Below are 72089 nucleotides of genomic sequence, written 5' to 3'. Positions count from 1 at the left end.
TTAATTTTCCCTCGTCCTATTCCGGAGACTCTTTAAAGGCCTACAAAAGCCTGGAAGGTACAAATGGACGCAATCAAACTTTGTCATCAATATTCAACATTCAGTATTGGAGTCTACCAGCTAAAACCTGCTCTGTCGTCATTGGAAAGGTAAGTCAACTGTGTTGTTAGCTAACGTAATCGACCCTAGCTGTCCTTGTTTGTAGGTAGCCAGGATATAGCTATATCACTATGAGTACAGTAGACTCAGTATGAAATCTTAATCCTTTAATCCCAGTTTTTTCCCAGACATGAAAATATCTGAATGATGTGTCATTAGTTGCCCGTTGAAATAATCTTTTTTTTTTTTTATGTTTATGGACAGTGTGTGAAAATTTGTGTTTTATGTTCAATCATAAACCGGTGGGATAATGTATCTGGTATATACAGTGAGGAAAATAAGTATTTGAACACCCTGCTATTTTGCAAGTTCTCCCACTTAGAAATCATGGAGGGGTCTAAAATTGTCATCGTAGGTGCATGTCCACTGTGAGAGACATAATCTAAAAAAAAAAAATCCAGAAATCACAATGTATGATTTTTTTAACTATTTATTTGTATGATACAGCTGCAAATAAGTATTTGAACACCTGATAAAATCAATGTTAATATTTGGTACAGTAGCCTTTGTTTACAATTACAGTGGTCAAACGTTTCCTGTAGTTTTTCACCAGGTTTGCAGGAGGGATTTTGGCCCACTCCTCCACACAGATCTTCTCTAGATCAGTCAGGTTTCTGGGCTGTCGCTGAGAAACACGGAGTTTGAGCTCCCTCCAAAGATTCTCTATTGGGTTTAGGTCTGGAGACTGGCTAGGCCACGCCAGAACCTTGATATGCTTCTTACAGAGCCACTCCTTGGTTATCCTGGCTGTGTGCTTCAGGTCATTGTCATGTTGGAAGACCCAGCCTCGACCCATCTTCAATGCTCTAACTGAGGGAAGGAGGTTGTTCCCCAAAATCTCGCAATACATGGCCCCGGTCATCCTCTCCTTAATACAGTGCAGTCGCCCTGTCCCATGTGCAGAAAAACACCCCCAAAGCATGATGCTACCACCCCCATGCTTCACAGTAGGGATGGTGTTCTTGGGATGGTACTCATCATTCTTCTTCCTCCAAACACGTTTAGTGGAATTATGACCAAAAAGTTCTATTTTGGTCTCATCTGACCACATGACTTTCTCCCATGACTCCTCTGGATCATCCAAATGGTCATTGGAAAACTTAAGACGGGCCTTGACATGTGCTGGTTTAAGCAGGGGAACCTTCCGTGCCATGCATGATTTCAAACCATGACGTCTTAGTGTATTACCAACAGTAACCTTGGAAACGGTGGTCCCAGCTCTTTTCAGGTCATTGACCAGCTCCTCCCGTGTAGTTCTGGGCTGATTTCTCACCTTTCTTAGGATCATTGAGACCCCACGAGGTGAGATCTTGCATGGAGCCCCAGTCCGAGGGAGATTGACAGTCATGTTTAGCTTCTTCCATTTTCTAATGATTGCTCCAACAGTGGACCTTTTTTCACCAAGCTGCTTGGCAATTTCCCCGTAGCCCTTTCCAGCCTTGTGGAGGTGTACAATTTTGTCTCTAGTGTCTTTGGACAGCTCTTTGGTCTTGGCCATGTTAGTAGTTGGATTCTTACTGATTGTATGGGGTGGACAGGTGTCTTTATGCAGCTAACGACCTCAAACAGGTGCATCTAATTTAGGATAATAAATGGAGTGGAGGTGGACATTTTAAAGGCAGACTAACAGGTCTTTGAGGGTCAGAATTCTAGCTGATAGACAGGTGTTCAAATACTTATTTGCAGCTGTATCATACAAATAAATAGTTAAAAAATCATATATTGTGATTTCTGGATTTTTTTTTTTTTGATTATGTCTCGCACAGTGGACATGCACCTACGATGACAATTTCAGACCCCTCCATGATTTCCAAGTGGGAGAACTTGCAAAATAGCAGGGTGTTCAAATACTTATTTTCCTCACTGTATATAAACTGATATCAGTTTACACATTATCCCACCGGTCACAATTGTGACTGAACATAAAACACAATTTTTCACACACTTTATATAAGCATAAAAAAAAAAATGCATCCCACCAGTCACAACAGTGACCATAAATATATATATATATAGACTGTAAAGAATATATATATTCTCTACAGTCACTATTGTGACTGGTGGGATTAAATGGGTTAATCTTACAGGTTAAACATTCCCAAAAACTAAATGACCCTCCATTGAAGCCATGGGTGGTGGTCAGAAACGATGGGGTCGTGTTAGGAGCACACTGCAATTGCACAGCTGGACTAGGCGAGTGCTGCTCTCATGTGTCAGCGGTCTTGTTCAGTATTTGGCAGCATAACGACAGAGAGGAAGAGATAGCAGTGACATCAAAGAAGTGCAAGTGGTCTACACCAAGTGAGGGATCTTTGAAAAGAGTGGAATATCAGCAAGGCAAAGACATCATTTGTAACAACACACAGCGAGGCAAAAAGTGCGCTTCCAAAGGCCATTCTGCTATTCCACCACCTTTTCCACCTCTAATGGATCTTGAGAAAGCCCAGCTTTACAGCAACCTTTCTAAAAGCTGTACACAAGATGGACAGGTCATTATGCCAGCAGTCCTCTCAGTTGTCAGCGAATATGCAGCATCCTATGTACCAATTAAGGACTGTTATGCTAGGTCTACCAGAACCCCTCACAACCATTTATGACAGGCAGGCAAGAGAGGTCAGCCTAGAAGGGTTACAAGACAGGGCAGAAGCACTCTTTGATGATATAAGTGTGACCAAACAACAGGTACATCATTATTTAGGATTAAAGTTATATTCCAAAAAAAAGTTAATTATCTAACAGTTTCAATCATCATATTTTCAGAGTGATATTGTAGAGAAGGAGACTCGAGCACAGTCTAAGTCCAGGATCTGGTTTGATCAAAGGAGTGGTAGGATAACAGCATCAACCTTCAGAGCAGCCACAAAGACTGATGTCAGAAAGCCCTCAGTGTCCCTGATAAGAAAAATATGCTACCCAAAGTCTCATAGCTTCACCACTGAGGCTACTAGGTATTCATAAGTGTAGAAAATAAGGCAAGATATGGCAACAAGTTAGTCTAGCAGTTGAGCACCGTGCATGGAAAGAGTTTTAGGGGTGTAACGATACCCTCATGTCACAATTCGATACATATCAAACTGAACTCTATATACTACACTATATTATTATACTCCAAGACATATGGTAAAAGAAATTACAAAAAAATGTATTATTGTTACACCCCTAATAACAATGCTTAATCACAAAAGCCTGTGGCTTATGAGATAAATGTTTATGTTAATACATTGCTGGTAGACATTAATACTGTCTAAAAGTTATCTAAACTAATTTTGTGTTCTTTAGATGGGGATGTAAGCATGAAGAGTTGGCGCGAAAATACTACGAAATGCAGCATTGCCTCTCACACTCGGATGGTAGAAACAGCTGGATTCCGGATTTCACTCTCACATCCTTTTATTGGGACCTCACCTGATGGATATGTTTCCTGCAGCTGTTGTGGTTCAGGGGTCATAGAAATTAAGTGCCCATTTTGTACCAAGGACCTCTCTGTAAACGAGGCGGCAAACTCTGTTCTAAACTTTTGCCTTGAAAATGATGAGTGCGGAAGCATCAGACTGAAGCGGGACCATGCCTATTATTATCAAGTACAAATGCAGTTGTTTGTTACTGACAAACCTTATTGTGATTTTATACTTTGGACTGAAAGAGACAGTACTTCACCATTTGTGGAAAGAGTGAAACCAGATGTACCATTTTTTGACAAAGAATTGAATTGGCTTGTGCTACAAACTTTTTTAAGAAATGCATCATGCCAGAGCAGATTGGCAAGTATTTCTCTGCTCCAAAACCAGCTGATGATGGTCAACATTGGTGCTACTGTCGTGAGCCAGAAGAAGGGGAGATGTTGGTATGTGCATCAGGTTTTTTTTTTCAGTTAAAAGGTTTCACCAATCTTGCCTTCACATTAAAATAATTCCTAAACAATGGGTATGCCCCAGCTGCAGAAAAATCATCAATTCACAAAAAAGTAAAAATTGAGTGGTGAGAGGATTTGAAAAAGAGTAAATGACCCCTGTTTTGTATCCCTCTTATCTTCTTCCCTCTCCTTCTCTCATGTACTGGTTTGTCTGTCTGTTCAACAGTGTATAAAACATCAGTATCAATTCGAAATAAATAAAACTTAAATAAAACATCAGTATCTTTCAAATTAATGTCACAAGCGACGAGAAATGTATAAAAAATAGGTTTATTTAGCTCAGTTACACATCTACTGTCAGTTACATGGCTTTACATTAGCTCAACTATCACTGAAAGGGTACAACAGATTCTGAGATATTTGTTAGAGCACAACATACTAAAATAATTTGTATTAATTCATTCAAATAATTAAAATACACACTAAAATAATTCTGAATTGAATTCTTGACTGAATTAGCTCAGTTACACATCTACTGTCAGTTACATGGCTTCACATTAGCTCAATCACTGAAAGGGTACAACAGATTCTGAGACATCTGTAAGAGCACAACATACTTTCACCATTTTGTCAAGGTATGTCACATCACTGTCAATGTCAGTGAAAACTATGGGGACAATGCTTTGCAAAGCTGTGTATTTCTGACGCAGAACTCCTATAACTCTTTCAATATGTATCCTAAGAGACGCTAAGCATCTTGTACTCTCCAAATCAACAGGATCTAATTGTTTTTTCCCACGTGTGAATGCTGGGATCTTTAGTTCAGCTTGGTGAGTATGGATGGACTCTCTGACATTGAAACCTCTGTCTGCCAAAACCAGGTCTCCTGGGAGCAAATGGGTTAAAAAATCACTGTGCTCTGTGATGAGCTTATCACTTGTGCGGCCTCCCCACCCATTGGAAATAAAAGAAATTGAGCCTTGTGGACAAATGGCAATTAAATATTTAGTTGTATGGTGTGACTTGTATGTTGAATAACACTGAGCACTAGCTAATAAGTTTCTAGGTTTTTCTATAAATATTTCAAAACACTCAATAATGTATACTGTCTTTTCAATAGTACTGTTCCTATATGCCATATGGAAGAGACTTTCTTAACGATTCCCTGTCAGGCCATACAACTAGACTGGGCACTAGTCTACTATACATTACATCAATACAGCGTTTGAAAATCCTTGAAACAGTGGTTGGATCAACGCCAAAGTAATAAGCCAAAAGCTCAAAAGAGAAATTCATTCTAAGCTTCATTAAAGTTAGCATATACTGCTGAAACAATGTTAGGCTAGACTTAGGCTTGAGATAGGAATATGTCCTCTGCATTCTTTCGCGGGCTTGGATGTTTTTTTCGTATACGATGGGCTATATTAAATGTTCTAGCCTAAAAATGTTAGACGAGCTTTCTTCCAACTTACCTTCTCCATCACGTGTGTTCGCGCGATGTTGTTGGTTACCTAGTAACGAACATACGGTGGGCGAATATGTTCCGTCAACTTCCGTGTGTTCGCGCATCTATGTTGCCTACACTGTTAACAAAAAAACATGGTAATTTTCTGGCAGCAGGGGCGCCATAAAAATGTCTGTTTAAAAACAGAAAAACACTGTCAGGAAAAAAAACATAGATACACTGTAAAAAAACAGTAATTTCTTATCCTATAATTACGGTTTATTACTGTTATTCTACACAAAAATCTCCTTATAATACCATGAAATCTTTTAATTTTTACATACATTAATTGTTAAAATACAGTCATACACCTCTAAAACACAGAAAAAATATCTTTAAAGAATGATAAAAAAAAGTTTACGTACAGATAATATATATAAACACACTCATACACACACACAATGTTTTTATAACGGTACTTAAACTTTTTTTGCAATTTAGTTAAACTGCAAAAGTAACTAAGATTTGCTTTAAAGGGGACCTATTATGCAAAATTCACTTTTGCATGCTGTTTGGACAAATGTGTGTTTGCAGTGTGTGTACACAACCACCCAATAGTGATAAAAATCCACTCACTCCTTTTTTTTTTATTAATCCCCATAAATCATCAGCACTGTCTCCCAACAGAATGCGGCTTTAGTGACGTCACTAAAGCCACAGGCCCCGCCCACGAGTGTTGACAGACACTGCCGTTTCAACATAGACCCGCCCTGATCGAGTTCACAACGAGTTGTACACATTCGCCGTTTCTGTACTGAGGAGAATGTCTCCCAAACGTTGTAGGTGTTGTGTGGCTGGATGAATTAACCCACATAGCTCTCTCTCTATTTACTCCCGAAATCTGAGCCAGCTGCTAAAGACGAGGTGGAATTATTTTGTTTTCAAAGAAAATGCTCCCTCAACTCTACCGAAATTCGTTTGTACTTGCTGACTTCTTATACTGTGTTTACTCAGCTCTATCTGTGATTTTCTGGAGTAAAACTGACGCTTCATCTTTTGTGTTATGTACAATAAACTTTATTAAACTCATCAGTATATATTTGATCATCATGTAGACCTGGTCCGAAACAGCAGACTTGTATTAATAGTGGATACATACAAGCAGATGACAAATACGTTATAACCGTAATTAAACTAAACTATACCTGTTCCATCTCCATACAGCACTCTGACTCTGTAGGCATTATTGTCTGACTCCAGGTCGAAATGAACATTATTACTGAGAGTTTCTTATATTATCATCATTCCGTGAGATGAAATTGTCCTGAGAGACCGAGCGCGAGCTCGTGAAGCTCCGCTCCCTGTGCCGTGCAGCAGCAGCAGCTTATTTGCATTTAAAGGGCACACACTAAAACAGCGCGTTTTTCTGAGCACCAAAAAGTGACAATTTAAACATGCTGTAAAAAATAATCTGTTGGGTATTTTGAGCTAAAACTTCACATACACACTCTGGGGACATCAGAGACTTATTTTACATCTTGTGAAAAGGGGCATAATAGATCCCCTTTAATAAAAAATTAAAAAACAACAACAGTAATCTTAATTTTGTTTTATTTGTTATCTGCAAATACATCCTGTGATCAACATTTAACAAAGCACTTCATAGCATCATTATAATATATATATATTTTTTTAATGTAACTGGTTCTCCCCACTGGTTAAAACTAACCAACTTTTCCATAAACAGTCTTTACTGTGAGAATGACAGCTTTTTTTTTAACCCTGTACTTTGAAATGTACACAATTTGCATTAAAGCACACATTAAAACGCCACACTCACTCAAGATAACAGCCAGCCACAAAATACAAGCAGAATGAACCCTTTAAACATTACAGAATAGTATATAAACAAATTGGATATGTATGAAACAGAAAGAAGCTGGCAAGTGAGATGATGTCTACTCTCTCCATTCAAAGTTTGCAATGTTTGTAATCAATGAAAGAACCTTAGGATTTATGGACTGCTGTTTTTTAGATGGCTTCTTCTCCACTTTGGCCCCCCATCTGGATTTATCCTGAAAAGGCATCTGTGAAGACAGAAATACACTTGAATATATAGTGCTACAAACATTTTTCATAATCAGCAATTCTGATGAGCCATATAATTTTTTAGCCATATAAAAAGTTTTTAAACTGAGCAAGAGATGTGACACAGACATATCTAAAGGTATAGTTCACCCCAAAATAAAGTTGTCATCATTTACTCAACCTTAAGTTGTTACAAACCTGTATACATTTATTTCTTCTGTTGAACACAAAAGAAGATACTTTGAATAATTTTTTGTAACCAAACAGTTTATGGACCCCACTGACTTCAATAGTATGGAAAAAAATACTTTGGAAGTCAATGGGGTCCATCAACTGTTTGGTTACAAACATTCTTCAAAATATCTTTTTTTGTGTTCAACAGAAGAAATTCATACAGGTTTAGAACAGCATGAGTGCAAGTAAACGATGACAATTTTATTTTGGGGTGAACTATCTCTATAAAGGTGCCCTAGAATTTGAAATTGAATTTATCTTGGCATAGTTAAATAACAAGAGTTCAGTACATGGACATGACATACAGTGAGTCTCAAACACCATTTTTTTCTCCTTCTTATTTAAATCTCGTTTTTGAAAAACACCCCTGAAAAATAGGCGAATCTCTACATAACACCGACTGTGATCCAACAGTCGGGATCATTAATATGTACGCCTCCAAAAATTTGCATATGCCAGCCCATGTTCAATACCAGGCGGAACTGCGGAAATGGACCTGTAAAACCATATCTGGACATTTTAAATGCCCTTAAATAAGCCATACCCTCTATGTAGATATCAGAGACAAAATTTATTTCAAATATTATTTCAACACATTCTAGGGCACCTTTAAGTATCTCCCATTAAGCAAGTGTGCCTACAATGGCTGTGATGCGTTCCAACAACCAGTGTTAAAATCTGCTGCCAGTGTCAACATCTCCATAGAATCATGAAGGGTAGTGTTACACCATGTCCTAACCAGCCGTGACGCCGACACACGATGATTCTATTTTAGAAACGGTTTCTATTTTTCCCGCGACGTCGCGGCTGGAACAACAACACAAAGTATGGCAATGATAATCTCAGGTACTGTTTATGTGCTTTATTTAATGTTAAAAGCGTGTAATGTGACTTTGAATATCATTTATTGTTCCCAGCCTTGTAGTCGTACTACCTCAGGTCTTACAATTACACAAATGGAAACAAGAACGTTCAAACTGTATTCTATAACAAAGATTGTTTTAATAACTCAGTATGTATTTTTAATAGTTTAAAATGGTGTAATGTGTAAAATAATAATACATTTTGATTTATTATGTTCTTATCCAGATTAATCTCTGGGGCCGTGCACTTGCCGCGAGAGCCCGCCCACACGTTGTTCTGATTGGCTGATTGGCTGTTTTTGATTGATTTTGTTGCATCTTGTAGTCGTGTCTGGTGTGGACAGACAAATTGCTTGTCGCTGGAATCTTATCGCATCGTGTCTGGTTAGGACACAGTGATAGTCGCACCACAAGATTGATGGAAGGTAAGAATGTAATGTCCAACAGAGAAAAAATTGTGATCTATTTAACCGGAATAGACAGTTCATAATGTACCAATACCAGTTGTCTTCTTCCCACAGATGCCAGAAGTGCACTGTCTGCTCATTTTGCTCCTGTCATTTCATAAATGTTGTAATGATCTTGCCACCAAATAAAATTGATCTAGACTGTTCTTCTGTTACCGGTTTCATGTCCATTAATTTCCTAAATGGATAATTGTTTATCTATCCATCTTTGGGCCATATATACACACACTTTATGTTCTTCAGGAAATGCATTTTGTGGTTAAACTTCAAGTCTTACCTCTGCAAGAACTCCAGAGTTGCTCCAAGTTCCACTGGATAACTGATGTTGAGGCAGTAGTAGGATACGAACATCATTACAAGGGCATCACCACAATTTGTAACACCATCTTTCACGATGGTCTGGTCCACAGCAATCATCAAGTTTTCAGCTGTCAGGGGAGAACTCCCTACAGTACACAGGAAAATAAGAAAAGTCAAAAACATTAGGTTAAAAGAAAAGTCTAACATTATGACTGTCAAAAGACCACATTATTTGGCTTGCATATTAGCACAACAACAAGAAAACATTACTATTCTGGGTTTTACCTTTCCATTATGTGAAAAAGTTAAGGGTGTCCACCAAAAAAAAAAAAAAAAAAAATTCTCACAGTAACTCATGTCATTTCAAAACAGTATGACAGTTTATCTGTGTAATACAAATTAAGATATTTAAAAGTTCTCAGCTGTTTTGGTCCAAACAATGTAGGTGAAAGGCAACCAACATTGAAGATACACAAAGATGAGTGTAATCCATTTTACCCATGAGGTTTAATCCAAGTCTTCTGAAGCAATACAATCACTTTACTGTTTATAAATATAAAATGCAGTTGTAACACTCAATTTATCACATATAAAATAAATAAGGCCGTAAAGTGAAACCTAATTTGTCTATTCATTATGCCAATGGTGATTAATGAAATTCTATTCTAAAAGAGATTGTGTGATGTGACATTTTGTATGTGATGTGGATGTACACTAAAATGTGTTATGATTTGATACTGTAGTTATTAATAATCAATCTCATCATATAAAGTGACCACATTTGTTCAGAAGACTTGAATTAAAACACGAGTAACGTGGATTACATTAAAGGTGAATGGTAACCAACAGGTTCCATCATCAATGTATGGACATAAACAGCTGATAACTTTCTGCAATATCGGTGTTCTAAAAATGAACACAAGTCAGACAAGTTTGGAATGACATTAGGGTGAATAAATGGCAATTTTCTGTTTCGGCTTGACTACCCCTTTAATTAACTTTTCAAAAATTGTAATTTAGTACCACCATGCTAGTGCTACGCTGATGAAGGTCTAATTGCAGAAAATGCTTAAACCATTAACAAGATATACTAAAAAGTTTACTAGAATCTCCAGCCAGCCCCTGATTTAATATGCCTTTATCAACCTGTTCATAAATTTAAAAATGCCTTTTGCTTAAATGGGATAAAACATAAAATACCACATACCACACACAACGACGCAAGGCGTGCTGGGCAGTTGATCAACTTCAGATGGCAGACACGTCTCATCAACCATCACGAACATCTTGGCCTGATCTTCATTGAAATGTTTCAGAAGCAGCATCACACATCCAGGAAGATATGCATCTAGATGCTTCGCTTTGGCACTTTCAATGCCTTCTAGGATGCCCTCTATTTTGCTGTTCTTCTCATGGGACATGAGATATGAAATGACTTTCACATTTACTTGAGACGGCTCCTCTGTCAACATCCATACCTGTTAGCTCTTTGAAGTGGACCATTATCCCGCACATCTCAAACAGATATGGCCACTCTTTTACCAAAACAGGGGTTTCCATTCCACTTATGTTGCTTCTCTGAGTGTAGAAAGTAGCCAGCATTTTTTCTTGAATACTTTTGGTGTTCTTGCTTTTGTTTTTGTGCATGTTCTTTAATTCTTCTGAGTCTCCTCAGTTTCACCTGGTGGCAGCCGTTTTGGTTGCCAATTTGTGCAACCATATGTATCCACTTTTCTTATCTTGGAAGGTGGGTCTTCTCCCTTACTTGTGCTGGACATCTGTCTTTTCAGGTAAAGTGAGGTTCCCTTTCGAGGGAACTTGCGATGTGTCGATGGCGCTTTGGGAACGCCCCCAGCGTGATTGCGTCTGAAGCATCTATGTCAACTAGTCCAATGGAAAGAATGAGCGTCACGGGCGGGTGACGTCATGACCAGGAAGAGATAAAAGCGCATCCGGTGCAACCGGCATTAGCTTCTGTTGCCTCTGTGTCAAAACTGTCTGTCTTATTTACTGTTGTCTGTCACGTTACAAAGCATTTCACTATGGCAAAACAGTTGTTCAAGCAGTGTGCTTATCCCTACCCGCGTTATTTAACGGGTGGGGATACACACAAGCTTTGTGTGCATTGTGAGAAGCTACCGCTTCGCATGCTCAGCTCCCGCCTGTTACTTTTTCGAGGAAAGTGGCGAGGCTCGCGAACCTCAGGGTGCTGGACCCGCTGCTGCTGAGGCAGCACGGAGAAAGCATTCCTGGGGATCGCAAATGGATCTTTCAGCGGGGTTGGAGACGGGTCCGAGGACCTTATCTCCTCACTCTTACCTGAGAGATCCAGTGCTCTCTCTCCTGGATCGGGAGCCTGCTCTGCGGATTCTCCCGCCCGGGAAGAGAGCCTAGTGCTTCAGTGCTCTAGTTCTGGTTCCAAGAAACTAAGAAGCAGGCAGAGGTGTTCAAAAAAATTCTCCCTCGCTGTGTCCAACCCCCTGGGGCTGCTAGGCGTGAGCAGCCCCAGCCGTCTAGCGCCTCATATCACGCACAGCAAAAAGAGAGTGTTGCGTCTCGTGCCCCTCCGCAGAAATAGCCGAAGACAGATCTGAGGGTCGTTCTTCAGGCTAAGAAGGCTTTGGCTCAAAAGAAAAAGTCCTGACACTACTGGCGTCAGACCAGTGAGGGTAGCCCCAACCAGGATGGAACGGTGTACACCTCAGTATACGGCAAGCGAGCCGTATACTCCGGCGAGCTCCTGGCGCAGTGTCAACTCGACATTGTGTCAGACTCGCGCCTTCTGATGGAGGTTCAAAAACAGTCAGTTCGGGTGTTTCCTTCCAGTATGCTTCAGGTCCCCGAACTGGCTCAATTTCACCAGAGGCCAGCCTCAAGAGGTTGGTTCCCTTAGTAGAATTTCTGGCAGAATGGAAGAATCTGCCAGACATATCTCAATGGGTCCTGCAGATAGTAGAAAGAGGTTACAGAATCCAGTTTGGGTCTCGTCCACCACTCTACAATGGGGTGTTGCTCACGTTAGTACAGCCCGAGCAGGCTCTGGTAATGGAGCAAGAGGTGAAAGCGAAAGAGGCTATAGAGCAGGTGTATTTACCCGACAGAGAATCAGGGTTTTACAGCCATTATTTCATTGTTCCAAAAAAGGATGGAGGGTTGTGTCCCATACTAGATCTTCGTCGTTTGAATCGTACATTTCAGAAACTCAAGTTCAAGAAGCTGACACTCAAACAGATCATGACTCAAATCAGATCTGAGGACTGGTTTGTCATGATAGATCTGAAAGATGCATACTTCCATGTCTCCATCCTCCCACAGCACAGGAAGTTCCTGAGGTTTTCTTTCAGGGGCAAAGAATACCAGTATCGGGTGCTTCCATTTGGTCTAGCTCTATCACCCCGCACATTCACAAAGTGCGTTGATGCAGCTCTGGCCCCGCTCAGGCTGCAGGGCATACGCATTCTGAATTACATAGACGACTGGCTGATTCTAGCGCAGTCAGAACAGTTGGCGGTTTGGCATCGAGATTATATCCTCACTCATATGCAGAAATTGGGGTTGAGGCTCAATGCCAAGAAGTGTGTGTTTTCTCCAGTACACTTTTCAAGGTGTGGTCTGGGATTTGGTCACGATGCGAGCCGTTCTATCGCCCGCTCGTGTAGCTGCTATCCTCACAGCCACAAAAGAGCTAAAGCTAGGTCAGTCATGCACTGTGAAACAGTTCGAGAGACTGTTGGGCCTCATGGCAGCAGCGTCCAATGTGATACCATTTGGCCTGCTGTACATGAGACCTTTGCAGTGGTGGCTCAGGACCAGAGGGTTCTCTCCGAGGGGAAACCCACTCTGTATGATCAAGATCATGCGGTGGTGTCTCCGCGCCTTGGTTATCTGGAGGAAACATTGGTTCCTGTCCCAGGGTTCGGTGTTGGGAGCTCTTTGCCATCGAGTTGCTATCTCGACAGATGCTTCCCTCACCGGCTGGGGAGCGGTAATGGAAGGCCATTCAGCTCAGGGTCTGTGGAGAAGTCATCATCTCTCTTGGCACATAAATTGACATACAAACAGACATTTCCTCCCAGACCTGAGGGGCCATCATGTGCTCGTTCGGACGGACAATACATCGGTGGTCTCTTATATAAATCGCCAGGGGGGGGTCTGCATTCGCGTCCACTATGCAAACTGGCGCACCAGATCCTCCTATGGTCCCTAGGGAAATTACTCTCTCTGAGGGCAGTGTATATTTCAGAGAACCAGAATATAGGAGCAGACACAGGGGACTGGAGACTGGAGTATATATCTCAGGCCAGGGGACTGGAGACTCCACCCCAAGGCGGTGGAGCAAATTTGGGAATTTTAAGGAAACCGAGGAGAAGTGGATCTGTTTGTATCTCAGCACATGACGCACTGTCCACTTTGGTTCTCCCTTACTCACCCCTTTGGTACAGACGTGGCCGAGGCTTTTCCCCCTGTTGCTCTGCTCCCAGGAGTTTTGGAGAGAGTTCGTCAGGACAGGATAAGTCTACTGCTAGTAGCACCACGCTGGCCGAGTCGAATTTGGTTTGCGGACCTAATTCATCTCCTAGACGGGCCTCCCTTGGAGATCCCGATCAGGAGAGACCTTCTGTCTCAGACGGGGGCACAATATTTCACCCCCGGCCAGAGATTTGGAAACTATGGGTTTGGCCTCTGAGGGGGACCAACTCATAGAGAGTGGTCTCTCAACCGAGGTTGTTGAGACCATTTTAAGCTCCAGAGCTCCTGCTACAAGGAAACTTTATGCACTAAAGTGGAGAGTTTTCACGTCTCGGTGTCATTAGCGTCAGTGGGATCCGGTTAACTGTTCAGTTAATACAGTACTTGAGTTTCTACAAGATCGCTTTGTGTCAGGTTTATGTCCTTCCACACTTAAGGTATATGTGGCGGCCATTGCGGCTTTCCACGCCCCAGTGGGTAATACAGCTTTGGGTCGAGACCCCCTGATCACTCATTTTCTTCGTGGCCCCTTGAGGCTGAGGCCCGCAATTCACACTAGGGTGCCGGCTTGGGACCTTTCAATAGTTCTAGAAGGCCTGTCTGGGGCTCCCTTTGAGCCGTTAGATTTGGTTTCAGAAAAATATCTTACATTCAAGACCATCTTTTTGCAAGCTATTTCATCCCTCAAAAGAGTCGGAGACCTTCAGGCCCTTTCAGTATCTCCCACCTGCCTTGAGTTTGCACCCGGGATGGTTAAGGCTTTTTTATACCCTAAACAGGGATATGTTCCTAAAGTACCTACCAATATTCCGAGGCCTATTGTGTTGCAGGCTTTCTGTCCTCCTCCGTTTACCTCTTCGGACCAGGAAAAGCTGAACCTTTTGTGTCCAGTGCGAGTGCTTATGTTCATCGGACTTCTTCGTGGAGAAAATCCGATCAGTTATTTGTCTGCTTTGGATACCCCAAAATAGGTCTTCCAGCTTTTAAGCAGACAGTTAGTAAGTGGATAGTTGAGGCTATTTCTCTTTCTTATGAGTCATCTGACCAGCCAGGCCCTTTGGTGGTCTCAAGGTTACGAACGTCTCAAGGTTACGATTTGTAACCCTAGTTCCCTGAGTAGGGAACGAGACGATACGTCGTCCTGCCATACTTCTTACATCCCTGTGATCGACTTGCTTCGGCAATTTCGAAGCTATTGCCGGCTGCACCAGATGCGCTTTTATCTATTCCTGGTCATGACGTCACCCGCCCGTGACGCTCATTCTTTCCATTGGACTAGTTGACATAGATGCTTCAGACGCAGTCACGCTGGGAGCGTTCCAAAAGCGTCATCGACGCATCGTCTCGTTCCCTACTCAGGGAACTAGGGTTACAGTCGTAACCTTGAGACGTTTTCCCTCTTTTCATGTTGTCAAGTCTAGTCTGCAGCTGCTTGGTAAGGGAGTCATAACCACTACCAACAACTTGATCTTCAATTACATCTCTGAATGATAGAGGATATCTTAAAACAATCTTCCTGGCAATTTCACATAGATGTTTCTTCCCTGGTGTAGGGCAGATGGTTAGAATCTCTCCTAAAATCAGGCGAATCATTTCACATCTTTCACGTCCTGTTGGCCGCTCTTTATTTTCGAGCTTTCTGGTAATTTCTGACGGCATTTTACTTTACTTTTAATTTACTTTAGGGTATCTCAAAATTGAAGTGCCAGTTGTTATCCACTGGAGTGTTTCTATGAGGATTTGAGACTTCACTTGAGCTTGAGGAAGACTGTGGAGAGTTGGAATGATCTGCAATGTATCCAAAAAAGTATTTCAAAATAGTTCATTAAATTTTAGCATTCACTACTGGCCTCTGACCACAAGACATGTCACAACTCTGAGTTTTTATGGAATGGGAAAAAACAACAACAAAAAAACACCTACTGTATGTGAAACACTAATCTATTCTACCAGGCTTAACATCCAATTTAAATGATAAAGCCTTTTCAATTGTAATATTGATACATCACAATCTAACCCTAAGCCTGAACAATACAATATCCCTTATTGTATTGTTCAGGCTTGTTTGTCTCAGATCAAAAGATAGTAATAATTAGAAAATACGCTGTGTTATCTGAAAATATTATTTTCTCAAATACTCAGTATAGAGTGCAGGGCTACAGGATGCATGCAAGCTAGAATCATTTAAACTTGCCAGAACATCTTTTATTTCTGACTCTGTCAATCTGGTATTAGCTTGCAGGATTAAAGGCTGATTTCTTGTGTACTGGTGACACATATCATTGAGACTGTCTACTTGTTCCACAATCATCTGAATAGTGGAGGATGGTACAAGGTATTTGGCCTGTAAAACATACACAAATTTTCATAACAGGTGGGTCCAGGATATCCTCAGGCTCGTCAATGCTTACATCTGATGGACTTTGAGCAACATCAAAAGACTGGCTTGGCACAGAATCAACAAGATACATATGTAACGAGATTAGGTGATTGACAGCAGCGTTAGCCTATCAGCAAGTAGTATCTTCCATTTAAAGACTGATTGGCTGTTACCTGGGATGCGTCACGTCCGATTTCCCCGTTTGTTTTGCTCGTGTTGACAGTGGTTGTAGGTAAGCGTGCTACAGATGGTAACCAACCAGAATGCCTATTACCGCCGCGCCAGCCACCGCAGCAAAAATAAACCAGTCGCATTTCAAAGTCATTCGCGAAATGACCGCCAGGTGGCGCAAAAGGATATTGTGAAAAACAGCAGCAATTGCTGCATTTTTTTCAATTGCCGTAAGTGTGGTTAATGTTAATTAACAGAAAGGATGAAATACTACAACTATGGTAAACAGAATATAACATTTTATAAGGCCAGAAAAATAGAATAACAAGTTAAAAATAGAGACGATAACAATATAACCTGAAGGCTATTTCATATTGTAGGCCTAGACATCGGTGGGCGACGCCTATTCCACGGGGAGCAGTGCGATTAAAAAAAAAAAAACATGCAAAAAAAAAAAAAAAAAACACAAAAACAAATTTAATACCAAAAATAACAAACAAAAGTAAATTATGTGCAATGAAGCTGATTATTTGTACTATTCTATTGAGGAATGTGTCACAGTGTCTGGTTTGTGTTCCCTGGGTAACCACTAGAGGTCCTCTTCCCCCACAGTGTCTTTCACTCTTAACTACATTTCCCATCATCCTGTTCTGTCACGATACCACACACAGGAAACAGGGGTAGATCCAATCGCAGTTTAATGGGTAATCCGTAAATCATAAAACCAGTCCAGGCAAGGGTCAAAAACCATATAAGCAATCCAACACGAGAAACAAAACAAGAACAGGCAAGAAAACAGACCTCCAAAGTGGTGTGACGAATAACAAGGACTCCGTGACAAACACTGAAACAAACAGGGTATATATACACACAGATACTAAACAAGGTGACGGGAAACAGCTGTGTGCAATGATCAATGAGTGACAGAACAGGATGATGGGAAATGTAGTTAAGAGTGAAAGACACTGTGGAGGAGAGGACCTCTAGTGGTTACCCAGGGAACACAAACCAGACACTGTGACAGAATGAGACGAATGAAGAGCGCTTCTCGCTCGAACACACATTAGAACGTTTGGGCATTCCTCAACTAGAAAAGTCTAGGCCGAGTGGTAGAACTTGCGTTGCGATCATTTTGATGACCCGGGTTCAAATCCCGGACCAACTTGGACTACTGAAATTTTTATATTAGCCTATTAATGCATTTATAGCCTAGTACTGATGCAGAGAGATTTGTCTAGTTTTAAAACTCTGTTACACCATAGTTTTTTTGCTTATATTTATAAAATTACCATGCATTTCCATTTTACACTAAGGAACAAATATTATACAATGACTTTACTTCTGTAGCCTATAATAATTCCAATCGTAATTTCAAAAGCAGTTCTGTAAAAAAAAAAGAAAAAAGAAAAAAAAAAAATATATATATATATATATATATATATATATATATATATATATATATAAAATGCTAATTCAATAGACCACATAAAATATATAAAATAAAGATAGCCTTGGCAACAGGCACGTTTAAACGACAAACAATAAGATCAGAATCAGTATTCTGTTACGTTCATGGTTCCAGTGGCAGTAATGCATGCACGGCTTTTCAAAATGTCACAGAGCGTTTTGAGATTGTTGTGAATGAAATATTGAAGTTTATAATTAAGTGTTTTGGCACACCACGACGAGTGGCGCTATGCATTGTTCTGAAGTCGGGTTTTATTCTGGCATGTTGAATTAGTGTTCAACAAACACGGCAGCGTGTTCATTTGGATTTATGTTTCTCTTAACAGCTAAAATAACTTAATAGGCTACTCTGTAGTTTTTCGGTCATACAGATAAGAGTAGAGTATAGCCTACATCGTTCAAAACTGTAAACTTTATTCATATTAGGCTAACGACAAAAGTTTGTCTGTCGTCTCTGTCTCCGTGAAATGCGCGTCACAAAAATGAACCAAAAGCCACTTGCCTCAGCTCAGTCTCGATATTTTTTTACAGTCTATGGTCACGATACGAAATGAATCGTCTATCTAAAGCCTGTCTATGTCTAAAGCCTGATTATGAAATCAATATGAAACCGAGAGGTAGAGGATCTACTCAAACATGTTTAGCTATCATGTGAGCGCTTCCCAATGAGGAAAGGACAAGGAAAGGGTGAAAATCTCGCTCTAATTAAATGTAGGCTAAATCGCCCTGAATTAAATAGTAAAAACAGATCAAATAAATGTATTTGTCAATGTTGCGATATTGTTTCATTTAAGTTCATAATTATTCTATAAATGTTATTTAGTTTAACAGCAGCACGAAGCACTGTGGTTCGAGATTTATTTGAATAAAAAAATAAAAAAACTTTTCACAAATTCACAAATTGCACCCTGGTTGTAAAGATTCAAAGATCCCATGTGGAATTTAATATTGAGTTGAACATTTTGTTCATGACAACAAATGAACATGCGTTTGAAGATTGTATTTAGTTTTGCTTGGAAAAAGCTGGCCCAAACTGAAGTAGCGTTTTAATTCTTCAATTATTGAAATAGGCCTAATTAAATATTTAGTAATAAACATTTATGACAGAAATATTACTACATAGCCTAAATTATTTAATTCCTTCATTATCGACACTTGAATAGCCTATTGCTAATGTCTAGAATAGTGTGAATTGCAACTTCTCTTTGTTTTAAGTCAGTCTCAAACTCAGATAGCCTGTGGGGGGTTTGAGAAGGCAGTTCAGTGGCTTTATCGTGGGGGTGCAGGACAAGAGGTGTTAATGTTCCGTCTTTCATATGGAAAGTGTTGGATAGCCATGACTGATGAGCAGGCAAAGGCAAAATTCTTTTAAGGATAAATCTCAAAATCTCCAAAAGTCCATATGTAGGCCCTATATCTTATTAAATTATAAATATTGTAGTTTCAATGATTGTATAAAGGTTTTCCATTTTTTCCATTTCAATTTAGCAGATACAGAGCACTTTAATTTGCGATAAACCTCATTTTATTGTAAGGTGAATTCAGCAAGACATTCTGTATCTTTGAAGCAACAAAGACTATTTGATACAGTTTTTTTTTTTCGTGATTTGTGTGGATGACAGTATTATCAGCTGGTATATGGTGTGTTTTTACCCTGAAATGTTTAATTTCGAGAAAGACCCGGCGCGCGCGGGAGACAAAATAAACTTACTAAAAAGAGATCCAGCGAGAGAGAGGCAAAGAAAAACGCCTGTTCTTAATTTATGTTGTACTTTCTTTGACAACAGAAATTTAAAATGTTGCAAGAATAAGATTCTGTGTTTCTTATTTTGCATCGCAAAGGGAATACACTCTATCGATGCAACCCTGTTTTAAATAAATAAACTGTCCCGACACTTTATTTATACCTTGAAATGTGCGATGGGTTTTCAAACTTAATTAATTTTATTTTTCTTTTACATTTTCATTGTTTATTTTTTGCTTATTGTTATTTTCATTGTTTTTTAATTAAAAGCAATACTGTATTGTAAGTATTTTTCTGATTTGTTCGATCTGTTTTGAAAAACGTCTTCTGTTGCTATGGCCGGGTATCACTGTCAGTCATCTCAATTTCGTGAATGATTCACAAATAATAATAATAATAATAATTTAGCAGATTAAAGATGATCATCTTCGTTTTCTGGTGGCTGACAGTCTTCCTTCATCAGATGTCGTCTTTGCATCGGCTCAACTGGAATGTAGCAAATTTATGTTGTAATGTACAACTGATAATTAAACAAGATGCTTGACTTTAATAAACAGATACATATTTAAGCAGCAAGAACGGAAAAACATAAACACTGTTGTCTACACTGAGATTCGATCTCAGATCGCTTGAAGCTCCGCGAGATTCATGTTGTTGCATTGACCACAGAGCTATCGTCTGAATACTGTTAAACTAATGTCTTATGCTCTTACAAAGCCTCATTGATATGGCCTAATATTTTTCTATTGCAATGTTTTATGTTGTTTTTTTTTTTCATTATTCAATTTATTCAATTTAATTTCAGTAATTTCAGTATTGTGATTATGAATTCGTTCAATGTTTCATTTGAATTGATTTGCTACCAGCTTTCAATCACTCTCAATGAGCCGCGGCGTGGCGGCAGATTACGCAATAGAGAGAATAAACTGACACTTTGCCAAGTCTGCGATTGTAGCGCCTCTTAGCGGTAAGAGGCTGCAAATACACACCCGCAATTTACCGCCGCGGGAACGGCGGTAAATTGTTTGCTGCTGTCTTCACGCTGTTAAAGTGCTGCGGTTTATACAGCCGCGCTGACGCGATCATCACCATAAATAAAAGGGGAAAGCTTGTTTGGTTCTTATGCCGTTTTAGTGCCCTGCTTCATATTTCTGGCTTGTGTGGGAGGATTATTTAGCTCCTTCCGCTTTTAGGGGAGCTAAGCTGCCCTCTGTTTCTTTTTTTGATTTAAACCTTTTTTTATGTTTTCTGTTACTTCTAATTCTGTGGAAGTACAGTCTGCATGTGGGTGTGTGCATGTGGATGTGGATGTGTGCTCCGTAAAACCAAACTCCACATTGATTCCTGCCGTTGAGAGCCTCAGCCCCGGTATTTATTTTTTGTTTTACATATACACATAACTGCTACATACCAAGTTGGGTTGCATATGTTTTTCTTTTTGTTTTGTTTGAAGTGGGGTTTCAGTGTCTCTTGTTGTTTTTTAGTGTCCAATATTTTAAGTCATTTTTGTATTAATAAACCTTTGTATTTTTGTACTTTACTCACGTCTCTTGCCTAATTCCGAACCGAACCTATGTGCTTTGCTCAATGTTTGAGTATTTTCCCTGGGGTGGCGTAGTCGGACTTTCTTATTAGTAAACAACTTGGGCTTGTGTACCAAATTGCACTGCCCCGCCACACATAGCTGAGACTTGCACAGATGCAGCTTTTTTATGATTTCTAGAAATGTGTGCAGTAAAAGAGGACCTCAATGAAAACGCTTTGCCACAGCCTTTAAATGGGCACTTCACCTCTTCTTTCTTTGAAACATGCAACTTTAAATGATCTAAAAGATCTTTCAGATCAGTGCATTGTTTCTGGCAATGTGGCTTTTCACATTTCAGTGGACCCTGTACGGCAGGGATAGGCAACTCCGGTCCTGGAGGGCCACTGTCCTGCAGAGTTTAGCTTCAGCCCTGATAAAAACTCACCTGCCTGTATCTATCTAGTAATCCTGAAAACACTGATTGCCTTGTTCAGGTGTGTTTAATTAGGGTTGGAGCTAAACTCTGCAGGACAGTGGCCCTCCAGGACCGGAGTTGCCTATCCCTGCTGTACGGTTTCACATTGTGACACGCCTATGGTGGCGCAACATATGACTTTTAAATGAATTATACTTGGTAAACCTTGATTTGCACCCAATTACACAACAGGCATATTCACTATGTGCTTCATTTGTGTGTAATTTTTGATGATTTACATACCCTTTCACTGTTTTCATAGAAATGACACATATAGGACATGTGAAAGCATTTAGAACACTTGCCATATTGCAAACTTACTTTAATATAATGTTTGAGCTTGAAGACTTCTGACTGATCTCAATTCCAGAAGTTCCAGATAGCTAATGTTCCAATTCCTGGTATTGCATCCAAAAACTGAGAAAAAAAGAAAAAAAAGAAAGATGTTTGCGTAATGTTTGTGCAAAATTACATTACATTAAATTGTAACACAGCAATATTGATTTTCTTTTTTTACTTGAGTCACAGATTCAGATTCAGTCACAAAAAAATCTGTAATTCAGGCATTTCTGAAACAGTCACTCAGTTTTAAGCCTTTACAAATTTAAATAAAGTGTGTTTGTTTCTTAAACCTTTACAATGTGACCATTTAGTAACACACTACAAGTATTTCCCCTATGTCATTTTAGCTGTATATCAATTACACTAAATTTGCTGACATTATTTTTGGAGAACAATCGTGGATGCTTTTGCCAGAAAGCCACACAGGGCTGTCACCAAAGAAACTGCTGTTAGTGTACCATTTGAAACCAAAGTCAACGTTGACTTATCACTTTAACTGTCATACTGTCAGCTGAATGCAACGGCCCCCATCCTGAGGATGTTTTTGGACAGGGAGTCTGACCTCCGCCCCTATCTGTGCCTGACCAGACAATCTCATATAAACAACCTCATAGAGGCACTGCCTTATCAGGTTGACCATGGATGGTCAAAAGACATAGAGGTGGTGATGTTCTTGTACTTGCTGGCCCATGCTGCGTCCTATAAGGTTGTGTCCTCAGCATTCGACATCCCTAAATCGACTGTGCACAGGGTTGTGCACAAGGTCAGCAGGGCTATCCTTGGCCTACTAAAAATGATGGTGCATCTCCCTCAGGGTGAAGAGTTGGAGGAGGTTGGTGCAGTTGGAGCTATTGACGGTTGCCACATCCGTATAAAGCCCCCAGCGGTCAATGCAGCCTGTTATTTTAACAGGAAATGATTCCATTCAGTCCAGCTCCAGGCTGTATGTGACCACAGAGGAAAGCTCCTAGACATCTGTGTCGGCTTTCCTGGATCTGTCCATGATGCAAGGACCCTAAAGAACAGCGCCATTTACAGCAGGCAGTTATACCCACCTGAAGGCCGGTGCATCCTGGGAGATGGAGGGTATCCCTGCCTGACATCAACCATCACCATCATAACCCCCTACCGTGAGCCTGTTGCCTCTCCAGTTGAGGCCCGCTACAACAGGCATCATTCCAGGGCCAGGTGCGTGATCGAGAGGGCCTTTGGCATGCTGAAGACCCGCTGGAGTTCCATCTTTTTAAAAGCCCTTGAGGTGAGCCCAGACTTCACCCCCATCATTGTTACATGCTGTGTAATTTTACACAACATGTGCTTTGCCACCGGTGACATCATGGAAGCAGATGTGGGCGATGATGATGATGATGTCAACAACGAGGACAACGCTGACACCAACAGTGAGGAACCGTCTGGCAGCAGCAGTTTCCGCACTCGACATCCACGTTCCTGCACTAATGGAACATGACTATGTTTAGAGTCATCCATCTTAACTCTCCTTTGTTATAAAGTTTATATTGTATTGTTTTAAAGTGCTATAGAAGTTATATTTTATTAAACCACATTCTCAGTTAAACAATTAATTCATGATAGTAGTAATAAGCACTTTTGTATTGTTAATATTAAAAATATTCCAATTAACATACAATGTGTCATGGGTTTTCATTATATTATAGTAACACAGGTTAACATCTGTTTATAGCTCTAAAATCGTCTGCAAAATTGTAGCCAGGAAGAAAAATCAATATCCTATGGAATTGGGAGAATTTAGAAAATGACTCACCCTCCACAAATAATCACTACCTCCTCCTGTCCTGGCTGCTTCTCCAACCACTACTCAACCCTTGATTTCAGATGTTTACTATATATGAAAAACAATACTCTGTGTAGTGTGTCAATCAAATTTGTTCATAAATGCTATACTGATTTTCATAAACTCAATCAATTGTCAACAACTGAATACAGTGGCAATTAATTTATATATTAACCCTTTCAGATTCTGCATTCATTCCAATGGACATAATTAACTGATAATAACTATGGTGGACTGCGACAGAGGGTATAACTAAATATATGTCATAATATATATATATATATATATATATATATATATATATATATATATATATTACAGAAACGTCTGTCTGTCTGTTAATCGCATGTCTCTCGAACCATTAGTCCGAGGGATTTCAAACTTGACAGCTGTCTTGCTACGGGCACGAGTAAGTGCAGTGCCAAGTTTGAGATGGCGTTGTTTGGATGAGAAATGCAAATTATATCATTAAATATATCATTTTTAGAGGGTTGTGGTTTAAAATAAACATTCTGACATAAGACTCTGTCAGCTTAACATTAAGTCAGCTATACTGTTTACTTCTGAATATTATATTTTTACTCAATTTTCCACATTTATTTTATGTCATTATGTCAGGATCAGTATTTGCTTTCTACCATAGACAAATAAAAATGTCACAGAAGTTTTGCTGTGTAATTGTAACAATGAGCTCTCAAACACACCAAACCAACAATTACTAAAAACACACACAAAAACTGATTTTGCACGGGCATTTTGCACTAGTATATATAAAATGTATATTATCAATGGATTTTAAATTTACTGTAGAAATAAAGAATGGTCATATTTTTGTTCCTGGAATATAATTTAAGCCAGAACGAATTAATACCATAATCACTCAAACAGAATGAAAAATCATACCAGAGATAGTCTTAATTTACAATTTGATTAATTTATTAATTCATTATAATAATTAATGGATTCATTATACAAACTGATTAATTTATTACTATTATTTCTTAATTAAAGATTTTTTTCAGGATCTCAATCAAATTAAGGAGCCTCTCTTCCCTAGCTGCTACCTCTCTTCTCATCTCCTCATCCCTCATCTCCATTCTCACTCTAAATTATTCTTCTCTCTCTCTCTTCCTCTTTTCTTCTCTCCCTCTCTTCAAACTCTCTTTCTCTTCTTTCCTCTCGCAGTTGTGCTTCTTCCTCTCTCTTAGCCTCCCTTTCCTCCAGCTCTCTCAAATAGGAAAGAAGCTCACTCTCTCCTGACCCTCTCTTCCTTTTGTGCCTCCAATGTTAGAAGGGCCAGGAACAGAGGAAGAGGACCTGGTCACCAGACTGTATTAATACTGGTGGGGTGATGGATGGCTTTGAGCCTAATGCAGCATCCATCACCCCATACCACTTCCAGGATACAGCTGTCTGTTCCCCTCCCTCTGTGCTGACCCCTGACTGTGGACACTTAAGATCCTATAACATTTGTGGGGAAAAAGACTCACAATTGCTTACATTTTATTTAACTAATTATTTATATTTATGGCAAAATAGAAGACAACATACAACATCACATTTACTTACTTTGTACTTTTGCTTAAGATTTTCCCACTTTTGCCCATGCCGCTGAAACCTTTCCCAGCAGGTTGCTTTGATGAATGATGGCTCTTATGGACCCAAAAGAGAACACAGCAAGCACATATATTTACAAGTTATTCACAACAATATCATTGGAAGTTTTTGAATTTATAAAGCAAACACAGAACATGTGTTACTAAGTTAAAACCTATGAGTATCACTTGTAGACCGTAAAATAGTAATAAAACAGACATTAAATGAGAGTGTTTAGAGCTCCAATAATTCTCACACTAACTTACTCCTTTCTAAAGCTATTTAAGTAAACACATATCCATATGATTTCTCCTACTGAGCACACTTTTGGACTAAAAAACCCAGAGGAATATTTTACAGGAGTTGTACAGTGGATGTATATTTAATTACTCACTATAATATTTCTATAACAAATCAGAGGGATAGACATTGGGACAGACTTTTCCTACATCCTCCGATAACATTTTACACAATATAACAGCAAATATATAAGCCTATGACACATAACAAATAAAGTAAAATACCAATTACTACAGCATCTACAAAAGCATACAAATGGCAATGACTGCTACTTACTCAAAACAAGTTTCTTTTCCCTGTGAAAAGGGCGTCATTGGCAATGCGCCAGTTAATGAGGCGCTCAGTATCTTCATCGGACCCTACAAGATAAACACGGTACTTGTTTGGCACAACATAAATCCATTAATATTATGAGACAATAAGGCTAAAAGTTTTGTTACAGTTGAACATACAGGTATAGTGGTACAGTAATGTTATTTGTACTAGAAAATGTTATGTGGTCTTACTGTATAGAGTGATACAACAATGTTATGTGGACAAGAGCACTTACTGATTGTAATAATTGTAAGTAATAATTGTAATAAAATGACCTTTACACCACCTACTATGTGGCCTTTTTACCATTACAGTGTACATGATTCCATGGTATATTTGATTTACTGTTTGAGTATGGTGCCAATTTTATTGTTACCACCAAATATTTTACATATTCTTGAAGATATCTTTAGGTCTGGTTTTTTAGACCCAACCTTAGGTTATCCAACCTCTCTGGTCTCGGTCTCGACTTGACTCGGACTCGACTCTCTCTGGTCTCGACTCGGACTCGACTCTCTTTGGTCTCGGTCTCGACTCGGACTCGACCCTCTCTGGTCTCGACTCGGACTCGAGTGAGCTGGTCTCGACTACAACACTGCTATTTAGGACGGATAGTATGCGAATTGGGACTCAGCCATACTTTCAACTAGGATATCTCTCTTTTTAACAGATCTCTGATAATCTGTGACAAGCTAAGGGGTGTCAGAAATGGACACAGTTGTTACAGTATTTCATGTGTTAAAAGAGGCCAGCAGGTTAATAAAAAAAACTATTTTTATGGTTAGTTTTGTTAAAATTATCATTGAAAATCTGTTTAAAAAACAGATATGTAGTGTATTGCATTTATACATAGTTTCTCTGTTAAATCATGTTACACATGTCAATAAACAGTTTTTTGTTGTAATTTTAATAAACATTTCTGTCGTTTATAAAAACGGAAAACACTGTAAAATTTATTGGCAAAAACTGTAAAAAATAAAATTAAAAAAAATTACAGTGTATGCACTGTAATTTTTATTTATTTTTTACAGTTTTTGCCAATAAATTTTACAGTGTTTTCCGTTTTTATAAATGACAGAAATGTTAACCACAGACTCTGTAAACACAGAACGTTCCCATATGGTTCCCATGGTTATTTTTTTGGGAACCAAATAAGAACGTTCTAGGAACGTTCTCTGTAGGTTTTATTTTTATAACCTAAAGAGAACCTTCCCAGAACGTTCCCTGCAGGTTATTTTTAGGTTTAATTTGTATAACCTAAAGAGAAAGTTCTCTGCAGGTTATTATTTTAATATCACTTACCATTAACAGGCAGTAGAGGGCGCTTAATATTAAAGATTTTTCATGGTTTATTTGAAAGATTTTTAGATTTTTTATGGTTTACAATTACATACATTGTTGGGCTGAAATCTATTTGGCAAGACTGAACAAAACAACACTACAATTTCACTACAGAGTTTAATAGTTTTATTAAAACAAGAACAAATGATGTCAATGTCAATCATTCTCATGATTTTTGGTCATGTATAAAAATTCACCCCTACTGGAAATCTATTGTAACAGAAATGGAAAAATTTTTGGGTTACAAAATACCGAATGACCCACAGACTCTGTATTTAGACCTGTTAACTAAAGATGTTGTTAAAGGGGAAGACATTTATCTAATCAAAGTGATGCTGATATCAAGTAAGAAAGTTATAACGAGGAATTGGTTGAAAAGTGAACCTTTGAGTCTGGACCAATGGAGGAATATCATGGAGGAAATATTTGCAATGGAAAAAAATGACCCATGACCTGAGACTGGAAGCACATAAATGTAAAATACGATGGTGGAAATTGACTTATGTAACTCACTCAAATGTATGAAACAAATGGAAGACCTGTATTTGTAGTATACCCTTCTAGTTGTTATTTTGTTCATTGTGAAAATTAAAAAATGCAACAAAAAAAAAATGCAAAAAAAAAGAACAAATGGGAGGGGAGGTTTTATTTCAAAAGGAACAATAATAATAATAAAAAATAATAAAAATATGACTCTGTTGTATTCCAGATGTGCTCCTCAGGGAACACCAACCCCAACTGCTGAATACAGGGGAAACATTATTGTGCATCATTCACCTGTCACCCATCTGTGTCCTTCATGTAATGCAGCCTCCTCCCAAACCAGCAAAATGAGAAACTGAGGAATAGATGAACACTTGCAAAAGTAGAGACTAGATTAAAAACATAAAAATACATCTAGGTTTTGGAGAATGCATGGATGTGAAAATGGTTTAGCTCCTAAGGTTATTTGCCAGTAGTAAACAAGTAGCTACTATTGTTGTGATAAATGCACACAGGACACATAGGTGTTGGACCGACCTAGTGGTGGATAACCTCACTTTGCACCATTGAGGCTTCCAGTGGATAAAGCAATTTCCAATTGACTACATGCATCAAACCTGCCTAGGTGTTTAAAAAGAAAACACAACATTAGTATCACTAAGGTTGTAATTTTCTAAGAGATGTACATTTATGAGGGGACATTGACAAGTGAAAAGAACTGACCAGTGCTAGTTTGCTCTTTATACACTGGCAGCAGCCAATGTATACCATGTGACCAATATAACCCAGTTGTAGGTTAGAGACAAAAAGGGGCAAATGTCTGCTGGGAAAAACCCAACAAAAGAAAGACCTATATGGCGACCACTTCATGGTGTACAACATCCATTCAATTGTAAATCTACCAGCAGAGGCGATGAATTTTGGCAGTCTTGATGCTTGCAGTGCATTTCCATTTGAGAACTATCTTGCAAAGCTCAAGTGACTCATAAGGTCAGGACAGCAGCCACTTGTTCAAGTTGATGGGGATTTCAAAGTCTTCACGGACTCAATCTGTGGTGGCCACAAAGTGTGTTTCGTATGCACATCTCACTAGAAAACAAGATGAAGAAACAGGCAAAACAGTTACAATCTCACATTTAAAATAATTAACCATTTTGCAGGAGTTATATCATAATATTCAATAATATTCAATACATAATAATGATAATATCAAAAATTAATTAACTTTGTAAATCTAAAGTTTGATATATATTTGACTTCACATTTCCAGGTTTCTCAAAAGCAGAACGTCATACTTGTAAACTTGTATAGCGGTGAATGAAAGACCACATTAACCCTCTGGTGGTCTTTGGTCACTTTTGACTGAAAAGTTTTGTATTTTGAATTTTTAAAATACTTAGCTTTATCTTAATGGTATGCACAGGGATCTAGTGGTTACACCATGAAATTACATGTTTTATTTTATTTTCTCTCAACAGATGGCGCTAGTCTGCCTTCAAAAACAATGGATTTAAAAGGCCCAGTCTCTATGTTAATCTGAAATACTGCAATAATTGAAAAATTGTTTTAAATTAGATTTAAAAAAAAAATATTATTTCCAATGGAAGAAATGGACCAATTATTTCATAAATATGAATTGGTATCATAAAATCATCTAAAAAAACAAGACTATTACTGAACTAAAGTATATTACAGTGATTTTGCTTAAGTTTCATTTTCAGGTGTCCGGTCACGAAGAATACAAATGAGGAGCACGACAGGGTAAAATATGTTTGTTTGTTATTTAGTATATAACGCAATTATTAGTACTATAACACATGGTATCATTATATAAATGTAAATTACACTTTCCAAAAATAAAATATATAAACTTGAATTTAATTTGTGTAATAAATCCTTACTCGCGTGCCAAGCCCGCGAAACCTGGCAGCATAAAGCTGGGGTCTGTGACATTCGCGTGCACACCTGACTCGCTTCTGCAGAGGACATCCCTACCGGCAGTTTTTTTAGGTAAGGTTAAAGGTCTTTTTACTTAACCGTTTTATTTTAATTCAATTATGTAAAACATAAGCCCACAACGAAACAAAATAACATTAAATGTGTAGACAGGATAATAAAATTGAACCACAAGGACCGTCTGAGCGGATCAGTTCGTTTTTCTCAGGGTAAAAACGGCCGCATTCACACCAAACTCAATTAATGGTCATAAGATTGACATACTGCCTTTTCCAGTTAATATACCACATTTACTTCTCACACAGACTAGTTTTCCATCATTTTTGTGCTAACTATGATGCTAACTAACCACTCGTCTGTTAAACACCGTGGTTGCCGTTAAATACCGTTATGTCTGTGTGACGTCATTTGAGCTAAAGGAGTATCAATCCTATTCAGAGAATCTCCTTCGTTTTTTAGGGTTATGTCTGTCATGTTAACAATAATTAAAGATAGATTTAAATTATTCATACAATTATCAATAATATCTTCACGTCTTTGTTTGGAAATTAACAAAGTGAAGCCCCCTCTGCAAGCCTGACAGCTCGTGCTCAGGCTTGGCTGTGAGCGCGCCAGCGGCCCATGACGCACTTAAGACAGAGACAGAAAACACTCGCCCGTCATCTTATAATAAAATAATACAATACCAATAATAATTTTCAATAATAAAAATACATCTTACTGTGATTTAAAGGCTTCTTGGTTGTTGGGGGGGTTGGGGGTTTGTAGGTCATCAAAAGCATTGTTCTATTCTGTATAGGCTATTTTTTGCACATATTCATTAATCAGTGCTTTTTTTAACTTTGGGAATTTATACCATGAAAATATTTCTCTTCTCTTTTTTCAGTGTCTATTCCGTCTGATTTTTGTAAGTGATCAATCTAGCAGTCATCCTGCATTTCTGATTTGCCATACTGATCAATTAATATGATCACTGAAAATTGAATGCATTTTTAACTTGTACAGACATTTGCAATACCTTGCTTACATTCTGTCATGTTTCTTGTTTTCCTCCCCTCTGCTTGTCTCAACAGCCGCTAAAATACACCCCAAAGGCTCTTTTAAGAGCCACTGCACAGAGCATCTCTCTGACAAGTATATGTTCTGACTAGGACTGTGCCCAACTAAAATTTTCTCTAGTTGACTAGTTGTTGTTCATTTAGGCCATTATTTGACTAACAGCACGTTTATATTAAATTAACTAATATAATACTTTATAGGCTTAAATATTAAGAATATTCCACTCTCACGCATAAAGTGGCAAAAGTAATGATTAGCAATGTGTCGTTAAAAATTATTTTTTTTAATAAACTAGTTATTTCTGAGTCCTTAGAGTTTGACTTTGATTTATCTTAGATATTCATAATATAATTCTCAACATTTGGTAAGGTCTGTACTGTAATGTCAACAATTGTGAGTAACATATTACTGTTCTTTCTTTAATTTATTAGATTTCGTATCATCCTCCAGTTTTTCCTGCCATCTTTTTTTCAAGGTAAGTTTTTTCTTTGCTTAAAGGGACAGTTAGCCCAAATTGTTTTAATTTGCTGTTAATTTAAAAAACAGTCTCATGACTCTTATCTTCATAAGACCTCAATGTATTGTCAAGAGCCACAGGTATTAATTTTGTTTTGCCTGTATATGGTTTTTTGAAGGGATAGTAGCCATTGACTTGCATTTTATGAATAAAGGACCACGGTTTCAGAAAAAAAATAAACCCTCCTTTAATGTTGTACTGAAGAAAAGAAAGAAAAAAGTCACCTGCATCTTGGATGGACTGACAGTGAGAAAATTAACAGCAAATTTTCATTTTTGGGTGAACTATTCCTTTAAAGGCACTCTAAGTAATGTTTTATTTTTATTGTTTATGTAGTCATCTTGGTCACATGTGTTTTTAGTGTTGTGGTAACTATCTGGACCTGTTCACACAGACTTTAGTTTGTGGTTAATGTTAAGTTAAAAAACAAGAGATGAACTTAAAAATATGGGAATTTTTTTTTAAAAACCTGTGCTTTTGGCTAACTCACTTTCTCAGTGACTAGTTTGCGGTTAACAAGTGAGTATTGAAAATGTCTCAATTTTACATAAAACTAGATGTACCGCATGGCGGTACAAAATATGACCGCCGCTCAGGCCTGCACTGGCTTTCCACAAAAATAAATGACGTGGAGCAATTTGGCTGTATTGCGTGTTTATGTATATACCTAAAAAAAGTAGTAGTATGTGCATGTCTGTCTGTGTGTGTGTGTGTGTGTGTATGTGTGTGTGTTTGTGTATGTGTCTGTCTGTGTGTGTGTGTGTGTCTGTGCGTGTATGTATGCGTGCGTACATGTGTGTGCGCGTGTGTGTTTGTGTGTGTGTGTCTGTGCATGTGGATTTGTATGTGTGTGTATGGGTGTGTGTCTGTGCGTGTGGATGTCAGTGTGTGTGCATGCTTGCGTTTGTTTGTATTCCTGCATGTGTGTGTGTGACAGTTAGGGTTGCCAACTTCAGAAAAGGAAAATGCGGGACAATCGTGGTTATTTATAGGAAAATGAGGGACACTCAAAATATTTGTACTGTATCACACAGTGTACGTCATTTCAGTGTCTGCAGTTAAGTTTGTGTTTAAAAGGTTATCAGACATAAACACATTTGTATTGCTTAACCTATTTATGTATTTAATTCTAAAAATAATTTTAATGTCATACATGAGAAAAGTCACATTACAAACAAACCATAGTTCAGAATAACAGCATTTATCTAAAATAGAAAGCTTTTTTAACATTATACACTAGGCTTACAGTTCAAAAGTTTGGGGTTAGTAAGATTATTTTTTGGGAAAAAAAATAAAGAAAGTAATTGCCTATTTTTATTCAGCAAGGATGCATTACATTAATCAAAAGTGACAGTTAAGATAATGTTACAAAAGCTTTCTATGTACTTTCTAAAAGCTTTAAAACATTAATAATAATCAGAAATGTTTTTTGAGCATATTATTCCCTCAGGTAGATTACATGTTTTCTTGCGTGGCTGGATGTTAGACTCATGAACAATAATCACGTTGTTTGCATTCGCCAAAATTGATTAGCCGAAATCAAAACGTGGACAGTGAAAGGAAATTACCGTTAGCGCGAGATGAGTCCGGCTTGAAGCGGAAGCGACCAGACGGCAGAGGATGTTCGCAAATCAAACGATTTGTCTCAAAACAGTGATTAAAAAAAGCTGTGATTGGATGATGACAGGTGTCGGTGATCATTCTCAAGTGTCGTGGTCAGCACTGCTGCTGTTGCTGTTGTATCAGTCAGTGGTTTATCAGCTTGTCAAAAAACGGGACACGGGAGGTCACGCACGGGACAAATAAATTAGGCCCAAAATACAGGACGTCCCACCTAATTCGGGACAGTTGGCAACCTTAGTGACAGTATCATCCTAAACCAGCAACCCTTCGCTCAACACCACCATCTACAGGCCGATGAGTGTACAGTCACTAAATGTGCACATAAATGAATTTATTTTATACCCCCATGGATGAAATTCTACGAAACTTAGCATACCCCCAGAGGATGTCAAGTTAATCATACACATGAAATATGGTGCAGTTCTGAACATCTCAACTGAAGATAGGGGCGATTAAAGCAGAATAATATTGCATTTTCATTTTTTATGGGAGGGGCGCAAATCACAAATGAGTGATTATTATGTTCTCCTATTATGTTTCAGGTCAATTTGACCCCAGGCTGTTTTAGTTGTATAAAACATAATCCTACTGTCTTTTGATTTCAATTTCAATTGCAATTCCAGGGGCACTTCTAAAATATTTTGGAGCATCCTCTGCCACTGGTCAGGATGAGCCACCCACCTCCCCCGCTACACAGGCCTCTTCTGGAATGGTCTCGACCCTTCAGGATAAGCTACCATCTATGTCCTCAGCTACACATATGTCTCCACAAATATCTCTACAAATATCTGATATTGAGGATGAAGACCTCTTTGCCTTGACTTCTACCCAGCATGAGCCTTCAGGTGGGTTTTTGCATATGTCTGTATGTGTGTGTGTGTGTTTGTGTGGAGGGGGTATGCCTAGGCTACAAGACAACTGCAATTTCATGTAATTTTAATACTTCTGATAATTTCTGAGTAGGCCTATGTGTTATGTTCCACTGCCATGTGCTCTGAGTAATGTGCCAATATGCTGTCTGATAGAAATGCCTGGAGCTGAACCCCCACTGAGCCCCACTGCTGAGGATGAGCCTCTGTCAAACGACCCTGCTAACTGGCCCTCACAACTGACTGACAGGATTCGGACTGAGTTGGTTCGCAGAGGACCAAGTAAAGGTGCCACCTGGCTTTGTTTTCCATAGGAATGAGAGTGATGGGAGAAGTTGCCACCACCAATATTTTAAGAAGACATTAGTAACTGGTGAAAAGATGGCAATTACCTCACATCACATGAAAACAATCCAGAACACCTCAATTGCATGAAAGCATGGAAGGAACTGTCAGTGAGGTTAAAAAGTGGGAAAACTATTGATAAGCTGGAGATGGCACTTCTGGAGGCTGAGAGGGTGAGATGGAGAGAAGTGCTGATACGTCTCACTGCTATCGTGCAGTCACTGGCAGTTCGAAATTTGTCTCTAAGGGGACACACAGAAACACTGTTCACACCATCAAATTGGAATTTTCTCAAAGAAGTTGAACTTATGGCCAGGTTTAATCCCATTATGAAAGATCACCTTAATTGTGTCGAAAGAGGAACAGCAAGTCACAACAGCTACCTAGGCCATCATGTCCAGAATAAGCTGATTGATTTGTTGAGCAGCAAAATCATATCTGCTATAGTGGATGACATCAAGCAGGCAGAACAGTTATCAGTGGTCATTAGAGTGGTGCCACTGATGGAGAAGCCCCATATTAGGGAACATTTTATGGGATTTTTGGAGGCAGAGGAGTCCACATGCCATCACTTGGCATCCATGATCCTGACAAGACTTGAGAAGTTGGGAATTCCTTTTGAAGACTGCAGAGGACAGTCATATGACAACGGGGAAAACATGAAAGGCAAAAATAAGGGAGTTCAAGCCAGGCTCTTAGAAAATAATCCCAGAGCTCTGTTTGTGCCATGTGTGGCGCATACTTTGAATTTAGTTGTGTGTGATGCTGCTAAGGGATCTGTTGATGCTATAAGTTACTTTGGTGTCCTGCAAAATATACACGTTATTTTCAGCCTCCACCCAAAGATGGGCCATACTGAAGAACCATGTGAGCATCACCTTAAAAATGTGGGCAGAAACAAGGTGGGAGAGCAAGGTCAAGAGTGTCGAGCCCATGAGGTACCAGGGAGCTGCCGTGAGAGAGGCTTTAATTGAGGTGAGAGACCACACCAAAGACACTGCTATAAAGGCTGAGGCCCAGTCTTTGTCTGGACAACAAACAAGGTGGCAACTCTTACGACAGGAGGTGGGGTCGAAATGCTTCAGCATCTGCACGGTTGTTTGGTATGACATGCTATCTGCAATACAGCATGCCAGCAAACTCATGCAGTCTCCTAATATGCATGTGGACCTAGCTGTGAGTCTTTTGAAGAAGACTGAGCGAGATCTCCTGTTTTAAAACAAAAAAGGCTGAGGTCCACTAAGCGCCACTTCTCATATGAATCACATGATGAGCCTTTCAGTGATGCACTTGGGAAGTTGGAGGTTGGATTCTTCAACGTTGTTGTTGATGCAGCCACGTCAGCCATCAAGGAGAGATTTTGCACAAAAATGTTCTTATTTGTATGTAAGGGGATGGTTGTAACACTTTCAAAACACGTGTTACAACCATCCCCACCACTGTCATCCATTGTTTAGCTAGCTGTATTAGCATGGTGCTTTGAAATTAACAGGAGGTTGATACACCATTATTTACTAGAGAAACTACAGTCTGACTTGATATAACTCATTCAACATTATCTAGAACAGTAAAAGTACAAAACAAAATATCTTATAATTTTTTTTACTTTCTTACCTCAGAATTAGATTTTCTGCTGTTCTTCAGGAGAGATAGCAACACAGACTGGAAAACCTCCATGTGGGATCGCAAAGGAAGCCTGAGGAAACTGAAACTCTCACATGACTCCTATCTTATCCCTGATTCGTGGAATTGGTAGTGTTACAACTCTCCCCGTGTTACAATTATACCCGGTCTCCCCTACTGAAATTAGAAGGTGTCTACAGCAACTGCTAAATATTAAAAACTGTAGCAAAGAAGATGGTTAAGTCTAGATACAGGAGTTTATAAATACATGACAAGAAAACAAAAAGCTTCAAATCAAAGTATAAAGAACATAGGAATGCAAATAAGAGTAGTGTTACAGAATAGTGATGCGCAGGTCGGCTTTTTTTCCAACCCGCGGGTCCCGCTTTTATTAAATTATTTGGCCCGCCCCGCCCCGCTCCGCTGTATCTATTTTTACAACCCGCCCTGCCCCGCACCCGTACCCGCGCCCGCGACCATTAAATAGACATAGCCTACTAGGTAATGTATATGAAAACAGCCTTTATTTCAGCCTGAAAGTGCTTGGAAACATCGCCATGTAAACTGGCAATAACAGACGATTCTGAATATGAACCATAAATCAGGTCATATTAATAAGATAATGATTTAAACATTTTCAATATTTACAAAGCAGTGTTTGTATTCATCTAATTCATCATTCACCTTTTTTTCTTTTAATTATGTAAAATCCCGACCTCAATTTCTCCCGCACCTCATCTTCCATCTTCACTTTTATTTCTCCATCTTTGTTGTTGTGGCTGGCGGCGGGAGCTGCTTGGCGCGAGCTGCTTTGCGCAAGCTGTCACGTGACGCCAAAGGTTTGGGGAAATCACGCAAGTTGCATTGCTACGGCCGTATGAAAGAACCTACTAAAATGTGATTAGATTGATATTCCCAAATATTTAATATAGGCTGGACATTGCATGCAACATATATGGACTTTTATTTTATTTTGTTTTTATTGACCCGCCCCAACCCGCCCCAACCCGCCCCGCAAATAAAGTGACAAATTCTTTACCCGCCCCGCGGGTTATGAGACGACCCGCGCATCACTATTACAAAACATGGATGATCAGATTTTTGTGGCAGTGTGAACATTGCCTTAATTCCACAGATACATATTTAAAAAGCTTCCTTTAAGTGTGAAACTCTTTCCACAGTTTGAGTTATTACATTATTTTTAAGGTGATTCCAATCTTTGAAACTTTGATTACATTTACAACACTTCTCTCGAATGAATCTTCACATGGCAGTTAAGGTTAACTTTACAACTGAAACTCTTTCCACACTCATTCAAACGTGTTTTCTCCAGTGTGAATTTTCATGTGATTCATAAGATTTCCTTTTTGTGAGAAGCTCTTCCCACACAGTTTGCAGGTGTGAGGCTTCTCTCCAGTGTGAATTCTCATGTGGCAATCAATGTTTGATTTATGTGTAAAACTCTTCCCACACAGTTTGCATGTGTAAGGTTTCTCTCCAGTGTGAAGTCTTATGTGGCTTTTAAGGCTTCCTTTTTGAGTGAAACTTTTTCCACACAGTTTGCAGGTGTAAGGCTTCTCTCCTGTGTGAATTCTCGTGTGGGAATCAATGTTTTTTTTATTTGTAAAAGTCTTTCCACACAGTTTGCAGGTGTAAGGCTTCTCTCCAGTGTGAACTCTTATGTGGCTTTTAAGGCTGCCTTTATAGGTGAAACTTTTTCCACATTGTTGGCAGGTGAAAGGATCCTCTCCAGTGTGAATTCTCAAGTGATTTTTGAGGCTTTCTTTATGGGTAAAACTTTTTTCACACTGAGAGCATGTGTAAGGCTTCTCTCCAGTGTGAAGTCTTATGTGGCTTTTAAGACCTCCTTTTTGAGTGAAACTTTTTCCACATTGTTGGCAGGAGAAAGGCTTTTCTCCAGTGTGAAGTCTTATGTGGGAATCAAGAGTTTTCTTATTTGTAAAAGTCTTTCCACACAGTTTGCAGGTGTAAGGCTTCTCTCCAGTGTGAACTCTTATGTGGATTTTAAGGCTGCCTTTTTGAGTGAAACTTTTACCACATTGTTGGCAGGTGAAAGGGTCCTCTCCAGTGTGAATTCTCAAGTGATTTTTAAGGCTTTCTTTATGGGTGAAACTTTTTTCACACTGAGGGCATGTGTACGGCTTCTCTCCAGTGTGGAGTCTTATGTGGTTTTTAAGGCTTCCCTTTTGAGTAAAACTTTTTCCACATTGTTGGCAAGAGAAAGGCTTCTCTCCAGTGTGAATTCTCATGTGGACTTTAAGGTTTCCGAGTTTATCAAAAAGAATTCCACACTGTTGGCAGGTGAAATGACCTTTAGCAACTGTCTTTTGAGCTCTTTTTCGTGAGGAGGCCTCTTCGGTCCGTGAAAAACTATAAGATTTTTCTCCAATTGTGAAATCATGATGTTTCACATACTGATATTTCTCTTTCATTTCATTAAGTTCTTCACTCTCTTCTTTCAGCTGCATCAGGTCTAAAACAAAAAAGAAATGCAAGTTAACACAAAGCAACATATATAAAGATTTTGACATTTAAAGTTTCAAAATCATCATGTATGCTATTTAAAGAGGTGTTACCTGTAATCTCAGAACCTCTGGTTAACGTATCACTCTGGTTAAAACTTTGAAGCGGGACATTATCAAACCTCTTATCTTAAAACAAGAAAATCCTGCACAATAACTGTACTTGCAAATATATCAAAATTAGTCCTTTAAGCGCAAAGTTTGGTCCCATGACTTTCATCAGGCATACAAAAAATTACTATTACAAAATGATCCAATCACTGCGTTTTTGACCCCATCGTGACACATCACCACCAACAACAATCAATGACAAGAATTTATCATAACATCACATAGAACATTTTTATTTTACATAAACAGATACATTGAAAATACAAATACCATTGTTTTATAACATCACACTGAATAACGCTTCATCATTTAAACCCATCGTTGATCAAGTTTTATCAAAATATGAACATGTGAACTGGTTGAAATGCATGTGTTTCACGGTGAATGCATGAGACAGAGAGAGCCCTGTTACTCTCCAGAATAGCTCCCGTCTCTGTAAAATCATTTCTATAATGGTGGGACTTTAAAAAAAGTTACAAATTACCTGTTTTTGGCACCTGATTGTGGCTACATCTCTCTGCATTTGCTATAAGATCTTTCGACAACATGGATCACTAGATTCTGTTGGATAGCTTCATTATTATGTTGGCATTTGTGGACAAGCAATAGCATGGTTTAGGTCCTGTCTATCTGACCGCTGCCACTTTAAGTGAATGAAAAATGATGTCACAGGGCTTAGTATAAGGGCCTCTGCTTTTCTTTTTATATGTTTCCCCTGAGAGACATTATCATTAGATTTCAATACGTTATGCCAATACTACTCAGTTTTTAGAAACATCACAACTCCTTAAGTTAACAGATGGAATTCATGAAATCAAAGATGTGATGTAAATTATGACAAGACAAGGGTGTTAAGTATATGACCAAAAACCTCCACATAGGATACTAGATCTCAGTTGATGTACTGTAACATGTTAATGTACTGTAAACATGTTTTCTATAGTTAAGAATGTCTCTGTTTATCTAAAGTAACAATGGTTCTCTGAGAGGAGGGAACGTGACACTGTGTTCATAGCTGATGTTATGTGAAAACCTCTTTCTCCTGGAATATTCAAGCCTGCAAATACTGTGCATCCCCTTCCAGGGAGGAGGGTCCAGCTGTGTCTTGGGCGTCTTCTACAGGTACAGAATTTATAAACGCACATTGTTTACTAACTAACAGAGTTTTAGCTTTCTCACGTGAGGATTCCTTGGATTCAACGCAGCAGGTAGTAGCTAGTGCTAGCATGGTGAGAAAAGTAAGTTGAGCTTGGCTAATGTTCTCCATATATCTCTAATCTATAGCTACATCTGTCAATTCTCCAGGCCACAAGATGTTTTGAGCAAGGATGCCAATTTATCCACTGCCCTTTTTGCCCACTTTATAAGGGTGACTACTCAAAAGTGGAAACACATTTACAGTCACATCTGAAAGCAGTGGTACAGCATGGAGGTATGTTTACTGATTGGTGATTCATTGGTTTAGATTAATAACCTTTGTGCTGATGATATGAAGAAGGTGAGGACACTAACCGTGGTCAAGAAGGCTTTGGTGAAGTGAAGAAGTGAAGGCAAGAAGTGTTTGGACCAGTTATTAAAGCCTGCTTTGTTTGTTACCTTCCTTTCAGAGTTTGTGATGTATACCTGCAAATGTGGCTGCAGAAAGGAGTCCTACTACCACTGCTGTGCTTGTATTCTAATGTTTCAAAGAAAAAAACAACTGCTTAGACACCTCAGCACATGCCACCCTCAGCCAGCAGAAGGCCAACCCCACCCTCAGCCAGCAGAAGGCCCACTGCACTCTTTTTCACCTCAAGCCTTAGAAGGCCAACTGAACCCTATGGAGGCCACGGTAGAAGCCCAGCTTCACCCTGTGGAGGCTATGGTAGAGCTTCAGCAACCAAAAAAAGCAGTTGGCCTACGTTCGAGGGTCAGAAAGGTTAAGTGCACAAAGTGTGAGTTAGTGCTGAATAAAAAAAAAAATGTAAAGCAGCATATGAGACAACGCCACTCAACTGTCAAGGAGGACATTACAGCCGACCGTCATCTGGCATGTCAGTCAATAGAGATTGAAAGGGGAATATTTGCTGTTGTAAAGTCCTTCAGCAGCAATAGTGCACCCATCCATGTACAGAAGCGGACGTTGGGGGCAAGTCATCAAATTTGTTGTGAGCTGGATGCCTGTGTTCGCAACACTGAGGTGATGCACAGGAGTGGGTTTATATCCACTGATTGTGCCCATCTGCAGTCCCTGCAACACTGCCCACCACCCCTTAGCCCTCACATAGAACTAAGGGAGGATGTTCTGAGGGACATTGTCAGTAGCAGGTGGTTCAGCGAGGAGCAGAAGAGGGCATGTCTTTTGAAAAAAAAAAAACGGTGGCAAACGCTGAAGGGATCCCCTTCAGTGTTGAGGTGGGAAGCTCTTCCTCAAGAAGATATGTTTCCGTTTATGAGGCAAATCTGTCTAACTATAACGAGTTTGGCAGATTGATGGTCATGTTTGACACAGCAAATAACACGTGTCATTGCCATTGTGTTAAAACCAAACAGGCCTGTGTCCACAAGGCCATTGCAAAATGACACTTTTTCCAGGCAAGAAAGGATCTCTTCACAGCAGATGAGAGTGAGGATACTCAAGAGAGTCAGGACTCTGAAGACAAGGTGGAAACTGTCACCTCAAGCGATTTTCAGTATCCCCTCGAGATCAGGACTTGGGAAGAATTGTTAGGTACATTCACAACAAAAAAAGGCTTCCTGCAGACTTGCAAAAATCATTACTGTCAAGGGAATCATTGAGGGTCTATGTCACGTTTAAACTAAAATTGACAGTTTTTCTTCCTTTTCCAAGTTGTACCACTAAATGCCCCAATGATCTACTTATATGTAACTTTCCCAGTTGCACACTTGCATGGAATTACTTTTTTAAATTTATTATTGATGTTTTATTCCAGATTCACACAGCTCTGGGTCGAGCCATCGAGACATGGGAGCTGACGTCGGGACAGCAGTACCCAAAAAAAAAAGCCTAATACATGGATACCTACATTTTGAAGCACTGACGGACCATGATTATAACTTCTCCTGTGTCTGCTGTGGACATCACCCTCCTGTGGTGTTCATGGATCTCCACCAGAGCTGTGTCTTCAGCTTGGCAGGTACAATACAGGTTTTATTTGCATGGTGAACCCCTCCACCCGGTCTAACTACAGTATTTTTATTTTTATTTTAGTCAGTGAACTAGAGGATCCACCAGATGGATTTGATGGGGAGGTGGACATTGAGTTCTGGGACTCTCTATGTTTAGAGAGGATTGCGCGTGGTTTTGTTCCAAGTAAGTGACTTTTTAAATATAATGTTTGTTTATCATGTTACCCAGAGAGATATAATTCCTTTGCAACCTTTTTGCCCTGTCTTTCTTACTCCACTTTAAGAATTACAAAGTTAATTTTGAGCCATCGATGCAGACTATTTTTCTTTCAGGTGATAAACAAAATCCTTTTGCGGTTAAACCTACGTACCACCACTGGGCCCCGTGGATTGGACCTCACACCCACAAATCCAACAAGGTACACAATACGGAGCATGAAAAGGTCCACACAACAAGGCACCCAAAAGAAAAGACCGAGATTGACGTATCGGAGGACAGGCTACTGGATGAAGTATCCAATTTGAAGGTAAACAGGTCTATGTGTTTTTTTTGTTTTTTTTATTCTATAGAATCAATATAGCTAGTATAAATGTGTTTACAGTGTACACCTTTTGGTAATCTATTACAGGTCCATGCCATGCGAAAGCTCTGCAGCGAGTGCGGAATTGATTCCCAAGGTTCCAAAATGGAATTGGTTCTATATGGAATGCCAAAGCTGACTTAATTATAAATAAATAAATACATAAATAAATATACGAAGAAATGTAAAAAAGCAAAAATACATAAATAAATACATAAATAAATATACAAAGAAATGTAAAAAAGTACAAATAAATGAGTATTTATACTTTAATTTCCTTATGTATAATTGTATTTTTTCACACATTTTTTTTTTATACAATTATTTATTTCCACTTTTATTTATTTCCACATTTATTTATGTATATATGTTTTTATGTCTACATTTATTTATTTCCACATTTATTTATTTCTACATTTCTTTGTCCGTATGCTAATGAGAGGGGCGTGTTTTACCTCAGACATCAGCAATCGAGCTCAGAGTGGCAGTGCTGAAGCTTTGAGGTCACAGTGACACCTTGTGGTGTGACCAAACGAAACGCAAGAGGTGTGCATACAATATCACATTTTATGTCATGTAATATCACCCTAACTGTATGTAGGGTAGGCTATATAGGGTTAACACACATAGCACACATGAACAGAAACTGCACTTCAACGGGTCTGATAGCAGACACTTGGACATGGAAGCGCATGAAAGTATCCACTATTAATAACAATGTAAATGCGGTGGATAGGGCTGATAAGAGCTTGCATTTGGCTTACGTTTATTGTCGATGAGACTCGCACACCAGCGCAGAACACGCTGATTAATCAGATACTGATTAATCACAAGTCATCAATTTGGAATTATTCTTAAATCAAACAAAAGGGGCTCATGTAAACGCAGCTAGTGAGCCACGCATCTCACGCCATGCATTGGAGCACAGAAGCATCATCATGCCCATTCAAACAGCACCTGTCGTGCCCATGGTCGTGGTGATATTTCCCCCTATAAATTGATTCCCAGGGGCGTTTTTTCCCATACATCATCATATATGTCAAGTTCTTAATATTAATCGATAAACTACTCAGTTATTATAATAATAAGGCACTATGGCTGTTATCAGTAAAATAAAATTAACAAAAGTCATTAAGTCATTAAAAGTCAAAATCTTAATACAGAGGAGAATGCGTTTACACTGCAATTACAATTGCATAAAAGTCGTTATGAGATTAATGTTAAAAATAAAACATTTGAATATAGAAATATGAAATGATGGAATCAATTAAATTGTACGTTTAAATATGAAACTAAAACAGCCAGTAGGTGGCGGTAAGTCACTGTCTTAAACGAGTGAGTCATATCATTAATTCAGACCGATTCATTCAAATACTGATTCATTTCGTAACGACTTTTATCCATTATGTGATTCTGACACATCACAAAAGTTCTGTTGAATGGACTGTAGTTGCCACAGTTCTAAAAAGAAAGGGCCTAATTTTAGGGAGTTCAATGTGCCCAGTCGAGTTCACATTTCAACAGTCAACCTGGTAGCTGAAGTAGCTAAAGCTAAATGTAAAAGCTTTTTTTATTTTAAGTTTTATTTTAAACTTTAATTAAATGTATTTGAAAGCTGGCCAAAGCTTGAAACCACTTTTTAGTTGCAAAAGTTTTTTATTTTTGTATGAAGACATATAAAGTAATATCAAACTTCATTTAATTTGTTGTGTTTCTTTTCTTTTGAATTGTATGTCTACTGCAATCACATAGGAAAAACTAAACTACATTTACATTATCGAGAATCGTTTTTTTAATCGAAAATCGATTTTGAATCGAATCTTGAGCCTAAAAATCGATATTGAATCGAATCGTGACATTTTCTGAATCGTGCACCCCTAATACATTCTATAAGTCCCTACTGGGAATTGCTGCTACTCCCAGGTCACTTTTAAGCACTGGGAAGGTGTAGTTCAGCCCCATTTTTAAACCATGCTCTTAGGGCTCAAGGTGGGTATGTGTAGTCATGGTAGAGATTCAGCAATTCCTAAACAGGGTTCAATGTTGAATTTGAAAGACATGAATTGCAACTTGCACGTCTTCCAAACCTTTTCAGTAACCTGGCACATCCTGTGTCCAATGGACCATGAAAGGCATTTTACTTGGCTGATGAGGTTAAACGTGTGGCTGGAGCGTGATTCATTGCATTTAGTAGAGTAGCATACACTGGTACATAGGCAGGCCCCTTGATTGTTTGTTTTGATTTGATGAAGTGATCCTATGTGACGCTGATGGACCCCGGTTGCTGCTAAATGCAAGTTTAAAGCGCATTGTGTTGCACTTTTTGTATGATTAAAGCTACAAAATGAGGGTGGATATCAGTAGGCATCATATAATAAGAATCATTGATAATAAATCACACTCCCCTTTTACCACAACAGGGGACATCTCACCAGCATAAGAGCAACAGCTGTGGGGTGTTTATGCTGATGGTGAGACGCATTATTTTCAGAAATGATGACTGACGCCCGTTTCACACATACTCCGTGTGCGGTGCGGTGCATATGCGGTGCAGGAGCAGCACGCGCTATAGTGATTTCACATATGCTGCGTTTGCAGTGCGTAACTGATCCACAGCTGTACCACAAACACATACTTACACATAGAAGTTATGCAGCAACTTTTATTAAAAAAAAGTTTTGTCAGCATTGCGATTCTCTTTGTACACATATACACTCTTTAACCCTCTGAGGTCGGCAATCACGCCGGCGATCTGCTCGTTTTTTTCCTTATCAGTGCGAAAGAGATTCAAAATACTCTATTGATTTTGATATTACATGCTTGTGTTGTACATCAATCGATCCTGTTAAGTGTGTATTATTTTTGTGTATACTCACAATAAAAACAAAGTGTTGTGCTTTTCGCCAAATAAAGAAAAATAAACATGATGTGAGTTCTGCTTTCTCTCCGTCAGTGAAGTCAATTCTGAAACGCGTCCGAAAACGAACTGTAACTCAGCGAATACTCAGTAAAACAGGCATACAGACACACAGGCATGAAGCTCTTCTTTTAAATGAAGTAATTTTTATAAAAAACAAATATTCACAGTTTATGTAATATGTATGTAAAGAGAGAGATGTCAGTCGTTCTCATCTCAGCTAATTATTTTTAATGTGACTCATTAGCGCCCACAGAGAGCGCGCTATACAAACGCAAATGTGAGGCGATCCATACAAACCTGTGAAACGCCCACATCAGCTGGATAAGGCCGGTGACACACTGGATGCGTAGCGTAAGCGTCTCAGCTGCGTGGCGTGTCCGTTTTTATTTCGGCTCCCATGTTAACAGTTTACTGCCTGCGTGAGACGCGCGGAAAACGCGTGCATGCTAGAAATAGAACCGACGCCTATTTTTCGCGCGACACGCAACGCTTGGAAGCGTTTCCATGCAAAATTGAATAGGAAAATCTGTTTATATGTCATTTTGACACGAATACATATTAATAAATGTCATTTTGATGTTTAAAAGTGTCTAGGTTTTGACATAAATGCAAATATAAATGTAATTTTACAAAATATTATCGATTTTCAAATACTGCTGTATTGAATGAACAGCTTTTAGCAAACTCTATTGCTATACTGAGTATATTTTTAAGTTAAATAATTTATATATTTATATATATATATATATATATATATATATATATATATATATATACATATATATATATTGCTCTTGTATTCTTTCTTGTGGCTATAGGTGACACACCTGAATGAATGGCTCATTAAGTATGCAGGGACATTGTCTCATCAGGTGTGAACTACTAAATATGCATGATGCTGTTGGAGCGTTTACGCCCCCATCCACATATTGGCTTTCCAAACTAAAAGTGTTTCACAAAACTTAAATCAATGTATCGTTTTATGTGAATGATTAGGCAGGATGATTTTCACATCATTTTGAAGAAAAAACTCTAGGCGACGACAGTCTTATTGACACATATTTAGTATGTGTTTTGTGGCCTTACTAAAAATGAAACTTTCATTTTTAGTTTTTTCAATAACCATGCATAAACATTATTCTCTCAAAAATGAAAACATGTACATACATGTGGCTCACATATTATGGTAGTCCTGTTTGTGCTAAATAGAGTGTAATTACACCTTTGCCATTGATATGTTTATAAGCAACTGAAAAAAGCACAAATGTCAGGGCATGTCTGAACATCTCAAGGACCCCAAAAACACCTCAGACCCCAGAGGGTTAATGGACGTATGCACATTTAAAAACAATTTAAACAACGTAGGCCTATTACTCCATGCATTACTTCTACTTATATTAAGTTGCTCAAGCAAGTGGTCAAATATTTAACCATGTAACTTACTTATATTAAAATCGCAAACATTTTAAATTAAAACTTAAAATTGACAAAAAACAGTCGACTCATGCCTTTTCTTTTGCATTTAAATTTTAATACAATAAATCTTGCATGTCACAAAGAACTTGTTTTTCCACCTCCACGAATGAGACAAGTGTTGTTCATTATGTCGCCTTGTTGAGGTAAATTGAAGTTTTCCTTGCTTACCCCGGTCTTAAAGTAAAAAGATGACTGTGAAAAAAAGTAGTATATAATTAAATACATTTATGGTGAGATTACTACATTTTCAGGTCAATCATTTTGACCACGAAACATGCGCTGTCATTTTAATTCAGCGTGTGCAGCACAGCTCCTGGAACGGATCGCCGGATCCACACGCAGTGTGAAAGCTCTAACCTGTTAACATGGGTACGGAAAAAAATACGCACTGCATACGCACTGCAAATGGAGTATGTGTGAAACGGGTGTGATGACTAGTTTGCAGAACAACTAACATATTTGTATGTTCATTTCAGTACGCAATGTATGCTACCCTCCAAAATCCATATGATTTCTGTGAGGTGTGTTCGTTCAAATCTCAATCAGATGTGTAGCGTGAAATATAAGGCTTTTAATAATTTAGTCCTATCTGGAGGCTACAGTTAACATGCACCAATAGGCCATACACCTAACTTTGTCTGCAGGTACTGTACTTAATGGAGGAGATGGCTAAAATCTGTAAAAATGTACACTGCCATAGTTCCCATCAATGAGAAAACATTACTGTAACATGGATTTGTGAAGACGTGCGGTGTCGACGTCAGGCTGTGAAGACATTTAAAGCATAACTTTACTTTTCAGGTGGACATGCTCTCTATCAGGAGATGGTGGTGTGGGCAGCTGCTGGAGACCTTTACGCTTGAAAGGTGTTACATACTGCGTCCATATTTTGCCATTTAATTATATTTGGTTCTCATGAAGATGGAAGCCAATATACTCATATCTCTCTCTCTAGCCCTGCAGGACTAGCTGGCACACCCATTTCACCCTCCCCATCTCAGCCACACCTTCCAATCTCTAAGCAGTGAAAGGTATTATATACTGTGTTCATATTTTGCTATTTACTAATATTTGGTGCTCATGAAGAAGGTAGCCAATATACTGATCTCTCTTTCTTTATTTCTCTCTTTCTATAGCCCTGCAGGACTAGCTGACACACCCATCTCACCCTGTCCATCTCCCCATCTCAGCCACACCTTCCAATCTCAAAGCTGAAGGAATTGGCCGAGCGCACGCCTGGTGTTGAGGCACATAGCTTATGGCAGGTATCCGATTGAAGATGTCTGCCTAGCATAGTGGTGGGGGGAAAAATCAATTCTGTTCAGTATCGCGATATTTTGCGCACGCAATTATATCGATACAGTAGCACAAAGTATTGCAATATTTAATTATAAAATTATCCGTTTTACTTTTGGGTTATAGGGCTGTGACGGTGGGAGTTTTTTACCACCGCGGTGGTAATGGACCAACTACCTGCAGTGGTTGTGGGGTTGTTTTGAGCAAAAAAGTGTTTATTTGAGCAATTCTGTCAAAGAAACAACACACTAAAGCCTGTAAAGTATTGAAATAAATATCAGTTAATATTGGAAACTTAAATAATATAATAAAGTTAAATCTATTTAAAAGAAAAAAAAAAACTTTTGTTTAATACTTCCACACAAAGATGCGTGATACTCTGCGCTTTGAGAGGGATGTGGGACATGAGCAGGAAAGACCATTGATCTCTTTTCTGATATCTTCATGTTTTCTACTTGTTGTAAAAGGTATGAAGAGCAAATTTTATCTTCCACAAGGGCAAGGCATTTAGGCTATGTTTGATATTGCGCTGCCAGAGAAAGCGAAACTGAAATCACCCGTGCTTTACAAATTAACTTGACGCGCCTTACCAATTAGGTCTACCATGTCTAATTACAAGCACAAACTGTGTTAAAAAGAATTTGATGTACAAGTAAAAATGTAGGCTATCTGTCCTACAGCGTTTTTTCTACTTTACCACAGTAAAGAATACGAATATAATAGGCCTAATTAAAAGCAAACCAAGATTTGGGAAAAGAAACAAGAGATTCCATGCAGGGATGAGTCAAGATTTTTGAATATTCAATTAGTTTATTTAATTATAGAATTTCGAATAGGTTGTGCGATTATTCTCTAAAATAAAATCTCCATGTTTTCGGTGCTGATGCGGTGGTGACGCGTTCATGTAACCAGAGGGTGACGCTGCCAATAACGCATAAGCGGCATCCACACTAATGCACAATTCTCTTTTGAAATATAAGATGTGGTTTGTCCTGTTTGTTTAAGCCCTCAAGACATAACTGACTGTGTTTACATTAATTTCGCGTCATGAAAGCATTTTGAGATGGAAGTACATTTAACCACTTATACAGAGTCACGCACAGCCGCATGAGCGAGCGCTCTTCACAAAGCGCGCATCAGCATTTGAAATTTTAAAGCAGCCTTCTGTCAGTGAGTTTCATATTATAATACATAAGCCCACTGCAATCCAAACAACATAAATGAGGGGTGTATTTTTGGGTGGCCAACGCCCCCTTAATCACACCTGTTGATGATCCTTATTAATGGCTTCATTGCTCATTCTCTCCAAGGACTCTTATGAAGATGTAACTTTACATCGAAACGTTAGTCATTCATTGTTATGCACCTTAAATAAATATTTTAATTAGTAGACATCTGTGCTGCACCGGCGATTCCTTTTGTTTGGTTTGTTTTGTCCTGCCCTGGTTGCACCGGATTGTTTGTGGATTACAGAAGCGCAGAGAACCTTCTTTTCAACATAAATGATGCTTTCATAGAGCATTTGTAAGGAAAATACCGGCGGGCGAGAATGTGCATTGCAAGCATAACATCAAGCAAAGCAGGCATTTCTCACAACGCATATCCTGTGCAATGAAGAGCGCGAATGTCACTAATTCACTTCAGCCTTTCCAAACTTTATTAAATATTATTTTACGGAGGTTTGAGTGGTCTGTTGGAAGTAAGCAGAAAACAGGTGTTTCTAAAACACACGCAGCGTCTGCAAGCGCATCTGTGGTGAAAAACTATGCTCAGAATACAGAATAGTTGGAAAAAGATAATCTTTTCCCTATTGTATTGTATGACAAACACAATATTAGATAGATTTAACATAAACAGTTTTTTCCTGTATGCCAGGCCTATATGCGTAGCATGCCCAGTTGATGTTTCCTCTGCAGACTGTTTACTCCCGCATGTCACGTGACCAGGGTGTAATCACAGCCTTTACGTTAAAAAATTGTGTTTAATCACATTGCGATATCGCAAATGCAATTAATCGTTCAGCCCTACTCTAATCTACATAATACAATAAGCTTCAATGAAGAGACTCAACGTTCCTTTGTTACTGAGTTCAAAAATGATGTTTTAGAAGTAGTAACGGAGGCTTGGGCTCAACTGTTAAACTGTCAAATTTAAGGAAGTACTTTTTTGAGTAACTGTTGTATAAATGCAATATTACACTCGTAGCCGTGCGACATGGCTGTATATAAACACACTGTGATTATCTACGGCCGAATCACAGCCATGCTGATATACAGCCATATTGCACGGCTACAAGTAGTGTGAAATTGCTAATATATATACACTACCGTTCAAAAGTTTAGGGTCAGTAAGATTTTTAATGTTTTTAAAAAAAAGTATGTTTTGCTCACCAAGGCTGCATTTATTTGATTAAAAATACAAACCAAAACAGTAATATTGTGAAATATTATTCCAATTTAAAACAGCTGTTTTCTATGTGAATATACAGTAAAATGTAATTTATTCCTGTGATCAAAGCTGAATTTTCAGCATCATTACTCCAGTCTTCAGTGTCACATGATCCTTCAGAAATCATTCTAATATGATGATTTGATACTCAAGAAACATTCATTATTATTATCAATGTTGAAAACAGTTGTGCACAAATTTTTTTTTTTCAAAATTCTTTGATGAATAGAAAGTTCAAAAGAACAGCATTTATCTGAAATCTGAAAGCTTTTTTAACATTAAACACTACCGTTCAAAAGTTTGGGGTCAGTAAGAATTTTCATTTTATTTTGGGGGGAAATAAATAAAATAAATCAATACTTTTATTCGTCAAGGATGAGTTAAACTGATCAAAAGTTACAGTAAAGACATTTATAATATTTTAAATAGAAAATATTCTATTTGAAATAAATGCTGTTCTTCTGAACTTTCTATTCATCAAAGAATTTAGAAAAAAATTTTTACCCCAAATATATATATATATATCGTATATATTCCCATATATAGTGTGAGTTCTAATATTAAAGTGTTTTAGTACCATAGCACTTGTTTTGTCTCTTTTCTTATAGAAAGTTTGGTTTCAAGTAGAGATGCACCGATTACAATTTTCTGGGCCGATTCCGATTTCCGATTTTTCATTAAGTTTGACCTGCCGATACCGATTTTAGCCGATTCCGATTTCATTTTTTCTAACCACTTTACAGCACACACAAATATTTATTTTATATCTTTTCTGTAATAGAACATTTTACAATTTGCATAGTTCACACACATCTAAAGTGCAGTGTTATGGAAGAACCATTTCCTTTTCACATTCAATATCCAATATTTTTTTATATATGTATTTAACAAACTAAACGTCTGTATGAAAACAGGGAATGGCAATAAAATAATATATAAATAAAAAATAAAATAATATAGCCTTGCAGTATAAAGATATTTCTCAAAGCACACACACACAGCAATCACTTGTACAAACTGAATAATAAAACAAGTTTAAATGGGTACATTTTCTATAAATATTAGTCTTCGTTTTCTTTTCTGACATAGCCTACTCTAGTTCTTGTTAAAACAGGCAAAGTCTGTGCATTTTGGGCACTTTTTTGGTGAAACCCTATTTAGGCTATTTTGTCCATCAAAAGTGTGCTTTCCCTTTAATTGAGCGTGAGCAGTGCAGCAAATGGACTCGGCGCCGAAACACGCGCTTCACTGCTCGCGACGCTCCTGCTTGACGCTCACGCGCTGCTCCTGCTCCCGTTGTGAATGCACTCATTGATTAACATGCACGCAGAAAAAAAATACGCGCTTGCGGTCTGAACGGACGTGTAATGGCAGATTTTCTGTTTCTCTTACTTACACAAGAGTGTGTGTTTTTAAACTCTGGGAAACAGTTGTGACGTCAGGAGGAGGCAGACTGAAAAGGGGCTCTAACCCCTAGGGTCAGAGGCCGTCCAATTTAGAACTTGTGAGTTTGTTAGAATAAACTCAGCAGGATTAGATCACTAGCAGAGAAACCTTCCCTTGTTTAGATAAGGGCCTGTAAGCAGAAGACCTTGAAAGCAGTATAAAGACTCCTCTGCCCTCCCTTCCTGGTCGCACTTGTTTCACAGACTGTACTGGTGACTTCTGTGTGGCAACTGGGCCTTCTTGCAAGAATAAATACTTTTAAAAGACAATTTGATTTCAGAGTGTCTCTTACACAGTTGATGATTGTTTAATGAATTTTTGCCACAACAATTGGTGTCAGAACAGTGGGATTCCTTGGATGTGCCCTTCAGACCCGAGAGCGGACGGTGAATTGGCCTCCTGGACTCAGAGTCACAGCCCTACCCCGAACAGTTTTGAGGGACGAGGGGCCGTTCCGCCGGGGTCTGGAGGAAGCAACCACTGGAATTAAGAAAACGAATCCGAGTGGCAACAGAAAATCTCTGGTAAGAGACAGCTAAATTTATTTTCTTTTGGGGATTTTAAGAAAATGTATGGGTGAACCATGATGGCTGTATTTGGGAACTGAAACTAGAGCTGTGGTACGGGGAAGAGCGGCTTTTAAAAAGGGCACGGAAATTGAGATCTCAGGGGTCAAGATATTGTCCGGACCGAAGCCGAGTACTCGTTGTTAGGAAATTAATTCAAGGAGCTGAAATAATTGATCACTGGAACAAAGTTTTTAAAAAGGGCAGGAAATAAAGAGATTTCCAGGCCAAAACAGAGTAACATCCAGACAAAGACATTGAGAGTAAGCGGAAATTAATTTTCAACCTTCTGAGCTTGGGTGAACAGTCAGTTAGTGCGCGCTAATAAAAGATTAAAATCCACGGGCAATAGTGACAGGAAAAAGGCAGCCATTATGGGAACATCCAACAGTAAATATTGCACACCAGTGTACTGTGCAATGAAGAAAACTATGGGGAAAAGGGCATGTTAGACATAGAAAAGTTGTGCCTGTGTAAAACATGTGTAAAAAACTGTGAAGCAACGGTTGAATGTTGGTTTGAATGAAAAGCAAAAAAAAAAAAAAAAAGAGATCATGTGAAACAGCAGAGATAAGTGGGACTGAGAAAATAATGATAACATTAAGTTGAATCTGCAGACTAACCATTTGATAGAGGAATACTGTTTCCAACCAGTGCTAATGAAATTGATGGCATTTAGTACAAATTTTATACTTTATGAAGAGTCCTGAACCAAACAGTGAGACAGAAGAGAGCAAACGCTGTAAGCAGCTGTGCTCTGAAGCTTTGACTTCAAAGAAATGTGAAGTTTAGAAAGGAAATGTTTAGTGAAAACCCTTTAGAATATGTTGAGTGATTTTCTTTGCAACTTATGGAAATTAATGTGCTGCCAATAATAATGATGAAGATTATGATTTGGCTATGTGATTGAATCCGCCACTGGTGGACTGTAAAAGAATACAGAGAACTGCTTATCAGTGGCTCTGTTTACATTCCTGATGGGGACACACTGCTTCAAGGGTGTGCAGTAAGTTGGAGCCGTTTGCAAGCTCAATGATCAAACTATAGGCAAAGAGAGTGTTTTAATTGTGGTCAGCAGGGCCATTTAGTCCGTAAGTGTAAATGGACACTCAGAAAAGAAAGTGATAACGTGAAAGTGACGTGTATTAATGTGGGTTTTTGAAAGTAGAACAGTATTTAAATGACGATGTTAAAGTTTTCGTCTGAGAAAGAACTAAGAATGTGAACGCAGTGCTGAAGAAAGTGAAAGATTTAAGTCTTAAGGGAATCCTTTTGAAGGAAAGAGCTAGTGAATTGATGAAAACAGGTTGATGTAAAATTAATGACTCCAACAAATGAGTTGCAAAATATTTTAAATGTACCGGTAACTAAAAGGATGATTGTGTTTTGAATGAAACGCTTTGATAAGGTTTTAGATGATATAGAGAGACAAATCTAATGAGTTTTATCACAATTTGTAATAAAATGTATCACAAGCAGAGAGGGCAGCCTCAAAAGTTAGTGTGAATCCTAAAAGAAGATTGATAAACTCCAAGAGAAAACACTGAAGTCAGGTATTAAATTATGGTAATTGAGAGCCTGACAACTAAAATTGAGATGAAATGTGAAACGTTATAAAGAACTAGAATAATTATTATTCTTTCTTTAAGATAAAATAAGCAGAAGTAGTGTTACAGGATTAACAGTTGCTAAATGTAAAATGTGTAGAAAGGCATCTGATTAAAAAACAGATTGTTAGTGTTTTGAACGTGGAGAAATGGTGTTGACCATGAAAGAACGAGGAGCTGATGTTTTGGTTTCAAAAGATAAGCTTGTGATTTGCTGAAACAGTTTGCTTATCTGAATCTGGTGTGTGCTGTGGCTGAAACAGCCAGTGCGACAGAGACACAATCTGAGTGGAAATTTGTAATGTAATGTCTAAATTCCCTGATGTGGGCAAAAGACAAATATAAAATATGGTTGTTTGAAAATACAAGTGTAAATTCTGGCAAAGATGCCTTACTGCTGGGCTAGAGTTAAAAGATGGTAAATAAAGTTTGATTTTAGACGTTTATGAGAGATAAGTGTACCAGTCCTAAATGCCTCAGAGTCTCTCTCTCATTCAATGTCAGCTAAAAGCTGTTATGTGTCATAAGTGATAATAAGCTATTTATAGTGAAGCACATTGTTTTAGTTGAAACCCATAGACATGGGTGTTAAAAGAAATCATGCTACAAGGCAGTTCAGATTTCATACATTTAAAGGGAAATTTGTAAATGTTTTAAGAAGTAAACTGAATGACTTTAAAGAAGTCTTAAACGATAGAAGTGACATTTTTGACTAGTTTAGGACCAGTAACTTCTTTGTCTGATTTTAGCCTCCACCATGAAACAGGACTGATGGCTCCGGCTACAGATGTAACAGTACACTGAATGGACGTTGTGATAACTAAATTTACTGAGTGTAAGCTCAGTATTGTGATTTTGCTGATTTGAAGATGTTTAAAACATTTAAGTGATTAAATACTGTTGTTATTAACCTGTCTCCCTGTGTTAACACTATTAGGCAGTCCGAGTGCTCTGGTGACTCTTGAATGTGCCTTTCCTAAGCTCCAGAAAACAACTGAGTCTGTTGGGGAAAACTGATTTCGTGGTGGGAAAGAGCGGTTACCAGTGTGCACGAAGTGGCTACTCAAGGACGGGTAAGAACCTTTGGCCAGAGGTCAACCTAAGGCAGGGGGTCACGCCGACACTGGCCATCTCCTGAAGGGAGGTGTTTTTATGTGAGAAAGGTATTAGAGTTGAGCAGGTGACTGTGAGGCCAGCAGCATCAGCAGATCACTGAGAGGGGAGATGGGCTGTAAGGAGTTACGGCAGTCTGACCCAGAAAATGTGAGTTCCTCTATATACCACTCACCAGAAACCGCATTTATTGTATGGCTTGTTTTTCATTATGACAAGTGTCTGCAACAATGCCAGGGGACAACACCCTGAAGAGAAGATAATTATAGATTAAGAGCTAACGGGAATGGGCTTTCAAGAGCCAGCTGAGACCGCGAGGTGATTGTCATTATTTGTTGTGGAGACAGTAACAAAACTTAATTTATGTCAGGAACATGATGATGGTTGTCTTATGGGCAACGAAAAAAGGAAAATTATAGAAATGTTGATATTGAAATAATATATATGTAAGATAGTTTTAACTCCTGAAGGTCGCTAGACATGGTGGTGGCTAAAGATGAAGACAGCTTGTGATGAGTCAAGAGAAATTTCTGGATAACAAAGGTTAGGTGAATTGTATTTAAACTAAAGATAACCTTAGAAATGCTCATAGCATGATGTATTTTAGATTGTTGTAATGGTACTAATTTGAGTAAAAATTTGTATTTTAACATTTGTGAACTATTAAGGTTCTAGACTATGATTCATTTAGCTACAGTCTTAGAGGGCTGTTGAAAAGATAATTTGTGAGAGAGTGGAGGACTGTTTCTGTTATCAGCCTGTTAAAGCAAGCTGAAGCAAAATAATGATAATGAATCAAAACAACCCAGCTGATTTTTCTAAGAGAATGAATAATGAACAAACGTGCTTTGAAACTGGTAAAGAGACCATGTAAAATTAGATAAAAGCTACAGGAAAATGAGAAGTTCAAAATCTTATTTAAAATTCAAATATGTTTAGAGTTAAAATCAAAGATATGAATATGAGAATATGAGCGGTTCATAGTCAGGTATGCATGTACAGGTATGTGTGTGTTTGATGGTGACAGTATTGTATGTTTTGTGAGAGTTAATTCATGTTTGGTATGTGTTAGTTTAGAGCAGCTATTCCATCTGAATAGTGTGTATATTGTGTCATTAACCTCTGGAACGAGAGTTTTATCATTACAGATGGGTTAAGGCAAATTACAAAGTTTAAAGAAATTTGGTCATCAAGCTCTGTTGATTATTGTGAACAAAGGGAGGAGAATGTTGTTTGACTGATACTGACCAAGTCTGTACACCACGACCTGACCTGATAGAAACAATTGATGACTTTGACATTGGAGAATGTTTGTAGATGACTGACTTAAGAGACTAAATAAAAGGCCTGAAAAACAGTGAGACTCAGGGCCAGTGCCCTTCAAATTATTAGATAAGAAGATGAGATTGTGGCTTACGTAATGTTTTGTTTCAGAGGCAGAGAAAGATGTCTGGGGGAAATTTGGCTGAAGGACAACGTTTGGGTTAGTGTTGAAAACTTTGTTTACCCAAACATCATTATGTTAAATTGATGCATGAGTTGGATCATGCAATCAAAAGGGGGATGGTAACAATTGCCATACCAAGGGGTTTAAATTTGATGAATGCAATCGCAGCAGGACAATAAATGTTGGGAGGACACAGGGTTTAATTGGGAAAAAGCCCTGCAAGAAGCCATTCTTATGCCTAACAAAATTGCTGTCTGTAAGTGTCAGTCAAAAGGACTGTTTCAACAGGAAACGCCAGGGCAGATTCGGCAGCGAAGGCCGCGGCAGCACAGCAGACAAAAGAAACTATGTACTTTACTATCTGACAATAACCTCGACGGTTGTTTTTCTTTACAGAGCATGCAGACTTTTGATACAGGGCAGACTGTGCCAAGTAAAATGATTGCTATGGATGAATGTGGCTAACTATCCTGGCCTGGGTTATTATTGTGGCAGAAAGGTGCACACCTGCGCAATGCGTAACTTAAAATTTTCCCTTTGCAGAATGTCAGGATGGATTGTGTCGAACAGAACTAATTCTGTTCCAAATGTATAAATATTGTTTTGTTGACATGAGCAAAGTGGGTTGAGTGTGTTTCAGGGAAAACAAGGACCCTGAGTGCTATTCAGTGAGCAAAATTATCTGGTGACAATATGTTTCAGGCTGTTGATTCAACAGGTCAGACCAGAAGGGACGGCCGGGGGCATTCGTATTGCACCGCTAGAGGTGAAATTCTTGGACCGGCGCAAGACGGACAAGAGCGAATTGAGAGGAACGTCCATGGGGCAACGAGATGGTCAACACATCTGGAGGAAGATGTGGACCAACTAATGGTTTAAGTTTAGCAGAATAATTTGTTTTGTGATTATGTTGATGATTTTATTTGATTAAATCAAACTAGGGCATAGTATTGATATAGATCTAATGATTTGATTGGTGCAAATGTTTTCAGGAAAAGTATAAAATCTATTCAATGATGTGAAGTACGGTAATAAGCAAAAAGTCAGAGTTAATTTTTAACAAACACATTGGATAGAATGGATAAAATCATAAAACTCTTCTGGTTAGATTTTATTAAATAGTGTATTAAATAGAGCTTACTAAGTAAAACCATTGCCCGATTGAATTAAAAGTTAACAAAATATGGTTAGGAAATATGTAGATGGGCGTGGATTAATGGAAAGGGCTGAATGTAGGCTATAGGAGTTATGATTGTATGTGTTATTCTGATGATTTTGTTATTCATGAGGGAATACGAGTACTGGAATGTCTGTTCAATTGGTGAAAATCACAGCCTATCCCAAGGATGAACAAAATTAAGCAGATGGTGGAAGTAGTGGAAGCTACAGTAACGTGGTAAATTGGGGGGTGTTTTTCATTTTCATATTTTCTTACTTTCTAAATTCTTTCTTTCTAAGGACGATGATAATGTGTAAAGAGGGTTGAAAACAGTAGCCATCCGTGTTACGAGGTGGCATACAAGGACAGGGTTTGAATTGAGGGATATTTTTTATCTATCTTTTCTTTGTGTAATAGTTTGCTGAAATCAACAAGGGGTGTTGAATTGATATGTGTTGAACTGATGTGTTGTTTTCCTACTAAATAATCTACACTTTTTCTTGTTTATACTGAGATGACTGAGGGTCCGATCTATAGTGTTGGGGATGCAATAACAGTGCTTATTCGTCTAGCCCGGTTTCAGAATAAACCTTTATTTGCTTGCTATAAAATTAAGGGCCTATCCGTACAAAAACAGCCTAAGCTTATTTTAATCTTGTTTTCTTCCTACAAGTTTAAAGAAGAGTGATCAGTTATATGAAAATCAGAAATGAGAAGTATAAGTGTGATATAAGACTTAAACTTGGTTCATTTTTTTTCCTTATTATGGTTTGATGTGTTTGATTTCAATCAATTATCAATGAATGATAAAAAGGGGGGACTGTAATGGCAGATTTTCTGTTTCTCTTACTTACACAAGAGTGTGTGTTTTTAAACTCTGGGAAACAGTTGTGACGTCAGGAGGAGGCAGACTGAAAAGGGGCTCTAACCCCTAGGGTCAGAGGCCGTCCAATTTAGAACTTGTGAGTTTGTTAGAATAAACTCAGCAGGATTAGATCACTAGCAGAGAAACCTTCCCTTGTTTAGATAAGGGCCTGTAAGCAGAAGACCTTGAAAGCAGTATAAAGACTCCTCTGCCCTCCCTTCCTGGTCGCACTTGTTTCACAGACTGTACTGGTGACTTCTGTGTGGCAACTGGGCCTTCTTGCAAGAATAAATACTTTTAAAAGACAATTTGATTTCAGAGTGTCTCTTACACAGTTGATGATTGTTTAATGAATTTTTGCCACAACAGACGTAATTCACGAGGTTTTCTACATGTGTGTACCGTGTGCACGTGTGATGCTGATGTTGCGCGATGTTAATCATGCGGCGCCCGAGTGCATTTGACCGGCATAAAATCGGCATTTGTCAGACTGACCGGCCGGTCGCCGGTCACGGCCGATCACGTGAAAATCGGCCAATTCCGGTCACCAGCCGATCAATCGGTGCATCTCTAGTTTCAAGAATTGAAAAAAAAAAAAAAAATATATATATATATATATATATATATATATATATATATATATATATATATATATATATATATATATAATGTGTTTATGCTTCAGTTACTATGTGTCAGCAATTATTGATAGTGAATCTGCAGGCATCTGTTTACAAAAAAAAAAAAAAAAAAAAAAAGTAGGCAGATTTTTTTGGGGTCCTTTTTCAGTGTGTTCAAAGTTCTATTACTCAATACCAGTAAGAGTTACAGTGATTCTGAGTGTCCCCTTTCAAAAGAGACCAAAAGCATGCATATACTCCAAATGGTAAAAAAACAGCATGCAATTTAATTTTGGTAAGCATTTTTTAGGCATTTTAGGCAAATTTTGCAGGATATTTGCAAATCTATGGCATCATATTAAGATATCAAGTTTGCAGTGATGAGCATAGCCATAGACATTTATGCAGCGATCTCTCATTGCAACTCGATTTCTGCGCACCAACGAATGCTTGCATAATTACTAACAGTGCAAACACAATGTTAATAAGAGATTCGTTGATTATTATGGGAGTTTTGGCGTGAGTCCAGCACTCAGTCAGTGATAAACGCGCTGTTTGACTGACAGTTCCAGCTTGCGCTGTTTGATTGAAAGCTACAGCTATTCTAAACTGAGCTTTTTTTGATCGCTTTCTATATATAATTGGTAACACTTTACAATAAGGTTCATTAGTTAACTACATTAGTTAACATTAAAGCCACACCGCGGAACTTTTGCGGGCGCTAGGGGCGCTAGACCTGTAACTTTCACGTCTAGCGCCCCTAGAGGCCACAAGCGCCGCAGCACTGTCGCAAAAGTCTGCTCCATGAGTATATCAGAGCCTATGGTCACGTGATGGCCGTAAAGCGATACGTTCTCCAGGTCACATGACCTGGCCAACGACGGTCCGTCTTCTCCAAACTTACATAGGCGGTATTTCAAGAGGGCAGCCCCGCTCGGAGCATTAATAGTGTCAAACGCTGTATATTGGCCTGAGGAATCATTTAAAATAACTCGTATAGGTCACAAAGTCCACGGTGTGGCTTTAACTAATAATGAACTGCACTTATACAGCATTTGTTCATCTTTGTTAATGTTAATTTCAACATTTACTAATACTTTATTAAAATCTTGTTAACATTAGTTAATGCACTGTGAACTAACATGAACAAACAATGAACAGCTTTATTTTTATTAACTAACATTAACAAAGATTAACAAAAACAGTATTTTTCAACAGCAATGAATGTATTGCTCATTGTTAGTTCATGTTAGTTAATACATTAACTAATGTTTAATAAAGGAACCTTATTGTAAAGTGTTACCATATAATTTAATCAATTTAAATAACAGATTATTCATACCCTACTAAGAGAAACTTGCAGACTGATTTACCAAAGAATCCAGTGAAATGTACCGAATACGAATAAATAATGTTCAACTGAGACAGTCACATTGTTTAAAATAAACAACCACATTCGCAGCATTAGGATCCTTTAGAAGGTAATGTTATTTTTAGTCCAGTGATTAGTGCTCCAGACCCTGTGCTCTAAAGAGGCGGTCTTTCACTACTTTATTACGTCATAAAGAGGCATATTCCAGAATGAGTCGTTCACTGGCAGTGTTGCCAGATTGGGCGGGTTCCTGGTTTTGAATTTGATTGTGCAGGTGGACAAAAAAAAAGAAAAAAAAAGGATTTGGTCGGGTGGACAAAATTTGGGCTGGTTTGGGGTCAGTTCACAGTTTTCAAACATCTACATTTTAAAGTCTAATGGTCAATAAACAAAACTAAAGTGTGCATGTAGTCCATAAAATCAGTCATCATGACATTACTAAACACACACGCCCATGCAGAGTCAGCTGGCGTTGGTGTTGACGTCTCAGAAGAGCACACACTTTTAGCCAATCAGCGATCAGCAGGCAGACGCAATTTAGCACGACAACTTGTTGCTGTATATTCAAGTGATCGATAATGCCAAAGTGGCATAAATATACAGCAAGTTGTATCTACAGCAAAGAGTGAGATAGTGAGCAACTCTAAAAACGTTGATTACACCTGTGTAGAGATGACTCGATGGCTCTTAATAATATAACTAACTCTGAGAGACTCAGTTGGGGACATTAAATTTAACATTTAATTTGCATTGCATTGACACTATTATACAAGAACGCTATTTTCTTCTGGAAACAAACTTTTGTGCATTATTTTCCTGTAAAACTTTTAGGATATTCTTATAATCACCTCTTGTATGTCAAAACCTCAAGGAAAATTGTATTTCTCAGTTCATGACCTCTTTAACGCAGCATCAGTTTTTTTCCTGTTATCCTTGGGCTGCGTACAGTATATGATCACACTCTCATTCATTCAAGTGCTATTAAACCATTCAAGTGTAATAAGATGCAAAAATAAGAACTTAAAGGGCCATGAAACCCCAAAACACCTTTTTTTGAGATATGAACAGATATGTACAGGCCAAAGTATGTGAGCAGAGTGGAGAGGCAACAATTTCCCCTCCATGCTCACAATGGAGGTTAATAGAAGATGTAAAGGTCACAACTAGTGCTGGGTGGTAAACTGGTTTCAATTCCATTACCGATATACATTTATTTTAAATACCGCTGCAAACAGCTGCTGAATCTATTCAATGGCCATGAAGAGTGTATTGAGAGTGGACCTCTATTAACCTCATACCCTTCTTACACTAATGGTAACAACTTTATAACCAGGGGTGCACAAGTGGTGTGCACATAAGTGGTGCGCATGCGTAACCAAAATAAAAAATGCGCTAGGTAAATATGTTCAGACCACTCATTTGAGTACCGACATGGTTGACAGCTGTTAATGCACAATCACCGTTTTAGATAGACTATATAAGATTTCAAGGCAAAATAAATCTGCCATGCCATGGTTCACTAGGCAGTGCATATACTTACTTCCTGGAAAACGCTAAATGCTTGCTGATTTTAGGTTTGAAAATGTTGAAAAGTCATATAAAAAAATATTAAAATAAATATTTTTAAGTGTACAATAAATAGTTGTATTTTTATTTAATACTAGTATGATCACACTCTTTATTATTTTGTTTATTATTATTTATTTTTTTAACTAGCTAAATAAAGTACAATAATGCTATTATTTATTACATTTTTACATAGTTATATTTGTGGGTCACATGGGTCACACTATGTGCAGTGTGAGCACCAAACCAAATCTCCAGGTGCTCTCATGAGAACCAGACTGAAAAAATTTCACCCCTGTTTATGACAACAATAAGAAAATTGGTTTATGAAACATTGATTAAAATTAAGATACAATTTATACAAAACGAAATTCACTTTAAAGAAAGGCTCTCTACAAAACAAAACTTAATGAAGTGGTTAAAATCATGTCTGACCCACTCCATGCTGTTCACTTTTCATATAATCAACATAGACGAAATTAAAAAATAACATTATATTAAATAAATATGAAACTAAACGCGCCTTCTTTAATGGCTACAACACGTATAGTTGGCCTACAGTACAGAGACATTTAATGTCGGAGCAGAATTTAAGCGAAAGCCGTCTTACCGGTAAGCATGTGGGGAAGGGGTGCGGTTTTCGAATAATCATTGAATATTATTTTTACTTGAAATGCCAATCCTTAATATTTGGTGTTTTAAATGCCTGTTTGAGGTCTCTGTGAAAGTTTTAAATCAGTCTATTAGTGCCGCTTTCAGAGTGGTCACGTCCGTAACGGAGAACTGTCACGTCCGTAACACTGTTTTTTCCTCATAAATGTGAACAGGAAAAATAAACTAAAATTAATATTCTATGTTCCGTGGATATTCTTCATCCGATGGGTAGTATTACTTTTGGTTTGTGCAGTGTAATTCACAGAATTACTAAAAAAATATGTTGCCACCTAAAACTTAGAGATTTTTTTGTCATGTCCATAATGTCCGTAATATACATTTCAAAATATAAAACGTGTGTAGACTGATATTTTTCTAATGTCTGGACTACTTTATTAAGGGATTATGGATATATATGAACAGACATTTCAATATATTGGTATTAAATGCATTTTCTGAGAATTTAGCCTGTTTCAAGTTTCAACTGCAAATGTCACGTCCATAACACTTGATTGCCTTGATACTACATTCAAATGAATTAAATAATTTTGCTTATAAATGTCTTCTTTTATCCCTTTATTAAGGAAAACCTTTTTTTTGTAAACTTGAAAAGTTAGCGTCAAGCCCTGCCCCTCGGAGTTTTATGAGGATCTGAATATTATCTTCCATGTGTAATGTTTTGTTTTGACCCTCTGAATTTTAGGCCACATTTACACATAGCCGGATATTTAGAGAAACGAATATTTCCCCCTCTCCGTTTTCAATAATAACATCGTGCACACAACATCGTTTTCAAAAAAGTTGTCATTTACATCAACCCGCATAAATACGCCGTCGAGGATGATCGGTAGCCAAACAAACTGTAAACATAGGGCGCTCACAAGACGTTACGCTTTTTCTGGCGCATAATGTGATGTTTGAGAACCTAAAACCCTGTTTCTCCCAGTTGACACGGCAACACATAACCGGCGTTATCAGAAATCTCCACTTTGGCCGGAGTTTTTAGAAATAATTGTTTTCTGTGATAAAAACGGGGTTTCGTGTAAATGAGAGGCCAAACCGCAGGGAAATATCTGTGTCTTCCCTTCGTGTGAACAGGGCCTTAGTTGCTGTAACGTCCATATTTTGTTACGGTTGTATAATTAAAAGTGATATAAATTAATGTTTTTCCTTGTTTCAGTTCAGAATTAGATATTGGGTTTGTTACATATGACCTTTTTCAAAAAATATCCTTACATTTCTGTAGAGCTGGGGCCTCATTTATAAAACTTTGCGTAGGATTGGCGTCAGAAGTGGCGTACGTACGCACAGAAATATTCGGATTTATAACACCGTGCGCACGCACATCCTACGCAGTTTTCCCTTAATAAATCACAATCAATTCTAAATGTAGCGCCGCTTTTGCGGCTTCATGTCACGCCCATAGTTGCCCATGAATAGTCCGTGAAACGCCCACAAGTTAATATTCATCGATTGCGAAATCATGGCAAACACAGAGAGGAAAACCAAGAAACGTAACTTCACTCAATGTGAAGTAGAAACTATCGTTGGCGAGGTGGAAAAGAGGAGTAAAATGTTGTTTGGAGGGCACAGTGTGAGCATTACTAATGCCAAAAAGGCACTTGAGTGGCAAAAGGTTGAAGACGCCGTTAATGCTGCAGCCTCACAACCTCGGACTGTGGCCGAAATAAAAAAGAAATGGTCGGACATCAAAGTCGATGCAAAAAAAGCGTCTAGCGCTCCATCGCCAGAGTGTGTCTGCCACGGGTGGGGGAAAGGGGAAAGCTACAGATGTGTCATGAGGATGAATTGCATAACATGCCAATATTATTGCAGAACATATTTCACTTTTCTTTTTGCAAATATGTGTTAATTTGCATTTCTGTTGTAATCTTTGTTTGATTTTGTTTGTTTTACACTGCAGATCGATCAAACGGGTGTTTGTGTAGGCTGTTAATTGTAAGACTTGCTTTGTGAAGTCTTCATGTTATTTATGAGAGGCAGTATTGCCATTTCTTTTACACAACGGTCTACAGTTTCACACACTTTCACGTGTTTCTTCCATCTGCCGACGGTGTCACCATTTCTCATTTCACCCGTTTTTGTGCGTACGCCTGGGTCAGAGTTTGCGTGAAGGACCGCACATTTTCCCGTCAAGTTTGCTTTTTATACCAATTAGTGCGAAGAGAGCGGCGCAAGCCTTCTTTTGTGCGTACGCAACGTTTATAAATGAGGCCCCTGGACATTTTAATAAGGATCAAATAATGACTGAGTTAAGCTTTGAGACAAAACCAACCTGTTTGTGTCTCAGCATCTTCTTGTTTCACACTGATCGCTTCTTCAATCTTCATTTCTTTACTCTCCTCTTTAACAAACGCCATCTTTGTTTGTTCTTCAGTATCTTCACGTAGATCTCAGTTGCTTCACCAGGAGTGTTTCTGTGTGTTTGAACAGTTTGACATGTTTAAGATGAGAATAATTAACAAAAAGAAAAATAAATCCAAACTAAATCTCTGTGTGTCTCAATCAGCTCCCTAGTTCAGTAGTTCACTTTCCTGTAGCTCAAGCAGTCTGCAACGCCAAGGTCATGGGTTCAATTCCCAAGGAAAGCAAGAACTAATAAGAATATAAATGTGCACCTTGAAATGCAATGTAAGTCGCTTTGGATAAAAGCATCTGCCAAATACATAAATGTAAATAACTGTAAATGTGGTTCAGTGCACTGGTAAGAGAGCCAGTCAGAGTGAGAGTTAATGGCCTTTAAAAAAAAAAAAAACACTCAAAATTAGTAATACAAATGAACAAATTAAACCGACACCTCATGTTTAGTGTTTAGTAATGGATATGTACATTATATATATAATACTTGATATATACCACTTTCCTAAAAACATTGCGTTTGGTAAAGTTGCAATCACACGTTTGTGTTCACGTTGCATTTATACTATTTTGACAGTACGTTACGCGGTGATTCGAATCACTGAATTATTATATGCTCCATTTCTCCATCACCACTCGCCAGTGACCGAATTCGTGTTTACAATAAACTGATTCACGACATTGGCAGAGAAATGAGACGCACCTTTTCTATTACTCATGTGTGAATGCGCTTTACTGACAGAAATAACGTCCATTAATGTTAGATAAAGCATTTGTTTTATTTATTTTAATCGATTTAAATACTTAAAATGTTTTAAAACACAAACCTTTCTTCAGCTGTACCACAACAGATGTACGAGCGGGTCGCACACTTATGATGTCATGATGCCAAAATAAAGGCCCTGCTCACACGCTAAAATCACAAAAGTGCGTAGATTATATAGGAAAATAGATGTCAGAGGAATTCAGAGTTGAATTCTTTGTGAAATATTTACTACTATTGAAAGAGTGTGATATTATGTCTAAACAGCAAACCTGTATTTTTTTAGGGTGGAAAAAACCCCATAATAGACTACTAAAAAATCATCAAAATGTAAATAGTGACAGATGTGATTAAAACCCGAGTTCATAAAACAGTTCATACATCACACTTCAGCACTGTCTGAAACACATATAAAAGTGTTTTTTTTTCTTATATTAAAATGTGGACATATTAAGTTTAAAATGTTTTATACATTATACAATATGTCATGTTTCCTCCAAACTAATTTTTCTTGAGTATCAAGACAGGCAAATAAAAAGGTCAATGAACAACATTTTTGAATTTTGTGTGTGGCACAAGCTCTTCATTCAACAGAATCTCTGCTTGGAGATAATTACCTGTGTCACTTTGGCTAAATTAAAGATACATTGTGTAAGAATCTGCATATGTGGTGCATCCAGAATTTAACAGTTCACACACAAACCTTATAAAAACATTTGTCTTCAGGTAAAAAAAAAAACTAGAATGTTTTAGATGGTGACCTCTCAGTTTAGTGCTTTAAAAATCAACAATTATTAAACACATTTAAAGGTGTATTTAGTTTTGAGGGAAAGGGAATCTAATGTGCAAACTTTTTGTTTTAATTCTGTTAGCATATAAACATTGGAGTAAAAACAAAACAAAAAACAGTTGTATTCTAATATAAGAATTATCAGAAATAATTTTAACTGATTCAATTTTTTTTTTAGAAGAATTTATACATTATTAATGAGTTTATCTCCCCCACCTTTCATCACATGAGATTATGATATGATACTGTGTTTACTCAATGAGCAGCACAATTCTGATAATTGAAATCACAAACAAAACAAAACTAAACTAAATAACATGTAGTTTACTACAGGTTCTGACAAAATGTTAGTTGCTGCAGTCTAAAAAATATTTGATTGATTCAAATTCTCCTTTTTTTTAATCTGCTTGAATGAATGATTTAATGACTTGCTCATAAAGACTTCACTTGTTTAATTACTGGAATTTTCCTGTAATTTAGGAATTAGATTGATGGGGTGTTTGACTCAACATAGCGATCTTTTAATGATTAATCATGCAGCTCTGTGTGTCTCATTAACGCAAACGCATGTCTCATGTTTTATCACATTTTCTGTTGTCACATATATTAAAGTATTGGTTTCTGATCAGATGTTCTGCTAAAATCTTGGTTCATCACAGTTTATTTGCCTGAAGTGGTTTGTTCTGATGATCGGTTCTGTGAACCCGCACGGACAGAAAAACATTGGCTGCAACTGCAGCTATTTTGGCCAATCATGAAAGTCGACTGAGCAACCAACCATAGAAAACTCTGCTGCATTTTTTTATAAATTTTTTTTTATTGTGCTATGTTTTTTGTTTTTTTTAGCTTAAAGGAATACTCCACTTTTTTTGGAAATAGGCTCATTTTACAACTCCCCCAGAGTTAAACAGTTGAGTCTTACCATTTTCAAATCCATTCAGCCGAACTCCGGGTCTGGCGGTACCACTTTTAGCATAGCTTAGCATAGATCATTGAATCGGACAGGACCATTAGCATCTTTCTCAAAAAAATGACCAAAGAGTTTCGATATTTTTCCTATTTAAAACTTGAATCTTCTGTAGTTACATCGTGTACTAAGACCGACGGAAAATGTAAAGAAACTTTGCTGCCGTACCATGAGTCCAGCAGGCGTAATGATATGACGCAGCACCTGAAAATAGTCCCCAGCTCGGTAACTTCCAGCGTGACCGGGACTAAGTTTGTATGCTAAAAGTGGTACCGCCAGACCCGGAGATCGGCTGAATGGATTTGAAAACGGTTATTAAATTGTTATTGTTATTAAAAATGATAGCCTGCAAGAAGCTTGCGATCCAAATTGTCTGTGCACTGATTTGCAGCGAAAAGGAGAAAAAGAAAAACATATTATGTATGAGGAAATGGCTGGGAAGACGAGGGGAGCAAGGACTGTGTGTTCTGCAAAGAGAGTTGGGGGTAAATAAATAATTTTGCAATGTGCTGCTGTTGCTGCTGGTCAAGCAAATGTTTGTGCTTTGTTTCTGTTTGATATAATTGTAAATATATCTATTAAAATACTGATATTGTGGCCTATAACTCCTCCCCGAACTCCCCGCTGCTCTGTATCTTGCTCTCTCATTGGCTGTCGGTCATCGCCGATGTAGTTTTCAGTCAGAACACTTTCACACAGCAGGATTTTGAATCGCCGACAGGTCCAGATATTTAGCATGCCAAATATCTCACGGGCGTCGGCGACTCGTCGGTGATTCTCTCAGATCGCTCATTTGCTCATTCACACTGTGTGATTGTCACTCGCGTGAACGAACACCGATTTGCCTGTGATTTCAGGCATTTGTCGGCGATTTCTCAAAACCTGTCGGCGAGCCAAAATCGGGACTAAAATCATGCAGTCTGAACTCGGCATTAAGTTGAGAAAACCCTTAGTTATAAGGTTAAAGGGATAGTTCACCCAAAAAAATGAAAATTAGCCCAAGATTTACTCACCCTGAAGTCATCCTAGGTGTATATGACATTCTTCTTTCAGACGAATATAATCAGAGTTATATTAAAAAATGTCCTAGCTCTTCCAAGCTTTATAATGGCAGTGAATGGGTGTATGTCTTTGGAACTCCATCAAAGCGCATCTATTCATGATTAAAGTGCTCCACGCGTCTCCAGGGGTTAATAAAGGTCTTCTGAAGTTAAGCGATGCGTTCGTGTTAGAAATATATCCATATTTAAAACTTTATCAACTAAAATAACTAGCTTCCGGCAGACGGCCTTACACATCGATTTACGCCAAAAGAGTAGGCTAACACTTGAACTTGACGCACAACGTAATGATGAACGCGGTTGCCCAGCCCTGTGTGTGTTTGAACTGCAAGAGGCGTCAATTGCCGTCAAGTTTACCTACTTACACTGTATGAGTAGATCGCATGCGATGTAAAGCCAAAGCTCAGGATTTATGTGCTCACACCAAACGGTCCGAACATCGAGTTGCGACTTGACTGCTCACACTATACGTGTGAAATATGATCAAGTTAGCTGAGGCTAAGGAGCTAATGGTATATGCACTATGCCAAGTGTCTCGCGCTAAAGTGACAGCTGACTTGATGTAAAGCCAATAGTTAAAGTTCATGTTTTTGCCCTTCGAAATACTATAATAGTTCAAATACATAGCTAACAGTGAGACTGTGTGTGTCGTGATGCTGTATTATTCTGCTACAAGGACACAAGTAATAGCGCATCAGATCGAGACGGGGGATGCACAGCCTATTAAATTACCTCCGCGCCGTGTTCCCCTTCATTTACAAGCTGAAGTGACTGAGCATATCAAGGATATGCAGGTATACGGAATTATACAGCCATCATGCAGTCCGTGGGAAGCGCCTGTGGTTCCCGTTCGTAAGAAAGACGGGGCCCTTCGATTTTGTGTGGATTACAGGCGACTGAATGATGTAATGAAAAAAGATGCGTATCCCCTACCACGTATTGATGATGCGTTGGATAGCCTTTTTGGGGTCCCAGGCAGTATTCACTCTGATCAAGGTCGCAACTTTGAATGTACGCTATTTACAGAGTTGTGTAGGTTGCTGGAGATGAATAAAACCAGAACGACAGCTTATCCACAATCGAATGGAATGGTGGAGCGGTTTAATCGGACTTTACATTCCATGCTGGCTCTGTTTGTGGATGGTAACTAGTAGAACTGGGACATACTCCTGCCATATGTGATGATGGCCTACAGGAGCAGTACTCATGCTACTACAAGGTTTTCACCTGGCAAGGTTCTCTTTGGACGAGAGATTGTGTTGCCTGTTGATGTTGTGTTGTGAGTGGGTGAGACAGAAAGTTTTGATTCAGTAAATGATTATGTGGTGAAGGTAGCTGAGAGCTTGTCTACTGTAGTAGAAACTGTGAAAGCACATCAGCTTAGAGCTTCAGGAAGGCAAAAACGATGTTTCGATGTAAAAGTTTCCCATCAGTTTTATACAGAAGGAGAATTGGTGTGGGTCAACAATATGGCGCGTAAGCGAGGGCTGTGTCCGAAGTTACAAAGGCGTTTCGTGGGGCCGTTCGTTGCCATTGAGCGAGTTACAGATATTTTGTACCGGAAAGCCCCACAGTAAAAAGGGCCTGAGCGAGTTGTACATTTTACTTGTCTTAAACCATATGTTTCAAATTCATTTGCAGGGATGCTGGAACGGAGTGGTGGGGAGGATCAAATGTCTGCTGTGGTGGGTGCAGAGTGAACTGCCTCCTCCTGACCCTGCACTGCCTCCGGACTCTGCGCTGCTGGACCCTGCACTGCCTCCGGATCCTGCAATGCTTTCTGATCTTGCGCAGCCTAGTTCTTCTGTGTCTGATGCTGCGCTGCCTCCTGCTTATACCCTGCTGGCTGCACCTAAGTTGAATGTGGCTGCACCTCTTTTGGGTGATGGATCTCATGGATACAAGCTAATAAAGGGTGGTAACGTTTTATGAGATCGTGCTTCAAAACTGTGCAACTCACCGAGTGGTTTGTGATGTTCGTTGATGTTTCAAAACAAGTAGCGAAGCGAAAGCTGTCGTGTTTTCTTTGGCATTTTGTAAAATCTTATTGATTTCTGTTGGAGGACTCATTGCTCATTGATATTACTGCGCTTCAGACTCAAATATCGAGCGGAAGTTTATACACGGTTGTGAGGTATCTGAAAAAATAGTTCCACTATAGCAAATAACACGGATTGAAATCATACATTGCGCCGATATATTTGTTTTTATTCATCAACGAACACCACTAACCACTCGGTGAGTTGCACAGTTTTGAAAATGAACGTTAAGGGTTGTTTTAATGTTCACATGGACATGTTCGTGCATGCCCGTAACCAGCCACTCTGAAGCGGTCAAAGGCGATTCTAAACGAGTCAAAAAGTCGAGACAGAACCCATCGTCAAAATGTCTGTGTCCACCACTCTAGTTCATCCAAAACAAACCAGAAAAGAGACTCAAAGTGCTAAATACCTTTTTTAATTATCCTCTAAAGTGTAAACTGCAGGTTAACCACCACAACCAATTCATGTGTAAATTAAAGTGTTAAATATGTATATATTTAAGCATTTCTGTCTTAAAATGCGTTAAAATAGCATTTATTGGGGTTTCTTTAAAGGTAGCATGTTTTTTACAGAAACTGGGTGATGACGTCATAAGAGGGAGTAGCAACCCATTTTGCCGGTGTCTGCTGGCAGAACGCGATATTACCTGTGTTAAAACGCAACTAATTAGCGATGCTCATTGTCAGAAAGAAAAAGAGAGATCGATGTCCCTATCGCTATGTTTTACAGGTGTTTGTGTGGGCTATGCCACCCAATGGAATCAGCAGTGGAGAGTATGTGCTGCCGTGAGGTGAACGCGCTTTGGAGTTTAGAGGAGCAGCTCGACCCGCGACCGGCAGATCTGACGTGCCTCACGCAGCAAATCCTTGTTTTGACGCAAGGGTCAAATGGTTTTTGCTGCCTGAACCCATTTGTTTTGCGAATAGCTTATTCTCATTTCAGGAGAGTATCACAGTCCTCTTGAAGCCAGCACACACGAGTACGTTTACAATTGAGTTATTTCATTCATCACTGAAGGAATGACGTGAAGGAATTGCATCGGAAATAAGTCATACCCGACTTATTATATTATTTCCGAAATAAGGAAATAAAGTTGTACCCGGCGTTTAAAACCCATACTGAACCATAGTCATAGTCTAAAGCAGTGAAGTGTTCGCCGCATATGACGGCTGATTTTGACTTTGTAGCTACAAACCTCACCCAGGCACGAATCAGCCGTTTTTTCCTGGGGAACTTGTGGAGCCTCTGCCCTGTTTTTGATGTATTTGTACATCCCGCACAAACACAATAGTTACCATTTTTGATAGCTAGGTCTCCAATGTAACTGCTAGCCTACTTGCCGTTAG

At 38.5% G+C, this 72089-nt stretch overlaps 2 protein-coding genes across 4 annotated transcripts; both read right to left on the bottom strand.

Moving 5' to 3' along the window:
* Positions 1-7387: 7387 nt before the first annotated feature.
* LOC311081530 (uncharacterized protein) lies at positions 7388-11173 on the bottom strand. Its single transcript, XM_084112077.1, has 3 exons — positions 10616-11173; positions 9386-9554; positions 7388-7543 (listed from the first exon to the last, which is right to left on the bottom strand). Exons 1-3 carry the CDS (start codon positions 10878-10880, stop codon positions 7471-7473), a joined length of 507 nt encoding a protein of 168 aa, XP_083968203.1. The 5' UTR covers positions 10881-11173; the 3' UTR covers positions 7388-7470.
* Positions 11174-27519: 16346 nt separating this feature from the next.
* LOC311081283 (uncharacterized protein) lies at positions 27520-66005 on the bottom strand. Of its 3 annotated transcripts, XR_014605848.1 has the most exons (5): positions 65948-66005; positions 65038-65179; positions 35814-38316; positions 34247-34441; positions 27520-28919 (listed from the first exon to the last, which is right to left on the bottom strand). XR_014605848.1 is itself a non-coding variant. In XM_084111752.1 (3 exons), the coding sequence occupies exons 2-3, from the start codon at positions 65120-65122 to the stop codon at positions 37133-37135; spliced, it is 1269 nt and encodes a 422-aa protein (XP_083967878.1). In that variant the 5' UTR covers positions 65123-65179; positions 65948-66005; the 3' UTR covers positions 35560-37132. The 3 variants fall into 3 exon arrangements, 1 of the variants encoding a protein (XP_083967878.1); XR_014605849.1 differs by lacking the exon at positions 27520-28919 and having other exon boundaries at positions 33529-34441; XM_084111752.1 differs by lacking the exons at positions 27520-28919; positions 34247-34441 and having other exon boundaries at positions 35560-38316.
* Between the last annotated feature and the right edge of the window lie 6084 nt (positions 66006-72089).

Source organism: Abramis brama, assembly GCF_963993115.1.
Source record: "Abramis brama genome assembly, chromosome: 4".
Classification (NCBI taxonomy): Eukaryota; Metazoa; Chordata; class Actinopteri; order Cypriniformes; family Leuciscidae; genus Abramis; species Abramis brama.
Note: the sequence above shows the minus strand (reverse complement) of the source record. Positions and strands in the feature narration are given on the sequence as shown.

Bases quoted from the DNA above. Each gene is read 5' to 3' on its own strand.
- LOC311081283 (XM_084111752.1), bottom strand. From the start codon at position 65,122: ATGGCGTTTGTTAAAGAGGAGAGTAAAGAAATGAAGATTGAAGAAGCG. The intron at 38,317-65,037 runs GTTGGTTTTGTC...TTTTTGTTTTAG, and splicing joins AGATGCTGAGACACAAACAG to ACCTGATGCAGCTGAAAGAA.
- LOC311081530 (XM_084112077.1), bottom strand. From the start codon at position 10,880: ATGTTGACAGAGGAGCCGTCTCAAGTAAATGTGAAAGTCATTTCATAT. The intron at 9,555-10,615 runs GTATGTGGTATT...TGTGTACTGTAG, and splicing joins GCCTTGCGTCGTTGTGTGTG to GGAGTTCTCCCCTGACAGCT. The intron at 7,544-9,385 runs GTAAGACTTGAA...CTGTCTTCACAG, and splicing joins ACTCTGGAGTTCTTGCAGAG to ATGCCTTTTCAGGATAAATC.